Raw genomic sequence first — 72,089 nt, 5'->3', positions numbered from 1 at the left:
GGCACCCCACTCCAGTACTGTTGCCCGGAAAACCCCATGGATGGAGGAGCCTGGTAGGCTGCAGTCCATGGGGTCGCTAAGAGTCGGACACGACTGAGCGACTTCACTTTCACTTTTCACTTTCATGCATTGGAGAAGGAAATGGCAACCCACTCCAGTGTTCTTGCCTGGAGAATCCCAGGGATGGAGAAGCCTGGTGGGCTGCAGTCCATGGGGTCGCACAGAGTCGGACACGACTGAAGCGACTTGGCAGCAGGCAGCAGTGTCATGGCTACTAACATTCTGTTGATCAGAGCAAATAACATAGTCAATCCCATGTCAATGAGGTGGGGAAGTACACTGTGCCCACTATTGGAAGAAACACCAAGGATAAGAATGCAGAAAATGGGGAATACTGAGAATAAAAACCCAATTTGCTCTCACTTTTTAAAGGGTAATTGAATTCTTTATCAAAAGATGGACAAAAAGATGCTTGACTGGAAAAAACTTCATATGTACAACACAAGGTCTAAGATACGACTTTAGAAGTACACTAGAAAAAGAAGTCAATATAGAAGAGATTGAGAAAGCTAATTTCTGTTAACTATATTTTAGAAAAGAAAAAGTTTATTTTTTTGAGGCATGCATAATTTAATTCTATAATGTAATTAGGTTCCAGTTTAGTCTCTTGGTGTGAAGAAATCTGATAGTAAAATTTTCAAAGATAATCTAAAGGACATCAAGATACTTTACCCTTTGTTTTATATTTTTCTTTCCTTTGAAAACATTTATTTACCCTGAATAAGCCAAATTAAAATGTACATGATTTCAATCATAATGCGAAAAGAAGTGCTCTGTAGTTTGGGGACGTTTTTAGTGCAATCTTGGATTATCTTCACACAATAACTTTATTCACTAATTCTCCACTATGCTCTACTTTCTTGATTCGTAATGGTATTAAAAAAACATAGGGCCTTATAAAACAGGTTGCATTTAAGGTATTATGTGAATACGTACTCCTTAAGGGGGAAGGATCTTCAAAAGTTCAATCCTTAAGTAAGTTGAAAGGAGAAGATTTAAGTTTCAGGGCTGAGGAGGAAGGTGTTGGAAAGTAGCAGGGACATACCCTTTCAGGAACATATCCCTTAAAAGCAACCCTCTTAAATTCACTTGCATAGTGTCTTAATTGCCTAGACTCTATATGCTTGATGTCAGTTACCTAATTATTTTCCATATTGGACTTGTCCCCCAAACCCTTGCTTACATTTCCATGTGATGTGGCTCTTAAATATTTCTTAGGTTTCTTCTCTTCTCAGTCCTCCAATATCTGGTATCTGGACCTAATGTCCAGGACAGTGTTCAGTACACTAAGTGTGCTCCTTAAATTTCAAAGACAGAGGAAAGCAGAAGAGAAGGTCTCCATTGTCAGTGTACTCTCAAGGGAAAGCATTCTAAAAGCGCCCATCTCTAGATTCTCCCAGGAGTGCACGACACTGTATACTTTCAGATGATGAGGATTTGGCTTTACAGTTCCGCTTTAGAGATTCAGAGTTCCTGTTTGTTATGATTGTCCCCTCTTGGGCTTGTCTGCCTCTTCCTTCTTCTAAGCATGACAGTGATATCAGCTGAATTTCACTCCAGCCTTTCTCCTGAAATTGGAAGCTTTGTATTTCCCCCTTGGCTCCAAGGATCCAATTTAAATGCTGTTTCAGCCTCTTGCTGCACAGGGAACCTACAGGATATATTCTGTCTGCCTTTGCCATGGAGGAGAGGCCTATCAAGCATGTGGTAGAAAACCTAAGGGGCTTGCTTTACACTGGAATTGGCCAGTGCACTGAGCAGCTTGCTTCAGCCCTTTATTGCAAACATGTTAATTCAGGCTTAGTTATGCTAAAACCTTGAAGGCCTGCCCTTTAAAAATTAAATCTGTTCTTTCACACAAATATTGGCTGAATATAAATTATACTGAGGTCCTAACTAAAGCTCTGGCACAGCTGTGAGAATAGCTAAGCACAAATTAGCTAGCTTAGCCTGAAAAACTGCCCATGGCATGGGGGGAGTGGAACTTTGTTCACATGTGTTTTGCTTTGAATCGTGTCAAATTGCTGTCATGGCAAAGGACTGTTTCCTGAATAGTTTTTCAGAGCTCCGTGCCTTCGAAACTGATCCACCTGCAAATAGGCTTTATCAGAAAGATTTTGGGGGTCCAAATGTGTAACATACAGTGATCTCAGGTTATTTGTATGTTTGAATATTCATTGTTTGGATCTCCTATGTTTGAATTGGTGTTAACAATTTAATATTATATTAAGTTAATCCTGGGAAATTGTTATTATTCAACCATTTTTGATGTATGAATGTAGCATAGATTTCACATGGTTCAAGCTAATAGCTTTGATTTCTAAAACCAAATTAATTTCTATTTTAGTGTTCTAAATATCTAAATCACTAATTTATCAATCAGTTCATTAATATGAACAGTGGGGAAACTGGCCATCTTGAGTTCCCTTTTGAAGCCCTAGAGCTTTTTCTTTGACTGATGGAGTTCTTCAGGATGGACAGGAGTCTTTGTGCTCTTTTCTTTATATTTACCAAGGCAGCCATACTGAGGGCTAGGGACTTCATGTTTTTTCCTTTTCTCTGGCTTCTCTCTTTCATGAAAAGTCCTCATTCTGTTCTCTCTTCTTAACTGATATCTTTAATTGGATGAGAAAAGTTCTTCAAAGTTTTCCTAGGACAGAGTTCTGAAGAGAAACCTAGGCTTCTCTGCTTGTAAGTCCTAGAAGCCAGAATCAGCTCAAGCAGCTGCTACTTACTTCTGAGCCAGTCTTCTTCCCTGGCAAGAATCAGACAGAAACCTCCTTTTTAACTAATGGTGTAATTGTGAGGTTACCTAACCTATTTAAGCATCAGTTTAAGCATTGGTAAAATGGGGTTAAATACCACCTACCTCACAGGACTAATGTAATGTTTAAATCTGTATATAAGCCATGAAACATTGTTCTCTGTTTATAGTATATACTCAGTAAATATTACCTCCTTTTTCTCTCTCTAGGTTCTTCAAACTCAAGACAAATTTTAAGTGGAGGGTTACACAGTATTACTTTGGGAAAATTCTATTTTCATTGGAAACTCAGAGTTAGAAAAGAGCCTTGGAATGCAAAATGTAGGGATTGAAATATCAATGAATCTCAAATATTTATAGTCCAAATCATTTTTTTTTTCTTTCCTGTAGGCTTTGTATTAGTCCATGAGAAGAGATGAAGAGAAGTAAATTTTCAATTCAAGGCTTGAGAATACATTTTACACACACTGTATATAACATTTCCACAGATGGGATTTAAACTATCTTGGAATCATGGTAATGCAGTGGAGGACTTCTGTGTAGTTTCAGATGTTTTAGTTTTTTTTTTTTTTTTTTCTTCTGATAATGTTAGATTCCTGTTAAAAGTTTTCTTGTTAAATGAACTTTGGCTTAGAATTAATGTTTTCTGTCGAGACTTCCCCTAGAAAATATAGCAATTGTATCACTATCAGTTCAGTTCAGTTCAGTCGCTCAGTCATGTCCGACTCTTTGCGACCCCATGAATCGCAGCACACCAGGCCTCCCTGTCCATCACCAACTCCCGGAATTCACCCAGACTCATGTCCATCAAGTCAGTGATGCCATCCAGCCATCTCATCCTTTGTCGTCCCCTTCTCCTCCTGCCCCCAATCCCTCCCAGCATTAGAGTCTTTTCCAATGAGTCAACTCTTTGCATGAGGTGGCCAAAGTACTGGAGTTTCAGCTTTAGCATCATTCCTTCCAAAGAAATCCCAGGGCTGATCTCTGTCAGAAGGCACTGGTTGGGTCTCCTTGCAGTCCAAGGGATTCTCAAGAGTCTTCTCCAACACCATAGTTCAAAGGCGTCAATTCTTCGGCGCTCAGCTTTCTTCACAGTCCAACTCTCGCATCCATATATGACCACAGGAAAAACCATAGCCTTGACTAGATGAACCTTTGTTGGCAAAGTAATATCTCTGCTTTTGAATATGCTATCTAGGTTGGTCATAACTTTCCTTCCAAGGAATAAGTGTCTTTTAATTTCATGGCTACAGTCACCATCCGCAGTGATTTTGGAGCCAAAAAAAATAAAGTTTGACACCGTTTCCCCATCTATTTCCCATGAAGTGATGGGACTGGATGCCATGATCTTCGTTGTCTGAATGTTGAGCTTTAAGCCAACTTTTTCACTCTCCACTTTCACTTTCATCAAGAGGCTTTTTAGTTCCTCTTCACTTTCTGCCATAAGGGTGGTGTCATCTGCATATCTAAGGTTATTATTTCTCCCCTCAATCTTGATTCCTGCTTGTTCTTCTTCCAGTCCAGCGTTTCTCATGTACTCTGCATAGAAGTTAAATAAGCAAGGTGACAATATACAGCCTTGACGTACTCCTTTGCATCACTATACGAGTATGCTAATGGCTTCCCTTGTGGCTCAGCTGGTAAAGAGTCTGCCTGCAATGCAGGAGACCTGGGTTCGATTCCCGGGTTGGGAAGATCCCTTAGAGAAGGGAAAGGCTACCCACTCCAGTATTCTGCCCTGGAGATTTCCATGGACTGTATAGTTCATGGGGTCGCAGAGAATTGGACACAACTGAGTGACTTTCACTTCACTTCACTTCAATCAGGATACACCTACTAATTTGTCAATGGCCAGTTTTTAAAAGATTTTATCATCTAGTTTCCACTATTGCTATTGGATATAAAGCTGTGTCCCTCACATTTTTCACATCACAAAGTGGGTGTTAAGGACATCCATTTTCATGGAATGAAATTATTTTATGAACATGATTAACTAAAATATATGACATGGAAATAAAATTCTTACACAAAAGTACTTGTATATTATCAAGAAAAATTATTTTTACTTTAAAGAAGTTGTATTCTGGCCAAAAGATAGTTCAAACAGTGTGCTATTATCTAAATAGCCAATCTGTTTTTAGATTGATGATTTTATGTTTACAAAGTAAAAATATTCCTTTGGAGACATTTTCATTAGCTGCTCTGCAGAAACTTTTGTTCCCGTTGATGATCCCACTTTTTAATGGTGCATTAAATATATACTGAGGCTTTTAGATTAGCTAACAGTGCACAGTAAATTTGTGAAAGACACATACTAGAACATGCAAGCAGGTCTTTTATGGAAGATCATTAATGTATTCTATGTTATGCTTTTCAGATTATTTATAATTTTTACCTACTGAGGAAAATGAATGTCATTGACCATTGGAATCAGTTTTTGTAAAACTATATCTCTGTGTCTTCCATGTCTCTGTAAACTGTCAGATGTGTAAGAGTGGTATACTTAGGAATGGGGGCACGAAGGATCAAGGTAATGATTTACAGAATGGTTCTGTTGCTGGAGAATGGACAATGGGGGGCATTCTACCATCAGATTGTCAATGGATGCAAATGAAGGGGAATCTTGTATTGATACTGACATATATTTGGGAATGAAGAATCTCAGAATGTTAACGGAGCAAAGGGACTAAAAAAATAGAGGGAAATAACAGAGAGAAATGGACAGATATGTGTGGTTTCCTATCTTCTCTACTTTGTTATGGTAGCTTACAATTATTTTATTAAATTCCATTGAGAAATGAAGATATAAAAAAATTAGGTCATTTTGTAATCTAATAATACTCAGTTTATTTTGGTATATAGTATTCTAGATCTAGGTCTTGGAACAATTCTCAGTGGATATTCTACATACATCCTTAAACTCTTCATCATTCAGCAAGGCTTTGTGACACTAAGCCTCTAGACAGACACACAAAGATAAAATTCAAAAATCTGTGTTGGATTGGTAAAGCAGGATCTTTTCAGTCATTACTAATTTCATTTAGAATAAGAATTCCCCTGAAGAGCTCAGTCTTACTGTCTAGGTAACAGAATCCTATTTAAACTAAGAGTACTGGAAAAAGGTTTTATAAAGCATGAGATTTATAAATAAGCAAAAACTGGGATGGGAATATCTGACCACCTTATGTGAAATAGTAGTCTATATTGATGATGCTAATGTTAACTACTAAGCTCTTGTTACTGGGATATTGCCTGTATCCCTGGCCAACTTTAGTTGGAACAGTAATATTTTTGGATCTGGTTTCTTCTTTAGTCAGCCTTTGATATGTTTTTCTACAATATAAATGTTAATTTGTCTCATGGAGAGAGTCTTTCAAGTTCATCCCTTATGGACTTTTGGCCTCACCAATACAGATTTCATCAATGCTGTTGAATAGTTCTATTTTACATAATTCTGTTTCTAATACTGTTTCATAGATGAACACAGTGCAAGAAATTTTAGAAGTCTGGAAGATCATCTCTCCTTATCTGAAATAGACTCAGTTCAGTTGAATCGCTCAGTGGTATCTGACTCTTTGTGACACCATGAATCGCAGCACACCAAGCCTCCCTGTCCATCACCAACTCCCAGAGTTCACCCAGACTCAAGTCCATCAAGTCAGTGATGCCATCCAGCCATCTCATCCTCTGTTGTCCCCTTCTCCTCCTGCCCCCAATCCCTCCCAGCATCAGAATCTTTTCCAATGAGTCAACTCTTTGCATGAGGTGGCCAAAGTACTGGAGTTTCAGCTTTAGCATCATTCCTTCCAAAGAAATCCCAGGGCTGATCTCTGTCAGAAGGCACTGGTTGGACCTCCTTGCAGTCCAAGGGACTCTCAAGAGTCTTCTCCAACACCAGAGTTCAAAAGCATCAATTCTTCTGTGCTCAGCCTTCTTCACAGTCCAATTCTCACATCCATACATGACCATTGGAAAAACCATAGCCTCAACTAGATGGACCTTTGTTGTCAAAGTAATATTTCTGCTTTTTAATATGCTATCTACGTTAGTCATAACTTTCCTTCCAAGGAGTAAACGTCTTTTAATTTTATGACTGCAATCACCATCTGATTTTGGAGCCCCCAAAAATAAAGTCTGACACTGTTTCCACTGTTTCCCCATCTATTTCCCATGAAGTGATAGGACTGGATGCCATGATCTTCATTTTCTGAATGTTGAAACTTTTTCACTCTCCTATTTCACTTTCAATAAGAGACTTTTTAGTTCCTCTTCCCTTTCTGTCATAAGGGTGGTGTCATCTGCATATCTGAGGTTATTGATATTTCTCCCGGCAATCTTGATTCCAGCTTGTGATTCTTCCAGCCCAGCGTTTCTCATGATGTACTCTGCATAGAAGTTAAATAAATAGGGTGACAATATATAGCCTTGATGTACTCCTTTTCCTATTTGGAACCAGTCTGTTGTTCCATGTCCAGTTCTAACTGTTGCTTCCTGACCTGCATACAGATTTCTTAAGAGGCAGGTCAGGTGCTCTGGTATTCCCATCTCTTGAAGAATTATCCACAGTTTATTGTGATCCACACAGTCAAAGGCTTTGGCATAGTCAATAAAGCAGAAATAGATGATTTTCTGGAACTCTCTTGCTTTTTCCATGATCCAGCAGATGTTGGCAATTTGATCTCTGATTCCTCTGCCTTTTCTAAAACCAGATTGAATATCTGGAAGTTCACAGTTCATGTATTGCTGAAGCCTGGCTTGGAGACTTTTGAGTATTACTTTACTAGCGTGTGAGATGAATGCAATTGTGTGGTAGTTTGAGCCTTCTTTGGCATTGCCTTTCTTTGGGATTGGAATGAAAACTGACCTTTTCCAGTCCTGTGGCCACTGCTGAGTTTTCCAAATTTGCTGGCATATTGTGTGCAGTACTTTCACAGCATCATCTTTCAGGACTTGAAATAGCTCAGCTGGAATTCCATCACCTCCACTAGCTTTGTTTGTAGTGATGCTTTCTAAGGCCCACTTGACTTCACATTCCAGGATGTCTGGCTCTAGGTCAGTGATCACACTATCGTGATTATCTTGGTCATGAAGCTCTTTTTTGTACAGTTCTTCTGTGTATTCTTGCCACCTCTTCTTAATATCTTCTGCTTCTGTTAGGTCCATACCATTTCTGTCCTTTATTGAGCCCATCTTTGCATGAAATGTTCCCTTGGTATCTCTAATTTTCTTGAAGAGATCTCTAGTCTTTCCCATTCTGTTGTTTTCCTCTATTTCTTTGCGCTGATCACTGAGGAAGTCCTTTTTATCTCTCCTTGCTATTCTTTGGAACTCTGCATTCAGATGCTTATATCTTTCCTTTTCTCCTTTGCTTTTCGATTCTCTCCTTTTCATAGCTATTTGTAAGGCCTCCTCAGGCAGCCATTTTGCTTTTTTGATTTCTTTTCCATGGGGATGGTCTTGATCCCTGTCTCCTGTACAATATCACGAACCTCATTCCATAGTTCATCAGGCAGTCTGTCTATCAGATCTATTCCCTTAAATCTATTTCTCACTTCCACTGTATAATCATAAGGGATTTGATTTAAGTCATACCTGAATGGTCTACTAGTTTCCGTACTTTCTTCAATTTAAGTCTGAATTTGGCAATAAGGAGTTCATGGTCTGAGCCACAGTCCGCTCCCAGTCTTGCTTTTGCTGACTATATAGAGCTTCTCCATCTTTGGCTGCAAAGAATACAATCAATCTGATTTCGGTGTTGACCATCTGGTGATGTCCATGTGTAGAATCTTCTCTTGTGTTGTTGGAAGAGGATGTTTGCTATGACCAGTGCTTTCTCTTGGCAAAACTCTATTAGCCTTTGCCCTGCTTCATTCTGTACTCCAAGGCCAAGATTGCCTGTTACTCCAGGTATTTGTTGACTTCCTACTTTTGCATTCCAGTCCCCTGTAATGAAAATGACATCTTTTTTGGGTGTTAGTTCTAAAAGGTCTTGTAGGTCGTCATAGAACCATTCAACTTCAGCTTCTTCAGCGTTACTGGTTGGGGCATAGGCTTGGATTACTGTGATATTGAATGGTTTGCCTTGAAACCAAACAGAGATCTTTCTGTCATTTTTGAGATTGCATCCAAGTACTACATTTCAGACTCTCTAGTTGACCATGATGTCTACTCCATTTCTTCTAAGGGATTCTTGCCCACAGTAGTAGATACAATGGTCATCTGAGTTAAATTCATCCATTCCAGTCGATTTTAGTTCACTGATTCCCAGAATGTCAAGGTTCACTCTTGCCATTTCCTGTTTGACCACTTTCAATTTGCCTTGATTCATGGACCTGACATTCCAGGTTCCTATGAAATAGACTCATGCTTACTATAATCAGATCTTCTAAAAGAACACAATCCTTGTGACTGTCTTCTGAAGCAGGTCTTAAGAGACTTTCCTGACTTTTAATGATAGAAAAGACCTTCTAGGTGTTATGTAGCTCTTATCCCCCAGAGCTGGGTTGTAGTTGCTTTAGAGAAGCACGTGTTCGAATTTCATATGATTTCTATGTTTTAAAGTCAGTGCTAAGTTTCACAAATGAAGTGACCATCAAGACTTGTAAAGTATGAAAGATAAGCCATTACTATCATTGATTTAGAAAATAACACTGAATAAAATAAAAACATAAATAGAGTTAGTACCTCTAAACCTAGGCTGTTTTATTTCCTAATACTTAGGTAATAATCAGAGACCCATAATAGATATATCTTGACAGATAAACATCTATTTCCATATTAGAACTTTCATTTGTTGTTTTTTTATTTGCTAGGTCATGTCCAACTCTTTGTGACCCCGTGGACTGCATCATGCCAAGCTTCCCTGTCCTTCATAACTTTGCTCAAACTCATGTCCACTGAGCTGGTGATGCCATCCAGCCATCTCATCCTCTGTCACTGCCTTCTCCTCCTGCCCTCAGTGTTTCCCAGCATCAGGGTCTTTTTCATTGAGCTGTCTCTTCACATCAGGTGGCCAAAGTATTGGAGCTTCAGCTTCAGCATCAGTCTTACTCTTGATCAGAGCTTTCACAGATAATCATAATTCTGGAAAAAAATTGTGTAATTTCCTCTAAGTGGAAGGAAGGTTGAACAAATCACTAGTTTCAAATAACTATAGATGGAAACCCAATATCCTCAGCTGCTCTAAATGATATAAATGAAGCTGAGTGAGAGGGCTGAGATGCACCTCTTGCTGGCTTTTGCCCTTGGTCAACCTGCCAAATCCCACCTACTCCTGAGAAAATGTAGTTTATAACATCTGTAACGTCCAGAATAGAGCTAATTGCTATTTTCACAATAAGTTGTTGGTGAAGAGTTAATGACTTGATAAATGGAACTGTTAATTCAATGCAAATTATATGGACAGCCTGTGTCTTTGGTGATATTTATTTACTTAGGCAATGATTATCTAACCATTGCTTCTACAAATTATTAAATCCATATCAAGAATTGTTACAAGTTTTTCTGCCAAGGACTTTTTATTATGAGTGTTCCAATTACACGAAGGAGGAACATGTTTTGAAATTTGATATTAATTTATAAATTAGCTTTATAAATGTACAGTGACTATATGTTCTGTTCTGTCAATGTGTTATATAATTTTTACCTCCTGAAAGTTCAGATTCACTATTTTAGATTATATTTTTTCATTATTTTGTGTTCTAAAGGAGCTATTAAATGAATTCAATTATTTTCTTTTAGTGGATATTTGAAAAGAAAATTGTTGGCTGTCTCTTCAAGTAAAGTAAACATATGCAACAGTAAGGATATCAGTACCATTCAGTGTCTGTAGGCTTCTACTCTTGACTGAATGTTGTTTAATAGTGTTCTAAGGTCATGATTTCTGCTGCAGGTCATCATCATCATTCATATGTATTAAGCGCTTCTAAAGTAATGGGCTATCTGTCTATCGTCTATCTCTGTGCACTCTAAAACCAGAGTTTCATATAATGTCAGATAAGGTAGACAAGTGATCAAATATATTGTCCCATGGAAAGATTGGTAATAGCAGAGTGATCAAGACTGTGGTCAGCCTAAATAATTCAACTTCCTCTGAGGTCTTTGAGGTCTGCAGGCAAATGAATGTGAATTTTTAACTGTCTGCACTCCCAATTTCCCAGTGGAATGAAAAATAGTTCTGAAAAATCATAGCATTTTTTTTCCCCTGCAGAATATACTTACTCCAGAAACAGAAAAAAAATTTAGAAAATTTAAAAATTGTGTTAAAAAGTTTAAAAAGTAGGTGGTAGTATAAGAAAAAATACATAATGCATGGAACTGAATAAAAATTATTAAATTAAAACAATGTGAGCAATGAGTAATGGTCATGATAGTGCTGAAAAAATAAACCATTTAAGAAGATGAAAAGCTAAAGGAGGAGGTTCCTAAGTCAGAGAGAAAAGATGTGATATGGAGGACAGACCCAAAAGATTAAAAAAAAAAAATGACTTATGAAGGAGAAGTCATAATTAAATAAATAATTATAGCACACTGTCCTAAACTTAGAAAGACTTGAATCTTTGGACTGAAAAGATTTGCTGAACATGTCAGTATTCACTTAAGAAATTTATATTTACATATATACTGAATTTTTGTTTTATACTTAAAAGTAAATTTAAAAAATTCTGTAAGGATCCAATTAGGCTACAAAATAGGTTCAGACAAAAGGAAAAGGAATCACACTTGTTTTCATATTTTTCATATAAAAGATATTGGATTAACGGAGAATTTCCTCAGGTCTAAGGACTCATATCTATATGTGAGAACAACAGAAGAGTATTCTAAGATTTCTCATATCCACTTCCTAAAGAAGGTGTTCAAATAAAGGCATAAAAACCATGACTTAATGAAAGAATAAGTTGCTTTTGCAGAGGGTATTGAAGCCAAATAAATAAAGATCTTTCTTACAAATTAATGAAATTTTTAAAATAAATTCTGAGCTAGAAACACATGATTCCATAACAGTAAAAATAAGACACCAATATTTCAAATATTTTTTTAAAACATGAGAAAATGATAGTGGGTCAGTGGGAGGTCTAGGAGGGTGGCATACTGAATCTTCGGTTCTACGCTTTGAAGTTAATAGATTATTTTTTTCTAATTATTATCACTGATTACTAGACAAAATAATGTTAGCTAAATACAAGCATGAATACATTAATATAAAAGTATATCTTTCAGATAGCTAGGAACCAAAGCAAAGAGAATACACATTGAAAAGCTTATGAAACATAATATAATGAATAATTCCACTTTTATAGAAATATTTCATATATATATAAATGTAAATTAAACAAACATTTATAATATTCCATTGAAAGATAATCATCTTTAGGTATTGATGGTAGATTATTACAGATTTTGTATGTTTTTATTTTACATGGTTTCAGCTGCTGCTGCTGCTAAGTCACTTCAGTTGTGTCCAACTCTGTGCGACCCCGTAGATGGCAGCCCACCAGGCTCCCCCGTCCCTGGGATTCTCCAGGCAAGAACACTGGAGTGGGTTGCCATTTCCTTCTCCAATGCGAGAAAGTGAAAAGTGAAAGTGAAGTCGCTCAGTTGTGTCCGACTCTTAGGGAACCCATAGACTGCAGCCTATCAGGCTCCTCCATCTATGGGATTTTCCAAGCAAGAGTACTGGAGTGGGGTGCCATCAGCAGTGACTATTAATTATATGATGATACAAAATAAATAATAGTGACTTCTTTTTACTAATATCAAAATTTAAACTAATTTTACATACATACAATGCCATTACTTAATACTTCTAGAAAAGTTTAGCTAATAGAATATTTTCAGTGACAAATGAAATTAAACCTGATTATTTTGAATTATTTAGTTGAAGTCAGTTACTTTTTAATATATAATGAAAATGGCACTTATTGAAGAAAGAAAGATTTAGCTGTGTATTTATCATATATCCAAGTTAATATATAATGGGAATTGAGAGTAGTTACTGTGTCATGGAAAGAGCCAAGCTGAGTCTTAAAACAGTACTACCATGTAAACACATGCTCTCAACATTACTTAAAGACAAAAATTTCAGAGATTCCATATTCAGGAAAATGTTCAAAACAAGATTAAAGTTAAGTTTCATTTGGTTTTAAGTCTTCCCTTAGGAAAGTACACAAGTTTAGTAAAGAATGTTTTGGGAATGAGCATATCTGATATTATTTACGGCTCTCCGGAGAAGGCAATGGCACCCTACTCCAGTACTCTTGCCTGGAAAACCCCATGGACGGAGGAGCCTGGTCGGCTGCAGTCCATGGGATCTCTGGGAGTTGGACATGACTGAGCGACTTCACTTTCACTTTTCACTTTCATGAATTGGAGAGGGAAATGGCGACCCACTCCAGTGTTCTTGCCTGGAGAATCCCAGGGACGGAGGAGCCTGGTGGGCTGCCGTCTCTGGGGTGGCACAGAGTTGGACACGACTGAAGCGACTTAGCAGCAGCAGTATCTCAGACAGTAAATAATCTGCCTGCAAGGCAGGAGACTTGGATTTGATCCCTAGGTTGGGAAGATACCCTGGAGAAGGGAATGGCTACTGACTCCAGTATTCTTACCTGGAGAATTCCATGAAGAGAGGAGTCTGGTGGGCTACAGTCTGTGGGGTTGCAAAGAGTTGGACAAAGTGAGTGACTATATTATCCACAGATTAATAATTGAATGAGAGATGATGCTTCGAATTTGCTCTGCTTTTACAATTTCACCATGAAAAATTAGGGAAGAGACAACAGATGTCTTTATACTTTTGACATAGCTCAGACGGTAAAGAATCTGCCTGCAATGCAGGAGACTGCAGTTGGATCCCTGGGTTGCAGAATCCCATGGACAGAGGAGCCTGGTGGGCTACAGTCCATAGGGTTGCAAAGAGTCAGACACTACTGAGTGACTAACACTACTACTACTTACACTATTGACGAGAGAGAGTTTATTTCCAATTACCAGATGATTTAAGGCCTGTTGAAAACTGATTTGTCTCCTGGTTGATGGTTTTTTACTAAATGCAAGGAGCTTATTTTAAAAGAAAAGCTAATCTTATGTATTGTCTGTAATTGAAATTGGGTTGAGAAATCAAAATACCTTTGTCTTTAGAAGTTATATTGTAATAGAAACTAAGATTATATTCCAGTCTTTATAAAAGTACACTTTAGTACAAAAATATTGTGTGGTAAACATTGCTTATTCCAAATTTTCCTCAGAAGAGTTAACTAGAAGAAATCATATGAGCTAATTGTGCCAGAATCTAATTTGGTTCATGGAAATTGCATTTGTCACCCGCTTTTCTCTTTCCAATACCCTCCCACCACAGGCTGACTCAATAAATAGGTGGAGCAGGTGTCATTAATTCCAGTGAAATCACAAAATGTTGAATGTTCCCATTGCAAGTCACTACTGGAATTTTATTCTTTAATCCCTATGGAAATTCACCATTCTTTGTTGACTTAAAACTTAGTTGATTCATACAAGAATTTAAATAAAACTTATCTTGTGTTTATGTTTTCCTATTCTGATTGTTAAGGGAAATGAATCAGAGGATAAGAGAAATGGTGATACTTTTTGATCAAAATTCAGGTACAAAACGCTTCTTGCAGTTTATTTCTTTGTTGCATTGGCTAAACATACACTTTTCATTTATTAAGCTTCAGTTCAGTTCAGTCTGTCAGTCATGTCCAACTCTTTGCGACCCCATGAATCGCAGCACGCCAGGCCTCTCTGTCCATCACCAACTCTCGGAGTTTACTCAAACTCATGTCCATTGAGTTGGTGATGCCATCCAGCCATCTCATCCTCTGTCATCCCCTTCTCCTCCTGACCCCAATCCCTCCCAGCATCAGAGTCTTTTCTAGTGAGTCAACTCTTCACATGAGGTGGCCAAAGTATTGGAGTTTCAGCTTTAGCATCAGTCCTTCCAAATAACACCCGGGACTGATCTCCTTTAGAATGGACTGGTTGGATCTCCTTGCAGTCCAAGGGACTCTCAAGAGTCTTCTCCAACACCACACTTCAAAAGCATCAGTTCTTCGGTGCTCAGCTTTCTTCACAGTCCAACTTTCACATCCATACATGACCACTGGAAAAACCAAAGCCTTGACTAGACGAACTTTGTTGGCAAAGTAACATCTCTGCTTTTGAATATGCTACCTAGGTTGGTCATAACTTTCCCTCCAAGGAGTAAGCATCTTTTAATTTCATGGCTGCAACCACCATCTGCAGTGATTAGACTCTAAAATTGGAAGCTATTTTCTTTATAGTTATATCATATATGAAGTTAGTCTTTCCCATGTAAAGTTCTAGAGAAAGATTGGGGAAAGTCTTTATATATATATTTGTTTATAAAAAAGTTGTGGTAAATTCAGAGTTTGAAAACCATTGATTCTTACCCTACAAATGATTCTCTTCTTTTTTGCAGTTAGTCTCCTCTGTCAATAAATTACTTTATCTTATGTGAGTTAAGCATTATCATGACTTTATTATGTAATTAATAAAATAAAACTAGGGGCAAGGGATAGATTGGATGTGATGAACTGTAGCCCATCAGGCTTCTCTGTCCATAGGATTTCCCAGGCAAGAATATTAGAGTGGGTTGCTATTGCCTCCTCCAGGGGAATCTCCCTGACCCAGGGATCAAACCCAGGTCTCCTGCATTACAGGCAGACTCTTTATCTGCTGGGCCATTGGAGAAGCCTGTGTACACACTACTATATTTAAAATATATAGCCAACAAGGACCTACCGTATAACACAGGGAATGCTGATCAATATTCAGTAATAACCTGAGTAACTAACCAAACTGATCACATGGATCACAGCCTTGTCTAACTAAATGAAACTATGAGCCATCCCATGTAGGGACACCCAAGACGGATGGGTCATGGGGGAAATTTCTGACAAAACGTGGTCCACTGGAGAAGGGAGTGGCAAACCGCTTCAGTATTCTTGCCTTGAGAACCCCATGAACAGTATAAAAAGGCAAAAAGGTATGACACTGAAAGATGAACTCCCCAGGTCAGTAGGTGCCCAATAGGCTATTGGAGAAGAGTGGAGAATCGACTCCAGAAAGAATGAAGAGGCTGAGCCAAAGCAAAATCAATGCACAGTTGTGGATGTGAGTGGTGATGGAAGCAAAGCCTGATGTTGTAAAGAACAATATTGCATAGGAATCTGGAATGTTAGGTCCATGAATCGAGGTAAGTTGGAAGTGGTCAAACAGAAGATGGCAGGAGTAAACATTGACATTTTAGGAATCAGCGAACTAAAATGAGCTGGAATGGGTGAATTTAACTCAGATGACCACTACGTCTACTACTGTGGGCAATAATCCCTTAGAAGAAATGGATAGCCCTCATAGTCAATAAAAGAGTCCAAAATGCAGTCCTTGGGTGCAATCTCAAAAACAACAGAATGATCTTGGTTTGTTTCCAAAGAAAACCATTCAACATCACAGTAATCCAACTCTATGCCCCAACCACTAATGCCAAAGAAGCTGAATTGAAAGGTTCTATGAAGACTTACAAGACCATCTAAAACTAACACCCCAAAAGATGTCCTTTTCACCATAGGGGACTGTAATGCAAAAGTAGGAAGTCAAGAGATACATTGAGTAACAGGCAAATTTGGCCTTAGAGTTCAAAATGAAGCAGGGCAAAGCTAACAGAGTTTTACCAAGAGAATGCACTTGTCATTGCAAACATGATATTCCAACACAAGAGATGACTCTACACATGGACAACACCAGATGGTCAACACTGAAACCAGATTGATTATTTTCTTGCAGCCAAAGATATGGAGAAATACAATATAGTCAGCAAAAACAAGACTGAGACCTGACTGTGGCTCAGATCATGAACTGCTTATTATTAAAATTCAGACTTAAATTGAAGAAAGTAGAGAAAACCACTAGACCATTCAGTTCAGTTCAGTCACTCAGCCGTGTCCAGCTCTTTGTGACCCTGTGGACTGCAGCACACCAGGCTTCCCTGTCCATCACCAATTCCCAGTGCTTGCTCAAACTCATGTCTATCGAGTTGGTGCTGTTATCCAATCATCTCATTCTCTGACGTCCCCTTCTCCTACTGCCTTCAATCTCTCCCAGCATCAGAGTCTTTTCCAGTGACTCAGTTCTTCCCATCAGGTGGCTAAAGTATTGGAGTTTCAGCTTCAGCATCAGTTCTTCCAATGAATATTCAGGACTGATTTCCTTTAGGATTGACTGGTTTGATCTTCTTGCAGTCCAAGGGACTCTCAAGAGTCTTCTCCAACACCACAGTTCAAAAGCATTAATTCTTCAGTGCTCAGCTTTCTTTATAGTCCTACTCTCACATCCATACATGACTACTGGAAAAACCATTACTTTGACTAAACGGATCTTTGTCAGCAAAGTAATGTCTCTGCTTTTTATATGCTGTCTAGGTTGAATGCAGTCATGATATTAAAAGATGCTTGTTCCTTAGAAGAAAAGCTATAACCAACCTAGAAAGAAAGTGATAGAAAATGAAGGCACTTAGTCATGTCCAACTCTTTGTGACTCCATGGACTGTAGCCTGCCAGGCTTCTCCATCCATGGGATTTTCCAGGCAAGAGTACCGGAGTGGGTTGCCATTTCCTTCTCCAGGGGATTTTCCTGATCCAGGGATCAAACCCAGGTCTCCTGCATTGTAGACAGATGTTTTACCTCTGAGCCACCAGGGAAGTCCAACCTAGACAGCATATTAAAAGACCATTCAGGTATGACCTAAATCAAATCCCTCATGCTTATACAGTGGAAGTGACAAATACATTCAAAGGATTAGATTTGATAGAACTATTTGATAGAACTAGATTTGATAGAACATAGATCTGAAGAACTATGGACAGAGGTTCATAACATTGTATAGTAGGTAGTGATCAAGACCATCCTCAAGAAAAATAAATGCAAAAAGGCAAAATGGTTGTCTGAGAAGGCCTTACAAATAGCTGAGAAAAGAAGAGAAGCAAAAGGCAAAGAGGAAAAGGAAAGATATATTCATCTGAATGCAGAGTTCCAAAGAATAGCAAAGGGAGATAAGAAAGCCTTTCTAAGTGATCAATGCAAAGAAATAGAGAAAAACAATTGAATAGGAAAGACTATAGTTCTCTTCAAGAAAATTTGAGATACCAAGGAAACATTTTCATGCAAAGATGGGCACGGTAAAGGACAGAAATGGTATGGAATTTAAAAATACAGAAGATATTAAGAAGAGGTGGCAAGAATACATAGAAGAACTATACAAAAAAGATCTTAGTGACCCAGATAACCACAATGGTGTGATCACTCACTTAGAGCCAGACATTCTGGAGTGCAAAGTCAGGTGGACCTTAGGAGGCATCACTACAAAAAAAGCTAGTGGAGATGATGCAATTCCAGTTGAGCTATTTCAAATCCTAAAAGATGACTTTGTTAAAGTGCTGCACTCAATATGCCAACAAATTGTGAAAATTTAGGGGTGGCCAAAGGACTGGAAGACGTCAGTTTTCATTCCAATCCCAAAGAAAGGCAATGTCAAAGAATGTTCAAACTACTGCACAATTGCACTCTCTCACATTAGCAAAGTAATGCTAAAAAATCTCCAAGCTAAACTTCAACAGCATGTGAACCGAGAAATTCCAGATGTTCAAGCTGGAATTGAAAAAGGCAAAGGAACCAGAGATCAAATTGCCAACATCTGTTGGATCATAGAAAAAGCAAGAGAATTCCAGAGAAACATCTGTTTCTCCTTCATTGACACCACTAAAGCCTTTCAGTATGTGGATCACAACAAACTGGAAAATTTTTAGAGATGGGAATACCAGACCACCTTACCTGACTCCTGAGACTGTATGAAGGTCAAAAAGCAACAGTTAGAACCATACATGGAACAACAGACTAGTTCCAGTTTGGGAAAGGAGTACATCAAGGCTGTATATTGTCACCCTACTTATTTAACTTATATGCAGAGTACATCATGTAAAACACAGGGCTGGATGAAGTACAAACTGGAATGAAGATTGACAGGAGAAATATCAATAACCTCAGATATGCAAATCACACCACCCTTATGGCAGAAAGCAAAGAGGAACTAAAGAGGCTTTTGTTGAAAGAGGGAAGCAAAAAAGCTGGCTTAAAACTCGATTAAAAAATGAAGGTCATGGCATCTGATTCCATCACTTCATAGCAAATAGATAAGGAAACAATGGGAACAGATACAGACTTTATTTTCTTGTGTTCCAAAATCACTGCAGATCAGGTGACTGCAGCCGTGAATTTAAAAGATGCTTGCTGGGAAAGATTGAAGGCGGGAGGAGAAGGGGACGACAGAGGATGAGGTGGTTGGATGACATCACCAACCCAATGGACATGAGTTTGAGTAAACTCTGGGAGTTGGTGATGGACAGGGAGGCTGGGTGTGCTGAAGTCCAAGGAGTCGCAAAGAGTCAGACAAGACTCAGTGACTGAACTGAACTGCTCCTTGGAAAAAAGCTATGACCAACCTAGACAGCATATTAAAAAGCAGAGACATTACTTTGCCAACAAAGGTCCATCTAGTAAAGCTATGGTTTTTCCAGTAGTCATTTATGGATGTGAGAGTTGGACTATAAAAAAAGATGAGTGCCGAAGAATTGATGCTTTTGAACTGTGGTGTTGGAGAAGACTCTTGAGAGTCCCTTGGACTGCAAAAGACCAAACCAGTCAATCCTGTAGGAAATCAGTCCTGACTATTCATTGGAAGGACTGATGCTGAAGCTGAAGCTACAATACTCTGGCCATCTGATGCAAAGAACTGAGTCACTGGAAAAGAGCCTGATGCTGGGAAAGATTGAAGGTGGGAAGATAAGCAGATGACAGTGGATGAGATGGTTGGATGGCATCACTGACTCGATGGACATGAGTTTGAGCAAGCTCCGGGAGTTGGTGATGGAAAGGGAAGCCTGGTATGCTGTAGTTCATGGGGTCTCAAAGAGTCATACACAACTGAGGACTCAACTGAACTGAATAATCTAAGTGGGAAAAGAATTGTAAATATATATATATTATATATATATATATATATATGTATATCTGAATCACTTTGCTGTGTATCTGAATCCAACACAACATTGTTAATTAACTATGATCCAATATAAAATAAAAATTGAGGAAAATTAAATGAAATCACAAATACCTGTGTGTGTACATAATCCATTTTCTGTGTTCTAATCCTTAAACTTAATTTTAGCCCTTGATTTAGGCCTCTGTTTTATTAATTCAAGTTACTAAACTTACACTGATTGTGGAAACTGCCTGGTTTAATGAAGCAAACCTGGATTCTGGAGGAAGCCTCCCTTAGTTTTAAGCTTACATCTCCAACTCTATCATATATTAGTATGATATGTCATTGAAAAAATTAGGAAAAGTTAAAAGGTTCAGATTCTTCATTTATAAATGGGGAAAACATAAATAATTCATAGGAATGTTTGGAGAATTTAATAAGACAATATATTTTAAATACTTGATATGATATTTAGTTCATGGTTAGTATATAACAGTTTCTTCTGCTTCTGATCATCCTTTGTTGAAATTTCGAATCAGCTGTGAAATAAATGTTCTAAAGCAGGCACAAAAAGTCAAAACCTAGACAAAAATTTGACAGATCCAAAAAAGTCAGTATCTGGACACTCCAATTGATCACAATTGTGGTAGCTGAGATAGATACTATCTTTCTCTCTCTTTTGCAAGTGACTTTGGGAGAATTATTAACCACTCATAAATATTTTCAATTTTAAAATGAGCACTCTATGTCATCCAGGGTTTAGGTAAATGTCCAGACTCATCAGATCAGATCAGATCAGATCAGTCACTCAGTCGTGTCCGACTCTTTGTGACCCCATGAATCGCAGCATGCCAGGCCTCCCTGTCCCTCACCAACTCCCGGAGATCACTGAGACTCACGTCCATCGAGTCAGTGATGCCATCCAGCCATCTCATCCTCTGTCGTCCCCTTCTCCTCCTGCCCCCAATCCCTCCCAGCATCAGAGTCTTTTCCAATGAGTCAACTCTTCCCATGAGGTGGCCAAAGTACTGGAGTTTCAGCTTTAGCATCATTCCTTCCAAAGAAATCCCAGGGCTGATCTCCTTCAGAATGGACTGGTTGGATCTCCTTGCAGTCCAAGGGACTCTCAAGAGTCTTCTCTAACACCACACTTCAAAAGCATCAATTCTTCAGCGCTCAGCCTTCTTCACAGTCCAACTCTCACATCCATACATGACCACAGGAAAAACCATAGCCTTGACTAGATGGACCTTTGTTGGCAAAGTAATGTCTCTGCTTTTGAATATGCTATCTAGGTTGGTCATAACTTTCTTTCCAAGGAGTAAGCGTCTTTTAATTTCATGGCTGCAGTCACCATTCACAGTGATTTTGGAGCCTAGAAAAATAAAGTCTGACACTGTTTCCACTGTTTCCCCATCCATTTCCCATGAAGTGATGGGACCGGATGCCATGATCTTCATCTTCTGAATGTTGAGCTTTAAGCCAACTTTTTCACTCTCCACTTTCACTTTCATCAAGAGGCTTTTGAGTTCCTCTTCACTTTCTGCCATAAGGGTGGTATCATCGGCATATCTGAGGTTATTGATATTTCTCCCGGCAATCTTGATTCCAGCTTGTGTTTCTTCCAGTCCAGCGTTTCTTATGATGTACTCTTCATATAAGTTAAATAAACAGGGTGACAATATACAGCCTTGACGAACTCCTTTTCCTATTTGGAACCAGTCTGTTGTTCCATGTCCAGTTCTAACTGTTGCTTCCTGACCTGCATACAAATTTCTCAAGAGGCAGATCAGGTGGTCTGGTATTCCCATCTCTTGAAGAATTTCCACAGTTTATTGTGATCCACACAGTCAAAGGCTTTGGCATAGTCAATAAAGCAGAAATAGATGATTTTCTGGAACTCTCTTGCTTTTTCCATGATCCAGCGGATGTTGGCAATTTGATCTCTGGTTCCTCTGCCTTTTCTAAAACCCGCTTGAACATCAAGAAGTTCATGGTTCACATATTGCTGAAGCCTGGCTTGGAGAATTTTGAACATTACTTTACTAGCGTGTTAGATGAGTGCAACTGTGTGGTAGTTTGAGCATTCTTTGGCATTGCCTTTCTTTGGGAGTGGAATGAAAACTGACCTTTTCCAGTCCTGTGCCACTGCTGAGTTTTTTGTATATATATTAATATGAGCAGTTTTTCTATGTAAATAATACCTCAATAAAGCTTTAAAAACCCAGTAAATAAAATATGGTGAAACAGCGAGTTATCCAGATTATCTGCCTTAATTTTAAGGAATTTATTTGTATAAAACTTTAGTGTATTTTCTCAATATTTATCAGTTCTTTCAATATTTATCAAAGTAGAGAAATGCCTGGGGTTAAAATACAGGAAAAATACTGTTGAAAATTATATTTAGTGGAGTAATTTAAAATTATAATTGCTCACAGAAGGTAAGGGCTTAACTGGTATCTCAGACAGTAGAGCGTCTGCCTGAAGTGCGGGAGATCCGGGTTCAATCCCTGAGTTGGGAAGATCCCCTGGCGAAGGAAATGGCAACCCACTCCAATGTCTTTACCTGGAAAATCCCATGGAAAGAGGAGCCTGGTAGGCTATAGTCCATAGGGTCTCAAAGAGTCGGACATGACTTCACTTTCACTTTCACAGAAGGTAACTGAAGCCAAGACTGCTGTGTATAAATCAGTTATTTACTACAGAAATAATGATATGTAACAAACAGCTACCCACGCCCCCACCTCTTTCAACTCAATAGGTTATAACAACAACCTTATTCTCACACACACAGAATTGTAGGCCAGTTTCTAATCAGATGATCTAGGGTTGGATAAACTGAGTGGTTCTGTGGGTTGCCTGGTTTTGATTTCAGGCTCTTATCTGCTCAGGATTTGTTCTACTTCACATATCTCATTCCTTCTTGAGCCGTGACCTTTTCAAGGTGAAGGAAGAAATACCAAGGGAAGCCAAAAATTCCCACATTTAAAACTTCTACTTTTGTCACTTCTGCTAGCGTTCCTTTGAACTAAGCAAATCACATGGCCAAAGACAAGATCAGTAAGTTTGGGAAATACATACTGCTCACACTCCTGAGAAATGTCAGGAGTCTGCAAATGCAAAGTCATATGACAAAAGGTATGAAGAGAGTGAAAACGTGGGAAGACTGGTCCAACATACTATGGTGTTCATGAAAGTTTTTTTCCTAAGAAAACACTCAGCTTATATTTCCCTTACAGATTGGTGGTCCTATGTAACGGAGAGATGCAAGTGAAATGTGGTTAGAAGTGATAAAAGCTATTTCTATGCTTGGCTCATATGAAGCTTCTCGTACTATCCTCCATGTTTTCTCTTTTTTTCACCAGATGACTGAATGTGGAGGAGACCTGGGACCTAGAATAATATGCCTGAGTTTTAAAATGGAAGGAATCTGGACTCTCATTTTATATAATAGAGTCTCTAAATCAGTGTACAACATTACAGGAAAAAAACAAAACAACAACAACAAAACTTTTATTGTATGAGTCTTCTCAGATTTTCAGCAATATTTGTGATAGTAGCCAGTCTATCTGTATGTTACTCTGTAACACCTGTAACTCTGTAACATGATGACTCTGTAACATCTTAAACTCTATTCTAAATATTAAAATATCTAAAATAATTTTACTCATGATGCAAATAAGAGAAAGTGATCAACCTTTACAATGTCATTAAGAATGAGATGGATCTAGTAGGGTAGGGCTCCAGAGTTACTTCATGTGGTTAACTGAGGGTAGAGTGTGGTTACAGACTTGCTGTTTAGTTGCCGAGCTGTGTCCAACTCTTTTGTACCCCAAGGTCTGTAGCCTGCCAGGTTACTCTGTTCATGAGATTTCCCAGGCAAGAATACTGGAGTGGGGTGGTTTGCCATTTCCTTCTCCAGAGCATCTTCCCAACCCAGGGGTCAAACCATGTCTCCTGCATTGCAGGGGGATTCTTTACCACTAAGCCATCTGGGTAACCCTGATTACAGAATTAGAAGGCTGTTTTTCATAATGATAAGATGGATTTCACTGGATGCTTATGACTATTTGAAGGTGTTATTTCACATTGATGTATTTGAGATAAGTGGTTGGTAAAAACTTTGAAGAACTGTTGGTAAATTTTACTTTTTAATTTAATTACTCTCCAAACCAAAATCAATGCATACACATGGCAAGAAATTAAAGTTGCCTAAAAGAATATACAGTGAAAAGCTATGTCTCCTTGCCTTCTTTCCAGATATAACCAAGCTAATGATTTCATATGTAAATTCTCAAAATATTTTTCTGTGTATATACCTTGCATTTGTCTTGTGATGACTTTTGATGCCATATGAATACTGAACCTGATACTTGTAAGAATTGAATGCTAGACTACACCTTTTTCGTCCACTGCTATATAACTCATGCCAGATGGTACCTTGACAATATCTGAGGTGATGCTGTGTGACAGTACCTATTGTGACAATCAGAATTTATGCTTCAAAGATTGTATGACTTGCAGAAGATGCCAAATTTCCATCTAACCAAAAATATTATGTTCACTTTCAATGCAGTGTTAACATTCAGATTTACATTGATTCATTTCTACTTGGGAATATAGCATGGAATTTATGGAATTTATGTTTTCTGTAGCAAAATTATGTGTGATTGCAAGTAAAATTATGTAATTTCTGTGAGTAGAACAAAGGTGTACAATCTGAATCTAAGCTACTCCACTCACTCTTCTGTAAGCACCCTGGTTTAGAGCATATTTCCCTTCAAGTGATAGTCTTTTGTGAACCTGTACATCTACTCTTGGTAGAAGGGGCCTGAGAGTCTAGTTTCTGAAGCTGAAAAGCCACGGTTAGTATGAGGAGAAATTACAAGAGGTCATTTTACCATTGGAGTCCAGATGGCTTTGAAATTTTGAAGAAGCTTGGTGTGGAGGCTTGTTTGGAATTAAGGGCAGATTTGAAACCATATGGGACTATTTTAGTCTAGGAAAGTTAAAATTTATAAAGATGAAAATAAACCCAGTCTTGAGCAGTGGCTTAGGGAGGAGTAATCCCCCAGAGTTCAGAATACTGGGTTCTTGGCTTCCTGTTATAAAAATGTGAGTGCCTTCGGCCTCCTCCCCTCTTGTCCCCTTTTGCGGCCTCCTGTGACCTTCCATCACTTTGTTTGCAGTTTGCTTTTTCTGAATGAGGACTTTATAATTTTATTGTTTACTGTCTGTGATGCAGGAGCCATTACTGTCAGGTCTGTTGAAAGGCTTCAATGAAAAGGGTCAGTGTAGTCATTTGTTTTTTATGGAACCTTCTCTCTGTGCTGGCAAAGTCCTAAATCATACCCTTATTCTATTAGACAAAGTGATAGACAAAATGGGTATTTAAAATAGGGGAAATAAAACATCACTCAAAATCCCTAACAGAATTATTTATTTTACTCTCACCTTTAATCACAAGTAGAATTATTCTTTATTAACAAATACAGTGAATCTGAGCTTTTAGCTGAGCATTTAGTGGAACATCTACTCAGTAAGCTTTGCTTATGTTGCAGACAGCTACCCTGAGGAGTGATTTGAATTTAAATGTGATTCCCTTATTAGTTTCTGCTAACTGCAAATATCCCAGGCACTTAATTAAGTGGCTGAGTAATGTATGAATGCTCACTTCTGCTTGTCATGCAGAACAAAGTGATGTATTTATATTCCATGCACAATATGAAATTTAATGACACGGGCAACAGTAATTTAGAAAACCTTTGTTTTTATTGTCCTTGTTTTTGCTTAAGCAATTTCTCCGCTTTGTCATAGTTTGGCCAGGACAGTGATATAAGACTTCATCCAAATGTTAGCTGCTGGCAGGTGACATTTGCTAATAAACCAGAGGTTCTTCTGTGCCATCTAATGACTTAAAACTTTGGTCGGTTTTCATTAACTATGCTATTTTGTTTTTGTTCCTTACTCTAAATTTTAATTTAATAGCAGGGAACAATTACTTTATGTGGCTGTTTAGCCACTGCAACACAAAGGAAAAGGTAGCTTCTGTTAGGATTTGAATTAACATACAGGGTTGCAAACTAAACAAATAAAAAACAACCAGTACTAATTTTTTTAACACTAGATTGTGAGGAGCAAAATACTGAGGCCAAGTCGCCTGACAAGCATTTCAGGGAACCCCTTGAATAAATCGTTTTTTATTTGCTTCAGGGATCCAAAAATGCCAAGAGATTTTTGATTGGCATTCAAGGTCAATCCCAAAGCTGGAATCCTATTTTCCCTCTATCCCAGTCTTTCTGGATCTCCCACACACATAATACTTCAAATAGCTCTATATTAAATGTTTATGTTTTGTCATTTTAAACTGGGCTGTATGTGGTTATTTGGACAGTGGTGTGACTAGTCAGATGGTGCTATTGTGGTGCAAAGCAGAAGGAATTCATATTCTCCCTATTTCAGCTCCTTGGGTCCACATGTGGGGTTGGGAGGCTCCTTTAATTAGAGTCTCAGCTCTGTCTGTCTGTTCTGGAAATCCTGGCTTCAATTAGTCTAGTCGCTTTATTTAGACAGTTTCATTTGTTTCCTAATGGAATTAGGTGGGTGGTGAATTGGGTCAAAGTTGTATCGTATTACTTTCTGATATAAAACGTACTTTATATCCTGTGCAAAATTCTGTACCACAAGAAAGTGAAATGTTCATCTGAACTATAATTTCTCACTGGATGGGGGAACTGCGTGTAAACTATGGAGGCTTGCTTTTACTTACCTGCATCATCTCTTGTCAGCTTCAGTCGCACGCTACCCATGCCAACCCTAACCAAGGGAAAATGACGGCAGGCTGCTGGGAGAATGCTGCTGCGCAGTTCTTGACAGAGAAGCCCTACTGCCTGTTAAATTCTTGGCAGTGCGTTCCTTGATGCCTCAATAATCATAAACCACCATTTGGTGTGAAAGGATTCTTCCATTCCGAAATTGGTAGTTTTATTTAAAAATATATCAGTCTTACATTTCTGCTTCTTTCTTATCAAACCCTGATTTTAAGTGTGCTGACAAGTCACGAAGCAAGGGAGTGGGGAAACACTGGCAGCAAAAATGGCAGAAATTGTTCTAATCTCCTAATTTCTGTGCACCTGCATTTGATGGGCTTTCTCTTGCTAGCTCTGACATCAAATCTGTCTCAGCCCCTTCAGCCACTCTGACCTCACCATATGCCCCTGACTGGAGAGAAGCCCAGCTTGGCTGCCTGTGATCAGAGTCCACATATGTTGAGAGAGGGACCCCAGAAGATGGTTGACAGTATTCCTTTAGCCAGTAATCCCTTCAGGGAGATGAAAGGTGCTCCCTTGTGCCTGCTCTTATGTTACATACTGTATTCAAACCCCAGCTAAAAGTGACCAATGCAAGCTATGGCAGTTTACCTTGACCCTCCAGCTATAGGGCTCACACCACTCTTGGCAGATAAATATCCTCTTTTTTTCTTTTCTCCTTTTCCTTTGTATAAAGAGTATCTCTCAATATTCAACTAATCAGCAGTGACAACCCCCATTTGACTGTTCACTTCTCTAGTGAGGCTTCCAGCTTTCAAGCATCAAGATCAGTGAGATTCTCTTCTGGGTGGGCCAGTTTGTTTCTCAGTGACATGAGAGCATTGCCTGCAGTGTGCACTGGGTGAGGCTTGTCAGTTGAGATCTAATGTTGCTCTTTTGATGATTATTTTCCAACTATTTCTACAAACTGAAGAGACTAGAAATATGTATCCTGTTTTTTTATCTCCTGCAAATAAGCACATTGAATTATTTTTTATTTGGACATCTGAGCATATCATAAGAGCAGAATATCAGGATTGGAAAGATGCCTAAATGTTCAGTCCATGCATCCACCTGGTGCTTAAATCCTAGCCATAGTACTCTCCTAAATGTCATCTTTTCATACTGTTAAAAAGCAGAGAGATTACTTTGCTGACAAAGGTCTGTCTAGTCAAAGCTATGGTTTTTCCAGTAGTCATGTCTGGATGTGAGAGTAGGACTATAAAGAAAGCTGAGTGCCAAAGATTTGATGCTTTTGAACTGTGGTGTTGGAGAAGACTCTCGAGAGTCCCTTGAACTGCAAGATCAAACCAGTCCATCCTGTAGAAAATCAGTCCTGAATATTCATTGGAAGGACTGATGCTGAAGCTGAAGCTCCAATACTTTGGCCACCTGATGCAAAGAACTGACTTCTTAGAAAAGACCCTGATGCTGTGAAAGATTGAAGGCATGAGGATAAGGGGATGACAGAGGATGAGATAGTTGGATAGTATCACTGACTCAATGGACATGAGTTTGAGCAAGCTCCAGGAGTTGGTGATAGACAGGGAAGCCTGGTGTGCTGCAGTCCATGGGGTCGCAAAGAGTTGGATATGACTGAGTGACTGAACTGAACCAAACTGAAATGTCATCTAGCGTAGGTTTGAATGCTGTCAGTACCAGGGGACTCATATTCTTCAAAATCATCCAATTCTATCTTTGGATAATGATGTAAACAGGGTGACTGTACTCTAACACACAAGTACAAACACACACACACACTGAGCCCTTGCCAGTAAATCACCTCTCCTTTTCTTGAGTTGCATAATTGTAAACTGAATCATAGATGTAAAATGAACACTTACCAGTTCTTGTTAAGTCCAGTTCCAGCTTTCCATTCCAACCTATCAAGATATTTTTATTCTAATCTGATATCCAGGCTATTTATTCTCTCCTTATTTGTCATCTACAAATGTAATTGGCATGTGCATACCATGAGACAATATAGACTAATACATAAGTGGCATTGGAGGTGAGAAGAGTCTGGGTTCCAAACCTAGCACTGCTACTACATAACCAGTTGTCAAGTTTTGGAGACAACTCCCTGGCCTCTCTGACTCTAAGTTTTTTTAATGATAAAATTTCTATTTATTTCCTCCAAACTTAGTGTAACATATTAATTTTAAACAAAAAGATACACAGGTTAAGTTTTGAATTGTTTTCCAAATATAATTGTTACAACATGAGAGTCAAGTACTCATTTTTAAAAATCACTGTATTAAGGTAGGATTGACTTGTGAAAAGCTGTACATATTTAATGTGTACAACTTAATTAGTTTGCGGATAAATAAACACCTGTGAAAACATTAGTCATGTACGTCATTAGTCATACAGTAGTCATGTATGGGTGTGACAGGTGGACTATAAAGAAAGCTGAATGCCAAAGAATTTATGCTTTTGAACTGTTGTGTTGGAGAAGTCTCTTGAGAGTCCATTGGACTGCAAGGAGATCCAAGCAGTCCATCCTAAAGAAAATCAGTCCTGAATATTCATTGGAAGGACTGATGCTGAAGCTGAAACTCCAATACTTTGGCCACCTGATGAGAAGAACTGACTCAGTGGGAAAGACAACCCCCAAAATACTTGTCTTTGAAAATCAGTGGGGAATACTTCCAGGAAAACTATAAAACTTTAGGGACAGAAAACACACTCTTAAAGGGCTTATCTGCAGACTCATTTTACCTGAAAAGCAGTTCAAAAACGCCAAATTGAAAAAGGACATGGACCATAGGTGTGTGCTCGGTCGCTCAGTCAAGTCTAACTTTTTGGGACTCCATGGACTGTAGCCTGCCAGGTTCCTCTGTCCATGGGATTTTACAGGCAAGAATACTGAAGTGGGTTGCCATTTCCTCCTCCAGAATGGACCAGAAGTAAGGGGGATGCATTTACCTATTCTGAAGAATCTGCCAGAGAGGCAGGAACCAGTCGGAATGTTCATAGGTACTGAGACAATAGTGAGGGTGATTTTTCAATCTCAGGTTACCTTGCTAATACCAGTCTGGTGGGTGTCATTTTGAAAATCTCCATCTAAATTATTAATAGGGCTTACCAGGCGGTGCAGTGTTAAAGAATCTGCCTGCTAATGCAGGAGCCACAGGCGATGCAAGAGACATGGGTTCAATCCCTGGGTTAGCAATAGTACCAGTGAATACTATTTGAAAGTACTCACCCTTTGAAGAGAACTTCCCACTCCTGATCTATGGCCAGACTGCACAGCAGGTCCAATGGTAACCCTGCCAACCAGCACCTGATAGCTACAACAGCTGGGCTGTACAGCAATTTTGAGGGCCAGTCCCACCCCAGCACCCTGCAGTTGCTGTGATGGGTCTCATCGTTCCAGGGGCCAACCATGCCCACCAGTACACTACAGCAGCAGCCATGGCCCCACCACCACAGGAGGGCACACATAGCTTATGTAGCTGACACTCCTTGAGCACTTGACTCTTGTGGTCAGGTGGGATTGCTCTTCTGAGCCTCCCAGGACGTTTATACATAAGGCCACTTTTCAAGACTGGGCGAGGTAGCTGATTTACCTAATACATAGAGGCAAACACAGAAAATTAGCAAAATAAGGAGATGAATATGCTCCAACCAAATCAAGATAAAACCTTAGAAATAGAACTAAACAAAATGGAGATAAGCAATCTACCTGTTAAAGATGCTTGATGGTAATAAAGATGCTCACCAAACTGGGAAGAAGAATGGACCAATACAGTAAGAACTTCAACAAAGATATAGAAAAAATTAAAAAATACCAAACATAAGTTGTAACTGAAGTGAAAAATACACCAGAGGGTTTCAATAGTAGATTGGATGAGGTAGAAGAAAGAAACAGCAGAATGGAAGACAAAGCAATGGAATTCATCAGACAGAAATGCAAATGAAAAAGGAGTTTTAAAAAAGTGAAGATATCTCAAAGGACCTCTGGGACAACATCAAGCAGAATAGTGTTTGCATTATAAGGGTCCCAGAAGAAAAGAGAAAGAGCCAGAAAAATTATTTAAGAAATAGTGGCTGACAACATTACTGAAATGATGAAGGAGACAGATACCCAGGTCCATGATACTCAGGGAGTTCTGAGTATGACGAATCTGAAGAGAAACAAACCAAGACATTCTAAAATGGTAAAAGTTAAGGATAAAGATAGAATCCTCAAAGGAGCAAGAGAAAAGTAACTTGTTATCTACAAGGGAAACCCCACAAAGCTCTCAGTAGATTTTTCAGCAGGAACCTTACAGACCAGAACAGAGTAAAAAAGCATATTTAAAGGACTGAGAGGAAGGAAAAGAAAAAAAATAACTTCCAACCTAGAATTCTCTATCTAGTAAGGTTATCATTCAGAATTGAAGGAGAGAGATTACGATTCCCCCAGATAAGCAAAAGCTAAAGAAATTCACCACCACAAAACTTCCCTATTAAAAAAAAGTTTAAAAGACTTCAAGTTAAAAAGAATAATTAATAAGAAAACAAGGCGACATCAATGTAAAAAGTTTTGCACAGCAAAGGAAACTATCATCTTCAAGGCAAGAAGGCAACCTACCAAATGGAAGAAGCTATTTGCAATCATATACCCAAAAATAGGTTGATATCCAGAATATATACTGAACTCATACAACTCAATAGCAACAACATAAAAACAGACAACCATATTTAAAAGTGGACATAGGATCTGAGTAGGTATTTTTTCATAAAAGACATACAAATGGCCAACAGGCATGTGAAAAGCTGTTTAACATTTCTAATCATCAAGGAAATAGAAATTAAAACCACAATGATATATCAACTCATACTTGTTAAGATGGCTTTTACTAAAAAAAATAACAAATGTTGGAGGGTACGTGGAGAAAAGGGAATTCTTGTGCACTCTTGGTGGGAATGAAAACTGATCAATTTCCAATAAACAGAAAACAATATATAGATATCTTAAAAAATTAAGAGTAGAACTACTCTATGTGTGTGCATGTGTGTGTGTGTATGTGTCTTAGTCACTCAGTTGTGTCTGACTCTTTGCGACCCCATGGATTTTAGCCAACTAGGCTCCTCTGTCCATGGAATTCTCCAGCAAGAATACCAGAGTGGGTAGCCCTTCCCTTCTCCAGGGGACCTTCCTGACCCAGGGTTCAAACTCTGGTCTATTACATTGGAGGCAGATTTTACTGTCTGAACCACCAGAGAAACACTAGAACTACCATATGACTCAGCTATTCCACTTCAGGATGGATATCAAAAGAACAAGAAAACATTAATTCAGAGAGATATATGCACCTTTATGTTCATTGGAACATTATTTAGTGTAGCCAAGATATGCAGACAGTCTAAGTGTAAATTGGTAATGAATAGATAAAAAGATATTATACATATGTTTATGTAGTGGAATATTACTCAGCTATAAAATAGAATGAAATTCTGCCATTTGTGACTATATGGATGGACATTGAGGGTGTTATGCTTAGTGAAAGAAATCAGACAGGGAAAAACAAGCAATATAGGATTCACTCATATTGGAACCTATGGATAAAAGAGTGAGTAAATAAATAATAAGAGCTCATAGGTATGGAAGATAGATTAGTGGTTACCAGAGGGTAAAGGGGTCAGGGGACAGGTGAAATGAAGGAAGGGGATCAACTGTATGATTATTGTGTTCAGTCATTAAGTCATATCCAACGCCTTGCAACCCCATGAATTGCAACATGCCAGGCTTCCTTGTCCTTCACTATCTCCCAGAATTTGCTCAAGGTCATGTCCATTATGTCAATGATGCCATCAAACCATCTCATCCTCTGTCATCCCTTTCTCCTCCTGCCTTCAATCTTTCTCAGGATCAGTATTTTCCAGTGGGTTGGCTCTTTGCATCAGTGCCCAAAGTATCAGAGTTTCATCTTCAGCATCAGTCCTTATAATGAATATTCATGGTTGATTTCCTTTAGGATTGACTGGTTTGATTTCCTTGCATTCCAGTTCAGTTCAGTTCAGTCGCTCAGTCGTGTCTGACTCTTTGCGACCCCATGAATCGCAGCACGCCAGGCCTCCCTGTCCATCACCAACTCCTGGAGTTCACTCAGACTCACGTCCATCAAATCGGTGATGCCATCCAGCCATCTCATCCTCTGTCGTCCCCTTCTCCTCCTGCCCCCAATCCCTCCCAGCATCAGAGTCTTTTCCAATGGGTCAACTCTTCGCATGAGGTGGCCAAAGTACTGGAGGGACTCTCAAATATCTTCAGCACTGCAATTCGAAAACATCAGTTCTTTGATGCTCAGCCTTCTTTATGGTCCAACTCTCACATCTATACAGAACTACTGGAAAAATTGTAGTTTTGATGGCATGGACCTTTGTCACAAGAGTGATGTCTCTGCTTTTTAATATGCTGTCTAGTTTTGTCATAGCTTCCCTTCCAAGTAGCAAGCGTTTTTTAGTTTCATGGCTTCAGTCACCATCCACAGTGATTCTGGAGTCCAAGAAAAGAAAATCCATCACTACTTCCACTTCTAATTGCCATGGGGAGGAAATGGCAACCACCTCCAGTATTCTTGTTTGAAAACTCCCATGGACACAGGTGACTGGTGGGCTATAGTTCATGGGGTCACAAAGCATCTGACATGACTGAGTGACTGAACACACCTTTGCCACTGGGATTGAACTGGATGCCATGATCTTAGTTTTTTGAATGTTGAGTTTTAAGCCAGCTTTTTCACTCTCCTCTTTCACCCTTATCTAGATGCTCTTTAGTTCCTCTTTGCCTTCTTCCATTAGAGTGGTAACATATGCACATCTGAGATTGTTGATATTTCTCCTGGTAATCTTGATTCCAGCTTGTAATTCATCCAGCCTGGCATTTGACATGGTATACCCTGCATATAAGTTAAATAAGCAAGGTGACAATACACAGCCTTGATGTACTGCTTTCCCAATTTTGAACCAGTCTGTTGTTCCGTATCTAGTTCTAACTGTTACTTCTTGATCTGCATAGTTCTTGATCTTCATAGATCTGCACTGGTAAGGTGGTCTGGTATTCCCATCTCGTGAAGAATTTTCCAAAGTTTGTCAAAGGCTTCAGCATAGTCAATGAAACAGAAGTAGGTGTTTTTCCTGGAATTTCCTTAATTTCTCTATGATCCAGTGAATGCTGGCAATTTGATCTCTGGTTTCTTCTGCCTTTTCTAAATCCAGCTTGTACATCTGGAAGTTCCGGTTCATGCACTGCTGAAGGTTAGCTTGAAGGATTTTGAGCATGACCTTGCTAGCATGTGAAATGAGCACAATTGTACGGTAGTTTGAACATTCTTTGGCATTGCCCTTCTTTGGGCTTGTATGAAAACTGACCATTTCCAGTCATATGGCCACTGCTGAGTTTTCCAAATTTGCTGACATATTGATTGTATGGTGATGGATAGTAATTAGACTTATGATGATCACTCTCCAGCATATACATATGTTGAATTATGTTTACAGATACCTGAAATTTATATAATAAAAAGACATACCAGTAAAGATATACTGTTAGTATTTATTCTCCATGAACCTCAAGTAGTAGGACTTACCTCTTTTTTCATCTAAGCATTCCTTTTATATTAAGTTTCCTGCAGTATTTATCAGCAGGTACTGATGCGGTATCTGCCTATTTTTCATTTTTGAAAATGGTATATCTATTTCTAATCTTCATTTCTGTCATTTCTAGTATCCTTCTATGGTCACTTACCATGCCAGTAATCTGTTTTGTGGTGGTTTTTTTTTTTTTTTTTTTCATTCTAGTAGGCATTCTTTAAGCTTCTCCTCCATATATATTGTTTTAGGATTCTGATAATTGAGCATTATTAAACTAATTTAGCATTGTGAAATGATGAAAAGTATAGTTACACCAATTTTATCTCAAGATACAGACTTTCTCTTTAGAACCTGAGGTTCAAAGAAGTGATTCAGGGAGGAGGGAGGAGGGTTCAGGATGGGGAACACATGTATACCTGTGGCGGATTCATTTTGATATTTGGCAAAACTAATACAGTTATGTAAAGTTTAAAAATAAAATAAAAGTAAAAAAAAAAAAGTAAAATAAATGTTTAGAAATAGAACACCTGTTTATCATAGCTTAGGACATACATGTTCAAGTACTATTTGTGAAGTATTCTTATTAACAATTGAGATATAAAACAAAGTAAAAAAATTATTGAGCACTAAGTGTCAGGTATTGCTTGAGCTTATTTCATGAACTATATTTTAATTGCTTTTTAAAAATGGCCTCATGATGTACAGTGACATTGTTGATGTTTTATATAGGAACAAAGTGAACTTCAGAGAGACTGAAGGAACTTGTCTACGATACTTAGGTTTTTAAGTAGGTAGTTGAGTCTAGATTTAAACTAAGATTTCACAGATTTTTCCCTTGCCTGTTACATACTTGAGAAAAGTATATGTATTTTATAAATGAATCAAACACTGTATACATATTTGTAGATATTTGATGTTTCATAAATGAATATCTATATTTTCATTTCTATTATATGATATAATGAGAAGCCTGCTGAACATGTGAAAGAGTGCAAGTAGAAGCACTTATATATTTATAAATATATCATCAATTTAGGTTCTCTTTTCCTAGATTTTTTAAGATAATTCTGATTTGGGAGCCTTCCCTAGTGACTCAGTGGTAAAGAATCCACCTGCAATGCAAGAGATCCAGGTTTGATCCCTGCATCAGGAAGATCCCCTGGAGAAGGAAATGGCAACCCACTCCAGTATTCTTGCTTGTGAAATCCTATAGACAGAAGAGCCTGGTGAACTGTAGTCCATGGGGTTGTAAAAGTGCTGGACATGACTTACTGACTAAACTACCATCTGCCTTGTGTCAGTGGCGTTGTGTATAGTCTGTCTGCCTTGTAGCATTAATCTCTCTCTTCTATTGCAACAGTCTTGAATAAAGTCATCTTATCCAGGGGAATATTTCTTTGCTTGGAAATTAAAATAATGCTAGTGGTGATAGTGATGGTGATGGTCATAAACATTTTAGAAGAAAACAATGTATACTAGAGTGTAGTAGTTTAAATACAGTTTTGGTTTACTGAAATCAACCAGACTAAACATGATAATAAGATTGGTTAACCTTGTGCTAATTCATAAATTGAATGACTTTAGTTTATCTTAATCTTCTTTGGATAACTTTAGAGAACAGTTCAAATTCAGAATGATAACGCATGACGGAAGTACAGAAGGAATTTTATCTAAGAAAGCTGTACCTTCACTAATCTAAACTTTTTGTCTATTGGAGAGAGAAATATGTTAAAAGTCTGTCCCACCTGGTAATTCAAGTGTACTTTATACCCCTGAAAATTTCTGTAGAAATTTCAACTGATCACATGTTGGTTAAGAAAAAGAAATGCTGGCTTTAAGCTGTATGAGTTTCTTATGTATTTTGGAGATTAATTCTTTGTCAGTTGTTATGTTTGCAATTATTTTCTCCCATCTGAGGGTTGTCTTTTAATCTTGTTTATTGTTTCCTTTGTTGTGCAAAAGCTTTTACGTTTAATTAGGTCCTATCTGTTTATTTTTGTTTTTATTCCATTACTCTAGGAGGTGGGTCAAAAAGGATCTTGCTGTGATTTATGTCAAAGAGTGCACTGTCTATGTTTTTCTCTAAGAGCTTTATAGTTTTTGGCTTCATTTGAAGTCTTTAATCCATTTTGAGTTTATTTTGTATATGGTGTTAGGAAGTGTTCTAGTTTCATTCTTTTACATGTAACTGTCGAGTTTTCCCCAACCCCTCTCTACTATAAGGTAATTTGCTCTGCAAAGGTTGATGGAACGTGCACTCTGCATTGATTTTAATGAACATTTTGTGTGTAGTTAAATATTTCTTCTTAATCAAATGAGAACACCACAATATATTCTTTACTTCAGAAGTCTTCCTCAGGAAGGCGTGTGTCCTGGAAAGCATTCATTTTTACTATGAATCTGCTTTCTAGTCTGTTTTATTATGGTGTGACTGGCTGTCACAGAACTAACTGATATTTCATGTGACTATTTACAGTCCTGAGCACAACTAAGCTAATTTTATTACTTATGTAGTTAAAGTTTTAAGGAACTCTGAATTTAGAGGTTGGGGGGATAGATAGACAAGAGAAAGAGAAGGGGAGAGGTTGAGGGACAGAGAGAGAGAAACAGGGAGGGAGAGGTGGAGGTGAAGAACAAAAATGGTTGCTTATCTACTGTCACTCACATTTGAGAAGTAGAGTATTTGATAGGTCTTTAAGGGGGCAGGAGGAAAAGGGGACGACAGAGGATGAGATGGCTGGATGGCATCACTGACTCGATGGATGTAAGTCTGAGTGAACTCCGGGAGTTGGTGATGGACCGGGAGGCCTGGCATGCTGAAATTCATGGGGTTGCAGAGTTGGACACGACTGAGCGACTGAACTGAACTGAACTGAACTGGAAACAGAACTGTGGCCCTGTAGCATTTATTCTATTCCATGAGAAGTGAAAAATTTCTGAATACTGACTTGTAAGTAGGTGTTTTACAATTTCCCTTCATCTCCACCTTGCCCTATCTGTTTCTCTCTCTCTTCCTCTCTCTCACCTTCTGTCTCCCTTTTCTATTCATCTCTCCAACCTCTGAATTCTGAGTTCCTTAAAACTTTAAATTCATAAGTAACAAAATTAGTTTAATTATGTTGAGGGAGACTTTACTAGTCAAAATTGGTTTCAATTTATAATATCAAAATCTCAAGGTTGTTATTAGAAAGACATTTCTATATAATTATTAACTACCCCTCCTCAATTAAATAAATATGCAAACATAACTTTTAACATAACACAAGAGCAACTTCAGGCTTAAAGGCTACCCTGTTTTCATTCGTGTTTTCACACACACCTGTGAAAGATGTGCTTCTAAGTTTTATTTTCTAAATATATATATATATATTTCCCTGTCTAAAAATAATAGTGGAGAGGGGTATTAAAATGTAAGCTTGTCCACTCTCGTTTCTAACATGGTAGGAAAATAAATATAACCTTTAAGATTCCCTTTTAAATAAGCAGGTTAGTTTTCTTTACAATAATATATTTATTTAGTTTTCCTGTTTAACTCATAGATCAAAGATAATCATGTGGGGAGTATCTAACTTGACTTCTTGCTTTTTGTTCTCTCCTGGAAATGAGAGTAAGAATGAAGAGCTTCCTCCTGGTAATATCTCAAGAATGTGCAAGTTCTCATGAAGAATATTCTATATTCATTTTTCTTTGGCTTAGCAATAGTTTAGTAAAACTTTTTCCTACCCCTCCAGACAATGCAGCAGTTTTCTCATACTATTTTCAGTGATTGTTTTCCATAATTAAATTCATGTTTCTCTTCTCCTGTGGAGAGGTTTTGTAAAACAAGAGGCAATCTCCATAAATATTTATCATTTTTATTTCATGTTAGCAATCATGAACTTATGCATTTCAATAGGCTTCATTCTATTTTACCTCTAGCCTCATCATATTTTTGTGCTTTATAACACACTATTTTATACATTTAATAAATGACTTCTGGTTTTGTTTTGGTTTTACAAAATTAAATCTAAATAAATCTAAATACTATAGAACTTTTGCTCCTCACTACAGAGCAATATTTAAAATATTTTGATAAATATTTAATAAATATAAAATATTTAAAATATTGCTCTGTAGTGAGGTTGCCTCTGTCAGTACCTCTGAAAACTGCAGTTGTATCTGGACCGAGGGCTGAAGCCCATTCTCTCATTCTGGCCAAGTCATCTCAGTATCCGAAGCATTTTCAAGGCTTCGTTCTTTGAGAAGGCAAGACTTCCCATTCTAGCTCTCGTCATCTCTCCTCCTCGGAATCCCTTTTGCACGAGCACTCTAAAGTACAAATTTTAGTTATTTTGTATTGTTAGTGTAACTCTTCAAGGAGATAGTGTGATTTTGAAAAATTGAATCTCTCATTATGCTTCTTTGATCAGGAAAGCAAGTGCAATAGAATATAAACACATGTATTGATCGTAGTGTTGCTACCTTTAAAATTTCAGAATAGAATGTCATATAGCTAGACACTTTTGCTAATTCTGTGTTATAAAAATTATTTAGAATATAATTCCATGAAGTTCACAGAGTAGGAATAAATGAACAATATAGAAATTAATTGGTAAAATTCCTTATTTTCTCTGATTGCTATCATACTTGTTACAATACCTATTTACTCTTAAATTGTATATTAAAATTTTATATTTTTTATCAGTACTCATACATCTGGCTTCCCATGTGGCACAGTGGTAAAGAATATGCCTGCCAATGCAGGATACAGAAGAGAAATGAGATGGGTCCCTGGGTTGGGAAGATCCACTGGAGTAGGAAATGGCAAGTTGCTCCAGTATTCTTACTTAGAAAATTCTAAGGACAGAGGAGCCTGGTGGACTACATACCATGTGGTCGCAGATGATTGGATATGACTGAGCAACTGAGTACACACACACACACACACACACGTACATTAATATATCTGAATCATTGTTGTTGTTCAATTGCTCAATCATGTCTGACTCTTTGTGACCCCATGGACTATAGCATACCAGGCTTCCCTGTCCTTCACTGTCTCCCAGAGCTTGCTCAAACTCATGTCATTGAGTTGGTGATGCCATCCAACCATCTAGTCCTCAGTCATCTCCTTCTCCTCCTGCCTTCAATCTTTCCCGGCATCAGAGTCTTTTCCAATAATTCGACTCTTTTCACAAGGTGGCCAAAATATTGGAGCATCAGCTTCAGCATCAGTCCTTCCAATGAATATTCAGGGTTGATTTCCTTTAGGATTAACTGATTTGATCTCCTTGCAATAGAATGTAAACACATGTATTGATTGTAGTGTTGCTATTTTCAAGGCACTCTCAAGAGTCTTCCCCAATACCATAGTTCGAAAGCATCAATTCTTTGTTGCTAAGACTTCCTTATGGTCCAACTGTCTTCAAGAAAATTAGATACCAAGGGAACAATTCATTCAAAGATGGGCACAACAAAGGACAGAAATTGTATAGACCTAACAGAAGCAGAAGGTATTAAAAAGAGGTGGCAAGAATACACAGAAGAACAGAAGAATTACACACACACATACACACACACACAAAAACTTAATGACCCAGATAATCATGATGATGTGATCACTCACCTAGAGCCAGACATCCTGGAGTGGGAAGTCAAGTGGGCCTTAGGAAGCATCACTAGGAACAAAACTAATGAAGGTGATAGAATTCCAGCTGAGTTATTTCAAATCCTAAAAGATGATGTTAAAGTGCAGCACTCAATATGTCAGAAAATTTGGAAAACTCTACAGTGGCCACAGGACTGGAAAAGGTAAGTTTTCATTCCAATTGCAAAGAGATGCAATGCCAAAGAATGTTCACACTACTCCCACAATTGCACTCATTTCAGACATTAGCAAAATAATGCTCAAAATTATCTAAGCCAGACTTCAACAGTACATGAACCGAGAACTTCCAGATGTTCAATCTGGATTTCAAAAAGGCAGAGGAACCAGAGATCAAATTACCAACATCCACTGGATCATAGAAAAAAGCAAGAGAATTCCAGAAAATCATCTACTTCTATTTCATTGACTACACTGAAGCTTTTGACTGTGTTGATCACAATAAACCATGGAAAACTCTTAAAGAGTTGGGAATACCAGATTATCTTACCTGCCTCCTGCAAAATCTGTATGCAGGTCAAGAAGCAACAGTTAGAACTGAACATGGAACAACGGAATGGCTCCAAATTGGACAAGGAGTATTCCAAGGCTATATATTGTCACCTGCTTATTTAACTTATATGCAGGGTATATCATGTGAAATGCCAGATTGGATGAAGCATAAGCTGGACTCAAGATTGCCAGGAAAAATACCAATAACCTCAGATATGCAGATATCAGCATCCTTATGGCAGAATGCAAAGAGGAACAAAAGAGCTTCTTGATAAAGGTGAAAGACTGAAGTGAAAAAGCTGGCTTAAAGCTCAAGACTCAAAAACCAAAGATCATAGCATATGGTCCCATCACTTTATGCCACATAGATGGGGAAACAATGGAAACAGTGACAGACTTTATTTTCTTGGGCTCCAAAATCACTGCAGATGGTGACTGCAGTCATGAAATTAAAAGATGCTTGCTCCTTGGAAAAAAATCTATGACAAATCTAGATAGTGTATTAAAAAGCAGAGGCATTACTTTGCCAACAAAGGTCTGTCTAGTTAAAGCTATAGTTTTTCCAGTAGTCATGTATGGATGTGACAATTGGACCATAAAGAAGGCTGAGCATCAAAGAATTGATGCTTTTGAACTGTGGTGTTGGAGAAGATTTTTATCTCGGACTGCAAGGAGATCAAACCAGTCAATCCTAGAGGAAATCAATCCTGAATATTCTTTGGAAGGACTGATGCTGAGGCTGAAGATCCAATACTTTGGGTACCTGATGCAAAGAACTGACTCATTAGAAAAGACACTGATTTGGGGGAAGATTGAAGGCAGAAGGAGAAGGGGATGACAGAGGATGAGATGATTGGATGGCATCACCGACTCAATGGACGTGAGGTTGAGCAAACTCTGAGAGATAGTGAAAGACAGGGAAGCATGGTGTGCTGCAGTCCATGGGATCACAAGGAATCAGACACCACTAAGCAACTGAACAGCAACAACTCATATCCATACATAACAACTGGAAAAACCATAGCTTTGACTATATGAACCTTTGTTGGTGAAGCAATTTCATATGCTTTTTAATATGCTGTCTAGGTTTGTCATAGCTTTTTTCCCCAAGGAACAAGCATCTTTTAATTTCGTGGCTACAGTCACTGTCATCAGTGATTTTGAGCCCAAGAAAATAATGTCTTTCACTGTTTTCATTGTTTCCCCATCTGTATGTCATGAAGTGATGGTACTGGGTGCCATGTTAGCTTTTTGAATGTTGAGTTTAAGCCAGCTTTTTCACTGCCCTCTTTCACCTTCATCAAGAGGCCCTTTAGTTCCTCTTTGCTTTCTGCCATAAGTGTAGAGTCATCTGTATATCTGAGGTTATTGATATTTCTCCCAGCAATCTTGATTCCAGCTTGTGATTCATCCAGCCTAGCATATCACATGGTATACTCTGAATATAAGTTAAATAAACATGGTGATTATATACAACCTTGACACACTCTTTTCCCAATTTTGAACCAGGCCATTGTTCCATGTTTGGTTCTAACTATCGCTTCTTGACCTTAATACACATTTCTCAGGAGGCAGGTAAGGTGGTCTAGTATATCCATCTCTTTAAGAATTTTCCATAGTTTTTTTGATCGACACAAAGACTTCAGCATAGTCAATAAAACTGATGTATATGTTTTTCTGGAATCTTTTTGCTTTGTCTATGATCCAACAGATATTGGCCATTTGATCTCTAGTTCCTTTGCCTTTTCTAGATCCAGCTTGAACATCTGAAAGTTCTCAGTTCACATACTGTTGAAGCCTGTCTTGAAGGATTTTGAACACGACCTTGCTAAAATGTGAAATGAGTGCAATTGTGCAGTAGTTTGAATGTTCTTTGGCATTGCCCTTCTTTGGGATTGGAATGAAACTGACCTTTTCCAATACTGTGGCCATTGCTGAGTTTTCCAAATTTGCTGCATTACTGAGTGCAGCACTTTAACAGCATCATATTTAAGATTTGAAATAGCTCAGCTGGAATTCCATCACATCCACTAGCTTTGCTCATAGTGATGTTTCCTATAAGCTTTCTCCTTCTAAAAGGCCCATTTTACTTCACATTCCAGGATACCTGGCTCTAGGTGAGTATTTACAGCATCATAGTTATCCAGGTAATTAAGATTTTTTTTGAATAGTTCTTCTGTGTATTCTTCCCACTTCTTCATAATATCTTCTGCTTCTGTTAATTCCGTACTGTTTCTGTCCTTTATTGTGCCTATCTTTGCATGAAATGTTCCCTTAGTATATCTAATTTCCTTGTAGAGATCTCTAGTATTTCCCGTTCTGTTGTTTTCATCTATTTCTTTACATTGTTCACTTAGAAAGGCTTTCTTATCTCTCCCTGCTATTCTTTGGAACTCTGCATTCAGATGTGTATATCTTTTCTCCTTTGCCTTTCACTTCTTTTTTTTTTCTCAGCTATTTGTAAGGCCTCCTCAGACAACCATTTTGCCTTTTTTCCCCCTTGGGGATGGTTTGGATCACTACCTCCTGTACAATATTACAAACCTCCGTCTGTAGTTCTTCACGTACTCTGAATGTATTTGTCACTTGCACTGTATAATCATAAAGGTTTTGATTTAGGTCATATCTGAAATGGCCTAGTGCTTTTTCCCTATTTTCTTCAATTTAAGTCTGAATTTTGCAATAAATAGTTCATGATCTGAGCCACATATGTAAATCACTTGCTATTTTAGAAAGTTGTTATTTCCCGGTTAGTCATTATATATAAAGTAAAATTATTATTCTTTACATAAAGTCAAGCTTATCATATACCAAATGTAAGTTAAATATACTGTACCATAATATGTCTTCAGAGTCTTTGTTACTCAGATTCAGGAGTTTGATGGACAAAGTTGAAATCCTGCTATGGATAATAAAATGCGTATGTCTGTTATTTCTTCTGCTCCCTTCTCCACACAAAACACAATGTAAATATCACCATTTGGAGGTAGGACATAGTTTCTGGGAACTTTTAATGTCATCTATGTGACTAGGGCTTCCGTGGTTGCTCAGACAGTAAAGATCTGCCTACAATGTGGGAGACCCTGGTTCGATCCCTGGTCAGGAATATCCCCTGGAGAAGGGAGTAGCAACCCACTCTGGTGTTCTTGCCTGAAGAATTTCATGAACAGAGAAGCCTGGTGGGCTGCAGTCCATGGGGTCACAAAAAATCAGACATGACTTAGTGACTACCCTTTCACTTCACTTTCACATGTCAGATTAAGTTTCAGTGAAAATATTCTAATTTGATAACCATTTTTAACTTCACTCAAACTCAGACTTCTCAGAGATTTTCTCTAAAAATCAGCAATTTCCTTGTAGTCACATGATATTCTGTATGTGTACTAGTATAAAATGTAAGACAGTACATATCTAATTTTCTAACTATTTAAAACATTGTAATTCTAAGTAGTGTTAATGAGAATATTTTAGTTGGAAAACAATTATGTTATGGATCTTCACATTTAATGAGAATATATGTAAAACACTCTCTTGCATGCGTGGATGGGTGCTCAGTCACGTCCAACTCTTTGTGACCCCATGGACTGTAGTTCATCATGGTCCTCTGTCCATGTGATTCTCCAGGCAAGGATATTGGAGGTGATTGCCATTTCCTACTCCAGAGGAGCTTCCTGACCCAGGTATTGAATCTGCATCTCCTGCAGTCAGAAGGTTTCTTTACCACTGAGCCATGTGGGAAACCGAAAACCCCCTTGGATCAGAGTAAATTCTCAGTTTATGTAGGATATTGTTATTTGAGTTACCTTGCTCCAACTGAATGAGATCTGTATTAAGGAGAAAGAAGATGATTATATAGGTGCAGACTTTGCCTGTCTTATTCAGATACCAAAGGGAAAGAATCCTTACATGTATAGAGTGTATAGAATTTTTGACCTCTAAACATTCACTTTCTCAGGTTATTTTATTTATGAAGTAATTATGATATTGTGCAAAGATCACCTACCTGAGATTGAAGTTTGTTGTTATGGTTTTGGCTTCATTATAACATTAAGCTCATAACCAAATCCTTTCAAGCCTCAAGTTAATAACTGTACAATAAAGACATTGAGTTAAAGATAATTTTTAAGGTCACTTTTAAAATTCTGTCAGAGAACATGTGTTTAGTGACAACTGAAATGATGTGCTGGAGATGGAAACTGTGGTTCTAAAGTGCCTTCATACTATTCACTTCTACTAGAGATGGATTAAAGAAAATACCATTTTCCTTGAACAAGTTGGTGAAGATATATACCTTGGTATAGAAGTAAAATTGGAGTTGTTACAGAATACTAGGTAAGATATCCAGTCTAGGAGTTCATGTAGTTCATTCTCTGTTTTCAATTTCTATTTATTGTGTTATTGCTCTATTGATGATATCAAGAAACCTTGCAGCTGAGCTCTTACAGGAGATTGAAGGGCACTATACAATTTTTAATTTAGCTGGCTTTATTCATTTATTCACTTAATCAAAATATGCTTATTCAGTGCCTTTATGGAAAATTTCTGACATTTCCCACCTTGTTCAGTGATTAACTTTCTTGTGTCAGGCAAATTATTTAACTTCTTTCAATCTATTTCCCCATTTTTGAAATAAAGGTAATATTCTGAAGAGAATATTAAATAAGTTAATATATATATGTATTATATATAAAGTGTTGAGCCTAAAAGATGGTAAGCATTGAATAAATGTTAGAACCGCTCTTGTTGCTATAACTCCAACCTATGCATATAAAATGATATCATAGGTCAAGGGCTTAAGAGTAACTTATCTTTAGAAAGGCAATTTTAATAAAATTTGATGTGTGCAAAATATTTGCACATTTTCTTGGTCATATGTTGTCTCCAGAATGTGATGTAGTTAGGAAAACATTTTATTATGAAAAATTTTGAGTGAGTATAGTTCTCCATCTCCTTAAATTGTATATAAAATGTTGTGCTTTAAAAAACTACCTGTAGGTGGTTCCTGTTACTGTGAGTCTATGACCAACATAGAATGATAAGTGATATTTCTTATTCATTTCAACAGAAGTTATTATTATAATTATTCATTTTCTAAATTAGTTACTGTGACTCTTGCTTCATATTCAAGGGCTGCTGCTGCTGCTGCTAAGTTGCTTCAGTCGTGTCCGACTCTGTGAGACCCCATAGATGGCAGCCCACCAGGCTCCCCCGTCCCTGGAATTCTCCAGGCAAGAACAATGGACTGGGTTGGCATTTCCTTCTCCAATATTCAAGCCCTTGACCTATGATATCATTTTATATGCATATGTTGGAGTTAAAGTAACAAGAGCTGTTCTAACATTTATTCAATATTCCTTCTCCATTTATCCAATATTCCTTCTCAAATATAAACAATAACTACAATATCAATACTATAAAGGCACTAACAAGTAAAGATCAATACTGTTGGAATCTGTCTTATTTTGAAAATTTTTGACTTTTGATAAGAAAAGCTTATCAAGTTTGCAGGAAGTCTTAAGTCAAGATGGGATACCAATTCTTTACAGTTTTAGCATATTTTCTCATGTTATTACTCAAAAAAATTAATTCACATATCTGGAACTCAACTATAGAATGAAAAATTAGCATTATCTTAGCTCTCAAATTCTTTATTTCAAAACAGAGTCAACTGTCTCCAAAACAATTTTATTTAATAATAAGAAAGAAACAGTCATGTGAGACCAAGAAGCTAAAATGGAAACAAAAGATCCTAGACTTATCAACACTACAGGAATTATAAACAATAGATTTATAATTGTTATAAAAGTAATGAAGAAAAATTTTGGTCAGCAGTAGGTATATATACTTTTATTATTTATAATTGATCAAAGTAACAAAATGTACAAAATGCATTTGAATTTTGCATCAATATTACACAAACACATGGACTTCCTTTTCCTAATTGCAAATACAGTGTTCTCTATTTTGAGGAAAAATTCCAATACTATACCAGGATGCATGGAAATAATTTGGTGGGAATATAGGAAGCAATACAGCTATTCTAATGTGCCCACAATTAAATCTATGTCATGCTGCTGCTGCTACGTCACTTCAGTCGTGTCCGACTCTGTGCGACCCCAGAGACAGCAGCCCACCCGGCTCCGCCGTCCCTGGGACTCTCCAGGCAAGAACACTGGAGTGGGTTGCCATTTCCTTCTCCAATGCGTGAAAGTGAAAAGTGAAAGTGAAGTCGCTCAGTCATGTCCAACTCTTCACAACCCCATGGACTGCAGCCTACCAGGCTCCTCTGTCCATGGGATTTTCCAGACAAGAGTACTGGAGTGGGGTGCTGTTGCCTTCTCCGAAATCTATGTCATAGAGAGTGTATATAATTTTTTATTTTTTTTAAATTTTTTTGGTTAATTTTTTTAAAATTGGCTATTTTCTCCTTTTTATTCCATTTCCTAATAGCAAACACAATAAGACTAAAGCAAGAAAGGAATACATTTAACATACATAATATATTAGAAGCAGTGAAAAGAAATTGTAACACAAAAATGTTCATTTGTTGCTTGACATTGTGACAAAGTTTACTGAAATTTCTTCTAGATGCTAAGCTTCTGCAGTATTGAATTTACAGGATTATTAGTCAAGGGAACATCTCTGTTCATTTTCTGTTGGCAGAATCTTTTTCTTATTTTTTATTATGAAAATTTTCAGTCACACAAATGCAGAGAGAATAGTTCAATGAGCCTTCATATATACACTGTAATAGACTATTGATTTTTTAAAACATGAAGGCATTTTGGTATAATATTAACTCTTCAGTCTACAAACTCAGTGTGGATCCAGATTTTTTTTTTCTCCTCATGTAGTGTCTTTCTTTATTTATTTTTATGACCTTTGTCTTAAAGTCTATTTTGTCTGCTATGAGTATTGCTACCTCCAATTTATTGTCATTTCCATTTGCAAGAAATATCTTTTTCTATCCCTTTTTTTTTCAATTTACATGTGCCTTTCTCCCTAAAGGCATCATTTGTAGGCAGCATATTATAAGATCTTGTTTTCTTATCCAGTCAGCCACTCTATATCTTTCCATTGGAGCATTTAGTCCACTGACATTTAAGGTAATTATTGATAGATATGTGTTTATTGCCTTTTTAAACCTTGTTTTCCAAGTAATTATTTGCTTCTTCTTTGTTCCTTTTTTTTTAATTTTTGCTTTTCCTTTTTGGTTTGATGAATTTCTTTTGTATGTGTGCTTATGTTCTGTTCTTTTTGGTTTTTGTGAATCTATTGAATGTTTTTGATTTGTGTTTGTCAAGTATGTTAACCCATTACTGTATCTCCTTGCTTTAGTGTAGTTAGTACATGCATGCTCAATCATGTCAGACTCTTTGTGACCCCACAGACTGTAACCTGCCAGGCTCCTTTGTCCATGGGATTCTCCAGGCAAGAATACTGGAGTAGGTTGTCATTTCCTTCTCCAAGGGATCTTCCCAACCCAGAGATGGAACCCATATCTCATGCATCTCCTGCATTGGCAGGCGGGTTCTTTACCACTGCACCGCCTGAGAATCCCACTTGTTTTAGACTGGTAGTCACATCAATCAGTTCAGTTCAGTCGCTCCGACTCTTTGTGACCCCGTGAATTGCAGCATGCCAGGCCTCCCTGTCCATCACAAACTCCCGGAGTTCACTCAAACTCACATCCATCGAGTTGGTGATGCCATCCAGCCGTCTCATCCTCTGTCATCCCCTTCTCCTCCCGTCCCCAGTCCCTCCCAGGATCAGGGTCTTTTCCATGAGTCAACTCTTCGCATGAGCTGGCCAAAGTATTGGAGTTTCAGCTTTAGCATCAGCCCTTCCAATGAACACCCAGAACTGATCTTCTTTAGAATGGACTGGTTGGATCTCCTTGCAGTCCAAGGGACTCTCAAGAGTCTTCTCCAACACCACAGTTCAAAAGCATCAAGTCTTCGGCACTCAGCAGTCTCAAACATATTCCACACCACCCCATATCTACATTTTATTCCTCCTCTTTCCTCCATTTTATGATCTTAAATCCTCTTTTACATCTTCATATTTATCCTTTCGTTGTTTGTTGTGGTTATCAATGCTTTAACAAAAAAATTTTTATTGTTTTGTTATCTGTGTACTGGCTTGAATGATTTACTTTCTGATTATGATTTTTCTCTGCCCTTAGATTCTTACTTCTTTTCTATTTAGAGAAGAACTTTCAATATTTCTTTTAGGATAGAGTTAGTATTGTTATATTTGTTTAGTTTTTGATTGTCTGAGAAATTCTCTCTCCTTCTGTTCTAAATGAGGTCTGGCTGCTGACACTTGGGCTTCAGTGGACAGACCTGGGGAGAGGACTAGAGAAGGTTCAAGTGTGGTCTAAGCCGTAACTATGGGTGTGCCAGGCCAAACCCTGGTCCATCATAAAAGCCCCATTGTAAACCGGTGCACTAAGGGGAAGCGGGCCCTGCTGTAGCAGCCTTGTTTACATCTGAGCAGATTGTTGGTGCTTTTGTGGCTGGGGCTGCTCCAGCATTAGCAACTGCAGGCTTTGCAGGGGTGTGCATAAGGAGGTTCATGATTATGGTGGTCCCAGTGTCTGACTTCATCTGACCTGTGGCCAACAATTCTGCACTGGTGGCTTTATAAGTGCAGTGGCTGAAGAACACCTGAGCTGACTGTCTGCATTCCCAAGCCGAGGCAGGGCTGAGGGCAGTGCCAACAACAGTCTACTTTGCAAGAGTGGCAGGTGACACCACAGAGCATGCCTCCAAGGAGACAGCTCCTGTGGAGGAATATTCAGCGGCTCCTCTCCCAGCAAAAGTGCCCCAGTCATGAGTACTTCACACTGCAGCTCAGAAATGGATCTGTTGACTTCTACTCCAACAACTGACCCTGCCCCAGACAAAGCTATGACAACCACAGAGCAAAGAGGAGGCCCCTACTCAACATCCAATGCAGCCTCTCTCTGATCACCACAAAACCACTCACAACCCGTGTCAAAGGGACAATAGCCAGTACACACTGAAGAGAGATGTGGCAGGTATCCATACTAAAATCAGACCTTGAACCAAAAATGTGACTTATGAAGGGTATACAAGGATGTGCTCAGTCACTCAGTCGTGGCCAACTCTTTGCAGCCCCATGGACTGCAGCCTGCCAAGCTCCTCTGTCCATGGAATTTTCCAGGCAAGAATACTACAGTGGGTTGCTCTCACATAAAAACAGCCCTTCAAGACCACAGTAGATAACAGTATCTTTTAAACTCATAGAATCAGAGAACTATGAAATGAAGAAGCAGAGGGACCATGCCCAACTAAATAGCAGTTTTGATATGTCGTATTTTCATTTTTGTCTCCTTTTAATTTGTAAGGATTTGGGCTCTCTTTCATTCTACTATCTTTGTTATTCTGTCTCTAACAGCCTCCTATCCTTTGAAGAATTCAATTGTACTTTGAAGTTATCACACACCTCACTCGTATTATGTTTTAGAAGTATTTCTTTATCCTCTCTGCTTCATTTTAGATGGTGTCTATTGCTATGATTTGAGCTCAACAATCTGTTTTTGTGTAATGTTAATATATGCATTGTGTTTTGTTTTTTATTTCAGATGTTGTACTGTTCATCTTTAGATGCTTACTTTTTGTATTCTATTCCAACTTCCAGACCTCAATTTAGAATTTAGATCACACTGAATGCAATTATAATAGCTATTTTAATGTATTGCTCTACCAATTCCCATATTTGGATCAATTTTGGTCTGTGTTGATTGACTGGTTTATCTCCTAGTAATGTATTTTCTTGTCATTTAGCATACCTGGGTATTGTTAAATGGATGGTAGGTATTTTGATATTTTACTTCAGACTTCCAGATATTTTTGTTTCCTAATCAATATTCTCAAGTTTTGAGTTTTGTTCTGGGATGCAATTAAGGTACTTATAGATAATTTTATCCTTTTGCATTTTACTTTCAAGATTTGTTAGACAAAGGCAGAGCAATGTTTAATCTAAGGCTAATTCTTCTCTTCTATGGACTAAAAGACGCTTACTCCTTGGAAGGAAAGTTATGACCAACCTAGATAGCATATTCAAAAGCAGAGACATTACTTTGCCAACAAAGGTCCATCTAGTCAAGGCTATGGTTTTTCCAGTGGTCATGTATGGATATGAGAGTTGGACTGTGAAGAAGGCTGAGCGCCAAAGAATTGATGCTTTTGAACTGTGGTGTTGGAGAAGACTCGTGAGAGTCCCTTGGACTGCAAGGAGATCCAACCAGTCCATTCTGAAGGAGATCAGCCCTGGGATTTCTTTGGAAGGAATGATGCTGAAGCTGAAACTCCAGTACTTTGGCCACCTCATGTGAAGAGTTGACTCATTGGAAAAGACTCTGATGCTGGGAGGGATTGGGGGCAGGAGGAGAAGGGGATGACAGAGGATGAGATGGCTGGATGGTATCACCGACTCGATGGACGTGAGTCTGGGTGAACTCCAGGAGTTGGTGATGGACAGGGAGGCCTGGCCTGCTGCGATTCATGGGGTCGCAAAGAGTCGGACATGACTGAGTGACTGAACTGAACTGAACTGAACTAATGGACTCAAGACTCTTTTGGATAGTCTAATGATGTATAATTTATAAGGTTTTCCAGACTGACTGGTGGAAGCAAACAAAGCAAACATCATTGTTAGGCCTGTGTGGGTCCTAGTTACTGCTGCCTCTAATCCTTTTGAACTATTCTTTCTCTAGCCTGAGGTAGTTTCCTCCTATGCATCCACTGATTGGTTGGTGGTCTGAGAAATAGTTTAGGGATATAGCTTCACAGGTAGCTCAGTGGTAAAGAATCTGCCTGCCAGTGAAAGAGATGCAGGAGACATGGGTTGGATCCCTGGGTCAGGAAGATCCTTTGGAGAAGGGAATGACAATCCTCACCAGCATTCTTGGTTAGAAGATTCCATGGACAGAGGATCCTCACAGGCTACAGTCCAGTCCATGGGGTTGCAAGGAGTTGGACATGACTGAGCACAACACCACCACCACCCAACCAATGCAAATTTCTATAATTCTCTGTGCATATCTTTCCTCTCTAGTATTCATGTCTGTGAATTCTATCTACCCTACTTTCTCTGGACTCTTTAGGTGTGTCTCCTCAAATCATTAAATATACTAGGGTATCCCTCTTACCCCTGCTTCCCATATCATCCCCCAAAACTCTCTCAAGGCAGTAAACTTGGCAATCAAAGGGCATTATCATATTCGTTTTCTGTCTTTCAGGGATTATTGTCCTCTGTCACTTAATATATAATGACTTGAACACTTCTTGTTGCATCTGTTTTGTCCAATTTTTTGGTTGTTTGATGCAAGAGGGTAAATCTAATCTGTGTTAGTCCATTTTAGCCAGAAGTGGAATGATTTCTTTTGATATTTCTTTTAATTTGCTGACAAGACTTTTTAGTTTTTGAAAGAAAAATAATATGTGACATATTTTATGAGTCCTTGGTTATATGAGCATATCTCTAAAAGTTGTCTGAACTTACAAAAAATAATTGCTTGACTGGGCATTAATTTGGATCCCATTCTTTTGTTCTCAACATTTCTTTGAGTAGTAATTTGTGTATTGTCTTCTGTCAGTTTAAAAAAAAAATCTAATTTTTTTCCGTTTCTTAGATATATTCTCTGTATTTTTATTGTGAAATAGTCCCTTTACCTGTTTGTGTCCCTTTTTAGTAGGCAAACCATTTCAATTCTTTTAAGTAGTGTCTCCTTTTGACATAAACCATTCATATCTCTAATTTGCTAATGTTCTTGATACTTCAGGTTTAGAGATTATTTACTATGAAATATGTTGATGTATTTATTTTTCATTCCTCATTATAAATAAAACACATACCATTCTCATCATCTTATCTTCCCATATTGTAATAATCTAATTCTAGTTAATTTAATGTTGTTTATTGGACTTTATTAAATTAAATTGGACTTTATAAACTTTATTTACAGCTGAGCCATGTAAATTACTATAATTAATTTTCTTTCCTTGTAAGACTTTTTTTATCTTTCTGGAGTTCAAAAAAATGTCTTTTTGTTTACATGTATTTTTTTTTCAACATACTTATCACTAATTTGTTCTTAATGTCTCCTCGAGTTGCACAGATACTTGCTTAATACATTAAAAATATCAGGGATTGTCAGTTTTAACCACCTAGAAATGCTCCTGGAAACTTTTGACGTGCTCCAGTCTAGTTGATCTATGTTTAAGATGTGCAACGTGGTTGTAATCCTGGAGTCCTCTTTTGATAAATATTTTGTTTTCTGCTTTCTATATCTTTCTCTTCTCTCTCCCTCTTTTTTTTTTTTTTGTTTATTCCTTTACTTTTGTGGAGAATATTCTCCTGTGGTTTCCTAAGTAATTGTGCATTGGAATTAGTATTTTTAAGATCATTCCTCTTAGTGTATTTAGCTATTGACTGATAATTTGTTTAGGTTGAGAATTCTAGGTTGAGAATCAATTGTTCAGCTAAGCTAAAAGGTAGAGTTGCTATCGACAAGACTGAGAGTATCATTGTTTCAATCTTCTGCATGAAGCCTATTTTAATTTTCTTTTTTCTTTAATGATTATTGGGTTAGCTCTTTGCTCTTAAGTTCTAAAATATCATGAGCATATCCTTATCATGAACTTATTTTCATCCATACTTTTGGGCATTCATTCAGTGAATCTTTTCTGTCTGGAAACTTATGTTCTTCTATTTTGAGGCATTAAAAAAAACTGTTACCTTGGTGATTTCCTCTTCTGCTTTATTATTATTCTATTATTTGGAAATTCACTGTTCTTTATCTTAGACTTCCTAAACTGATCATCTAATTGTTTTGTATTTTTCTCTTATTTTTCATCTTTTTGTCTTTCTGCTCTCTTTTTAAAAAAATTCTTCAACTTCATAATATGATCTAAGTTTTTCATTTCTGCTATCATTTTTTCTAAATTCCAATGTATATTTTCTGTTTTGATGGTCTTTTAAAATAGAATCCTGTTAGTAAAATGATGCAACATATTTTCTTTCTGAAAGTGTTGATAAAAATGTTTCTGATTATGGGGGTAATTTTGCTGCACAGTCTGTTTTTTCTTGTGTTTTTTATTTGTATGTTTCTGTGATCTCTGACTTACTATAGGACTTTTTACAGATACCTATCTGAAATATCTGTGTACATGAACAGATTTGCAGTGCTTGTCTTCATTGTAGGATAACTTTGTCAGGCTCATTTACTGTGAAGCCTTCACAATCATCGTTTTGATTTTTATCTCTTCTTTTGGTTATATTTCTCAGAGAACATTTTAATATCCTTCGTGGAAGGATATAAGCCTTGTTGCTGCATTCTAGAAGCCAAAAGGAGGACAAGTGATGGAAATATCATAATTCTTAGTGAAGACTTTAAATTCCTTGTTTTCTGCATAGTTATCCTTGCCTTTAACTCTCTACTTTGCTATCTTTACAGAATAAATCTTCCACCTTCTCCCTAATGGAAAAAGGCAGTCATAAACTACATATATTGGTGGATCATGTATGGGAGTTCATTTTCTTTTTATACAAATTTTCACAAAAATATTGTATTTCAGACCCACTGTCATGCCCACTTCCGTACAGCTGTTGCTGAATTCCAGAGCTTTCCCCACTGGCATCTTAAGATCACGTCTCTCAGAAAAATTAGTTATCTCTTATTTTTCTATATTCTAGCTCATGAAATTTGGTTGCTCTTTACAATCTCCCTTGTTTTTTGACCGTGAACACTGATTTTTTAAAGTACTTAACTCTCATTTTGTTGGGATTTGGAAAAATAGTAAAGTAAATGAGTTCATTACTTCTCTAATGGACTTTCTCCTTCAAATTTTCTCTTGATATTAACTCTAAAAATGTTTCCAAAATATGCCTAACTTTAATTGCCAGTTGTTTTATCTGAAGTTTGTAGTGAGCATTGTCTATCTTCATTTTCAGGGTATTTTTAGGTAAGGATTTTTTTGTTTTTTCTTTATCCCCCTGTATACTGTGATGATACACCAGTAATTCTTGGGCTAGCTCTGCATGTTCTGTTCCCTATTGCCTCCCTCTCTATTTTCTTCTCCCTTACGTTCATTCTCACTTCCATTCCTTCTTTGGGTATCTAAGAATTTCTCAGATTGTCATTGACATCTCTTACTTGCCTTTCCAATGTAAGTTATGGTTTTTAATGCTTCTGTTGGGAATTCCAACTTTATTATTGAATACTAAGGTTTCATCTCAGCATATTCACTGAGGTTCAGCACATTGTGTTGTTTCTGTCATCACTGCCTGTTTTCTTGTTGACTTCCTGCTCTTGTTTCTGCAACTTTTTGTTATATTCTATTAAGAAGAGCTCAGAAAAGGACAGTCTGTATTCTGTATGCCTCATACAGATGTGGTTTGTTTTAGATATAGTGTTTTCTTGTGGTGGTGGTCTTTCTTTTGTTTTGTTATTGGCCAATGTTTGAGGAAAAGAAAGAAGAACAGAAAGAAGGGGTGAAGGAAGGGAGAGAGTGAGGAAGGAAAGAAGAAAAGAAGAAAGGAATTCTGAAAAATCCCTAAATTTCCCCAATCTAGGCACAGTGGACTCATGCTTGGCAGCATTTAGAGGGTGCAGATTAGCATCTGTCTCTGAAAATAGTTGGCATTGGCCAGTTTCCCAGTCTTTACCACCTTTTATTTCTTTTTGAAATGTTGATGTAACTCTACTGGTCCCTGCAGATGGTGAGGTGGCTGGATGTGTCCATGTAAACTACTGAACTGTCGTGTACTATAACATGGATATATTTTCTGTTGGTTCCTACAGTTGAATAAGTACTGTACTACATTCTTCCTCAGACTCATCCAGTGTTTTATTCTTTTGTTCTGCAGTATTTTTGTACAGTCCTAAATGCTATTTCCTCTCCTTACACATCTTTGATTGAGAGGGGAGCTTTTAACTCAGTGTCTGTCCATAGGCAAGGTATGTGGCTCTTCAGTTGGTTCTGTTTCCTAATACTTGGAGAATGCCAAAATTCCTTCTCTGCTCTAGAGCTGGAGGGCATAGTGGTGAGCGCTGTTTCTTGACCAGTTTCTAGGACCCAGAAGGCTCTACCTGACAACTTTTCTCCTAGTCCAATATCTTCTGACAAACTGATTTGTCCTCTGATATTTTGGACTGTGTTTCATGAAAACATATAAGCTCCAAAATATACTTCTAGGAATTTTCTTATTCCTCGCCTCCACCTAAAGTAATTTACTTCTATAGATAATGCATATAAGGATTACTGTTTACATATCCATCATACTTTTTTTCTTGTTTCGTCTTGAAGTTTTAGTCTTTAAATGCATGAAAAATTATGAAGTGAATGTGATTGAGAATGATGATTTGGTCACTTCATTAAATTTCTTTTTCATAGTAGAAAGAGGAATACATGAATGGCTTTCTAAATAAAACTACCAAGAACAAATTGAGAGAATATATAATGTGCAAAATATAATAAATGCTCCTACCTTCTTTTATGTTGTTGAGGTCCCTTAATTTTATAAGGATGTTGAACCCTTTGCCTTTCTCATTAAAAATCTTTAGAGTTGGTAAAACTTTCAAATTTTGAAAACATTTTTTGTCATCACAGTTTTGGGCAGTGAAAGATTTTATTTACTTATTTTTTTGGTTAAGTAATTTGTTATACATGTATTGATTGCTGATACTTCGTAAGTAATTTAGAATATTGACACATGTCTGAAACTAGTAGCCCTTTTTCAGAAAAAGATATTTTTATCTTCTCAATATGGTTTCTTATTTCATCTTGAGTCATGGCATACCTGGATTTATCAGTTTAGAATTGTATATAAAGAGAATATATCTATCAAAAATACAATTTTATGTCCTGTTGTAATTAATTCCTATTATCATTTTTCTATAATTATTTGAAAGCTTTAATTATGTAAAGTATATAAATACATAATATTTAGATCATTGCTTCTTATTCACACATTTATGATTAATTTGAAAATTAAAGAAACAGTAACATGACCAGAATATTTTATAACTTAGAATCTGAGCATGAGGAGGAATGGAATTTACTCCAGGACTAACTTGGGAGATATGTGAGTTTTGTGTTAGCACTTCCTGCTGCTGCGTTTATGATGTAGGCAAGAAAAGCCTCACAGAGATTAATGAGGGATGATCCCTGGCAGCTATTTTGAAAAAAAAGACTTTGTTTATTTACATTCAACAAAACCAAATCAATCAGCAAACAGAAGTAGGGAGTCGGACTTTTCCTGTTTAAATGTCTGTATTTCAGTGTCATTTGCTGAAATAACCATTCCCTTGGAAATGGACAAACAAAAACTATTACAAAATCACAGAGATAAGAACTATATCTGGAAGATTTCTTTTGTTCCTTTTACGTGAATATAATAATGAATGCTGATTATATTTGAAGGGAAAAATAGCTGTGATGATCAATTACTAGGCAAATAGAAATTGAGTGTTTAATTTCTCTCTGGAACATTAAAGACACAAATCAACAAGTGTTGATTCAATTCCTAAAAATATTTATGAAAAATATATTTATATTTACTGAGTTTATTTATGTGTTCCCAACCATTAAAAATGCAAGTGGCTAAACTTATCTTTAAAATCTTGGGCAGAAAAAATCCTGTTTGGGAAGAGGGAAAAAGAACATGGCTACTCAGAAGAAAATGAGTTTTTGGTTTCATTTGCAGCTAGGTAGGGCCCTGGCACTAAATTCTGACCAGTGTTTGGAAATTTCTGGAACATGTCTTCAGAGAAAAAAAGGTACACCATATTCCTTCCTTGCTCTTTTTTCTTTATTGAAATGCAGAATGGTTGGAGTTCAAAGTGCCACCTGGAACAGGAGATGGAAGGCATGTGTTGGTCATAGAGCACAGAGTATGAATCACTGGTCTCAAAGGATCAGTAATGTGTTTATTGAGAAGACAGCAGCAGAGGAAATGGGGTTTCCCAGGTGGCACAGTGGTAAAGAATCTGCCTGCCAATACAGGAAACTCGGGTTCAATTCCTGGGTCAGGACAATCCCCTGGATAGGAAATGGCAACCCACTCCAGCATTCTTGCCTGAAAAATTCCACGGACAGAGGAAGCTGGTGGACTACTGTCATTGGCCTCTCAAAGGGTTAGACATGTCAAAATGCATACATACATCAGAGGAAACTGCAAGAGAAAAGCAAAAATGGAGAAACAGCCTCTACACCTTGAGAGAGCTCTTGAGAGCTGGTTATCTAGCTGGAGGCAAGCATTGGCTTTGCGGTGAAGAGAGTTGAAAGAAGTGAATGTACTCTTTATTAGAAAAGGGAGCACTGGAAGTGAATGTAAGGATGGGACAAAGGAACAAATGATTGTCCGTGTAATATTTATAGCTGATGAATAGATAGGAAATAGATTAAATGGGGAATATTTGGTGAAGACAGAGCAAAGGGCATGGAGCTTACACACTGACCAGTGCGGCAACAAATAAGACAGTGAAAATGGGTCACATTCAAAGAGATTTTGAATGAAACATATGGAAGAGGAAAGCTTGTCTTGACTAGTCTTTATTTTCTTAGTAAGTTGGAAATATCAGTTCAGTTCAGTCACTCAGACGTGCCCAACTCTTTGCGACCCCATGAATCACAGCACGCCAGGCCTCCCTGTCCATCACCAACTCCCGGAGTCCACCCAAACTCATGTCCATCGAGTTGGTGATGCCATCCAGCCATCTCATCCTCTGTCTTCCCCTTCTCCTCCTGCCCCCAATCCCTCCCAGCATCAGAGTCTTTTCCAAACAGTCAACTCCCGGAGTTCACTCAAACTCACGTCCATTGAGTCGGTGATGCCATCTAGCCATCTCATCCTCTGTCGTCCCCTTCTCCTCCTGCCCCCAATCCCTGCCAGCATCAGGGTCCTTTCCAATGAGTCAACTCTTCACATGAGGTGGCCAAAGTTGGGAGTTTCAGCTTCAGCATCAGTCCTTCCAATGAACACCCAGGACTGATCTCCTTTAGGATGGACTGGTTGGATCTCCTTGCAGTCCAAGGGGCTCTCAAGAGTCTTCTTCAACACCAGAGTTCAAAAACATCAATTCTTCCGCATTCAGCTTTCTTCACAGTAAACTCTCACATCCATACATGACCACTGGAAAAACCATAGCCTTGACTAGACGGAACTTTGTTGGCAAAGTAATATCTCTGCTTTTCAATATGCTATCTAGGTTGGTCATAACTTTCCTTCCAAGGAGCAAGCATCTTTTAATTTCATGGCTGCAGTCACCATCTGCAGTGATTTTGGAGCCCCAAAAATAAAGTCTGGCACTGTTTCCTCATCTATTTCCCATGAAGTGGTGGGACCAGATGCCATGATCTTAGTTTTCTGAATGTTGAGCTTTAAGCCAACTTTTTCCACTCTCCTCTTTCACTTTCATCAAGAGACTTTTTAGTTCTTCTTCACTTTCTGCCATAAGGGTGGTGTCATCTGCATATCTGAGTTTATTGATATTCCTCCCGGCAATCTTGATTCCAGCTTGTGCTTCTTCCAGTCCAGCGTTTCTCATGATGTACTCTGCATATAAGTTAAATAAGCAAGCTGACAATATACAGCCTTGACGTACTCCTTTTCCTATTTGGAACCCGTCTGTTGTTCCATGTCCAGTTCTAACTGTTGCTTCCTGACCTGCATATAGGTTTCTCAAGAGGCAGGTCAGGTGGTCTGGTATTCCCAATCTCTTGAAGAATGTTCCACAGTTTATTGTGATCCACACAGTTAAAGGCTTTGGCATAGTCAATAAAGCAGAAATATATGTTTTTCTGGAACTCTCTTGCTTTTTCCATGATCCAGCGAATGTTGGCAATTTGATCTCTGGTTCCTCTGCCTTTTCTAAATCCAGCTCGAACATCTGGAAGTTCACGGTTCATGTATTGCTGAAGCCTGGCTTGAAGAATTTTGAGCATTACTTTACTAGCTTGTGAGATGAGTGCAATTGTGTATTAGTTTGAGCATTCTTTGGCATTGCCTTTCTTGGGGATTGGAATGAAAACTTTTCCAGTCCTGTGGCCACTGTTGAGTTTCCCAAATGTGCTGGCATATTGAGTGCAGCACTTTCACAGCATCATCTTTCAGGATTTGAAATAGCTCAACTGGAATTCCATCTCCTCCACTAGCTTTGTTCATAGTGATGCTTTCTAAGGCCCACTTGACTTCATATTCCAGGATGTCTGTCTCTAAGTGAGTGATCACGCCATCGTGATTATCTGGGTCATGATTTTTTGTACAGTTCTTCTGTGTATTCTTGCCACCTCTTCTTAATATCTTCTGCTTCTGTTAGGTCCATACCATTTCTGTTCTTTACTGAGCCCATCTTTGCATGAAATGTTCCCTTGGTATCTCTAATTTTCTTGAAGAGATCTCTAGTCTTTCTCATTCTGTTGTTTTCCTCTATTTCTTTGCATTGATCACTAAGGAAAGCTTTCTTATCTCTTCTTGCTGTTCTTTGGAACTCTGCATTCAGATGCTTATATCTTTCCTTTTCTCCTTTGCTTTTGGCTTCTCTTCTTTTCACAGCTATTTGTAAAGCCTCCTCAGACATCCATTTTGCTTTTTTGCATTTCTTTTCCATGGGGATTGTTACTAACAAAAGTTGCTATTATTGTGAACTTGGAAGTTAAAAATTTAGAACAACAACTGTGGAGAAGAATGGAGGGGGCTTGTGTGAGTGTGAAGTGAAAGTGAAAGGCTAAAGTATTCGTGCCTAGATTCTGAAGACCAAGAGCTGATTTAATGGACTGAAGAAATAACTAGTGGTTAATAACTCAGGTGGTGCTAGTGGTAAAGAATTCATCTGCCTGCCAATGCAGGAGACTAAGAGATGTGGGTCCAGTCCCTCGATTAGAGTATGCTTTGGTGACAAAAATGGCACCCCACTCCAGTTTTCTTGCCTGAGAAATCCCATGGACAGAGGAGCCTGGAGGGCTATAGTCCATAGGGTCACAAAGAGTCAGACACAACTGAACATCTGAGCCTAAGAAACTAGAGATTTCCTCAGAGCAAACATGGTGCTAGATTATAATTTCTGCTTTCCTTCATAATACATAGCAAAATGCCTTCTATTATGTAAGTTTTTATAAATGCTTATTGCATTAATATACTGTAATTCATCCTGATTTATCTTATTCTTATTTTTTCTTTTAAAGTTAGTGAGTTCTTAGGGAAGAAAACAGGAAAGAAGTTCTTCTATCAGAGAGCTATGGGATATGGTGGCACAGGGCAGATTTATCTCCATTTATGTGTGTTCAATAAGACCTCATGGGTTGAATTTACCCAAAGTAGCCCCCACTGTATCTCTCTAATAGGGTTGATATAGTTGACTATATTTCTTTTTTAGCCATTTTTTTGATAAATGGGCAGAATACATATTTTTCACTTACTTTGTGAACAAAGATGAGCTATACAGAGGAAAACATAGATATGGAGAAGCATACAGTCTAAGTTCAGCTTTAGATAAATAGCCCAGAGGCCCAGATATTTGTCACAATATCCAAGGCATCTCTGAGATCACAGCATTTCTTCTTATTAGAAAAGATCTAGCATTTATAGAAAGTGCCATTTAAAGGACTGTGTAGCTCAGAGGGGAAAAAAGCAATATTCCGGTAGGCCGCCTTTTGAAGCAGTAAACACCTTTTATGTCATTTAATAATAGCTTGGGTAGGTTTGAAGAACTATGTGTCAAGTATTCTGAAAACAAGGAATGTAAGTTTGGTGAAATCTTTTAGTCATTTGAATCTTAAGTCAACCAGTCACAGTGTCTTAAAGCAGCTTATTTGATTCATTTAAGTTTGTGGTTACAGTCGGAATAAAACTCCCCGGCCTACTGTTGTTTCATCTATATTTGATATGGAAGATTAATATACACTACTGTTTTCTCCTTTCTAGGGCATGTAGCAAACCAATGTGTGATTTTATGCCAAAATGGCTTATGTTTTTCCTGTTTATAATGGGCAATATAAGCCATTTTGATTGTGACCCCAACTGAACTCAGGACCAGAGTATGGGAAGTTTTTTTTGGGTCACAAATGGTTAAACAGCTTTTAGTGTATGTTTGGAATTGTGATTTAACTCTTGATCTATGCAGTCTGGTCAGATAGAAATTTCTTTAAAATTTTAAGTTAAAAAATTGTTTCTCATATTTTGATTAATTATAGAAATTACTTCTGCTAAATTTCTCCCAGGGTGAAGGTTGAAAATTATATTCATGTATCATATCTTCCAGTGATTTTAGGTTGCTGCATAAATGGCACCCCACTCCAGTACTCTTGCCTGGAAAATCCCATGGATGGAGAAGCCTGGTAGGCTGCAGTCCATGGGGTCGCTAAAAGTCGGATACAACTGAACAACTTCACTTTCACTTTTCACTTTCATGCATTGGAGAAGGAAATGGCAACCCACTCCAGTGTTCTTGCCTGGAGAATCCCAGGGACGGGGGAACCTGGTGAGCTGCCGTCTATGGGGTCGCTCGGAGTCGGACATGACTGAAGCGACTTAGCAGCAGCAGCAGCAGCATAATAAATAGACCATCATCTCCCTACCCATCTCAGCCTACCCTTCACTTTTTTCTTATTTTTATATATTTTTGAAACAATCTTATTCATGGTAGGTATTCTTTGCCTGAAAAATCTTAAGTATATCAATCAAGCTTCATGCAATGGTAATATGATACATTAATCATTTCATAGGCCTATATCAATGTATTTTGAATTGAAATCATCAAACTAATTTTATTTGAAAATATTCAGGTTGGTCTTTAAATTCAGCCTGGCTGTGAAAATCTGGCTGCATGAAAGTGCCATCAAGATTCTCAGGTTAACTGCTGTCACCAGGAATGCTGAGATGTTATTTAGCCCATAAACTTACTGGATCAAGCTGAACTCTAAAATCAAGCTTACAGTAGAAAATAAGTAGGTGGAATTTTGCTTTATTTAAGAGGACTATAGATATATTTGGGAGAAGGCACTGGCAACCCACTCCAGTACCCTTGCTTGGAAAATCCCATGGATGGAGGTGCCTGGTGAGCTACAGTCCATGGGGTCACTAAGAGTCGGACATGACTGAGTGACTTCACTTTCACTTTTCACTTTCATGCATTGGAGAAAGAAGTGGCAACCCACTCCAGTGTTCTTGCCTGGAGAATCCCAGGGACAGGGGAGCCTGGTGGACTGCCGTCTCTGGGGTCGCACAGAGTCGGACACAACCGAAGCGACTTAGCAGTAGCATAGATATATTTGAAATATCCTTTTAACAAAATGTCAATGATTAATAACTCACCTCATTTTTTCCACCATAATGTTAGCTAGATATAATTCATTTGTATTTATATGGACAAAATGGATAATATCTTGTATGTTAGTCTTGAATTTGATTCTTTTTTTCTTTTCTTTCTTCTATCAAACTAAAATCCATCAACTAAAATAGTAAGACTCTTGTCCAGTTTAAATTGATTTAAGAAGGGTTGAGTTGTAATAAATAAAACTTTCATATTAGTATCTCACGTAAGAAAAAAAGACTATGTGGATCTGATACTGAAAGATAATAAAGATAAAGTAGAATGTTTGCATATGTTCATATTTTTTGCAAACACAAATGGCTAATAAATTTTGAGGTATATTTTTACATCAGTATGTGTTTTCATAGGACTGGGAAAGATTTTGAAAGGATATCTGATATATAGTTGTAGGGAACATGACCACAACTAAATTTTCATGTAGTGTCCTGGATAAGAGTCCAATGGGCTCTGAAATGAGATTTCCTGGATTTGAATCTTAGTTCTGTCACTCATTACCTTTAGGTTTGAATAACCATTTAGTATTTTTGGATCTTATCTCACCATCTATGAAAAGAACGTAATTCTAGGGAAGTTGTAAAGATTATGTAAAATAAGCCATTTAAATTCTCTGGCCTACAAAGTACACTTAGTAAGAAATAGTTTTTATTTTTCTTGGGGTTTCTATATAAAAGAAACTTTCATTCCTATATAAAAATTATTGCTACTCTTTACATGGCAGTTTTTATTATTCCTTTTCTGTGTGCCTCTCAAAACATGATTTGTTGCAGTTTTAATTTTTGTGCAAAGGGAACTCACTTAATTAAAATGTTTTGACCGTAAACAGTAGTGAAACAGAAAGAAGTGCTCCCTGCCAAGCAGACCAGCAGATTTGGACCAAATTTTTTACGAAAAAAAGAAAAATGTTGGGTAAAATATTTTAAATATTTTTTGAAAACACCAAGGTACTGAGAGAATGCCATAAGTTACCAGGCAATCATCTAAAAAGAAATCAGGAGCTAAAATAGGTAATTTTTTTACCTATTTTACCTGCCTGGAGATTTGCTGAATCCAATGAAACTGAGATTAGCATTTGATTACCTTTCAGGACAAAAATGAAAGGAATCAAACTTTAGGGCCAAGAAAAGTTCATAAGACAATATTTTATACATGAAACTAGAGGTCTAAAGGACTGTACTTTCCAGAAAAAGGATGAAACAAGATAAACATGCTTCCTCATCACAGAGAAGTAGAAAAGTTATAGAAATTGTAACCAGAAGCCTATTAATTTACAAATATGCAGTCAGAATTAGTATTACTTGAATGTGCTCAAAGTTGTTAAACCTTAGTTCAGTTCATTTCAGTTGCTCAGTCATGTCCAACTCTGTGACCTCATGAATTGCAGCGTGCCAGGCCTCCCTGTCCATCACCAACTCCCAGAGTTTACTCAAACTCATGTCCATCGAGTCAGTGATGCCATCCAGCCATCTCATCTTCTGTTGTCCCCTTCTCCTCCTGCCCCCAATCCCTCCCAGCATCAGAGTCTTTTCCAATGAGTCAACTATTCGCATGAGGGGGCTTTAGCATCGAGTTTCAGCTTCTGCATCATTCCTTCCAATGAACACCCAGGACTGATCTCTGTCAGAATGGACTGGTTGGATCTCCTTGCAGTCCAAGGGACTCTCAAGAGTTTTCTCCAACACCAGAGTTCAAAAACATCAATTCTTTGGCGCTCAGCTTTCTTCACAGTCCAACTCTCACATCCATACATGACCACTGGAAAAACCATAGTCTTGACTAGAAGGACCTTTGTTGGCAAAGTAATATCTCTGCTTTTGAATATGCTATCTAGGTTGGTCATAACTTTCCTTCCAAGGAGTAAGCGTCTTTTAATTTCATGGCTGCAATCACCATCTGCAGTGATTTTGGAGCCCGCAAAAATAAAGTCTGACACTGTTTCCCCATCTATTTGCCATGAAGTGATGGGACCAGATGCCACGATCTTCATTTTCTGAATGTTGAGCTTTAAGCCAACTTTTTCACTCTTCACTTTCACTTTCATCAAGAGGCTTTTTAGTTCCTCTTCACTTTCTGCCATAAGGGTGGTGTCATGAACCCAGACTAATAGTACTCTCAGGTCTTCAGAAGCAACATGAAACATCTTTAGAGGACTGCAGTTCATCCTTGGCCTTAAGTAATTTCCATGATAAAATTCTGGGGTAATTATAAAATTATAGAAATAAAATACATATGTCAACAAGGCACAGTGAGTTAAAATTCACCAAAACAACAGATAGCAGAATCAGATTCATAAATCTTCAAGTTCTGAAATAATCAATGTAGATTATAAATCAACAATAGTTACTATATTTAAAGAGATAATAGGTCATTTGAAAATATTTATAGAAAAAGTAAATTTACAGTGTGACCTTAAAATGCAATAAATGAAGTAAACCCAGTGTACACCTTTAAGGGCATTTTGGACACAAAGAAAGAGAGGATTAATTAATTGGAAGACAGATTAGGAGAAATTATTTCATAAGATGTATAGAAAATTAAAGGTCAGAAAGAAATAGGAGAAAGGATAAGAAACATGGTAGAGTGAAAAGTTTAATCAGTTATGCAGAATGAGAGGGCAGTAAAAATGTGGCAGTGAGCAATATTTAATCACATATTGCCTAAAAATGTCCAAGAATTGATAGAAGCAACTAATGAACAGATATAAAAGTCCAGAGGCTCTCACTGTGAATAAATATAAAGAAATTCATGCCTAGACTTAATGTTGTGAAAATACAGGTATAAAACGTCCAGATGGAAAAAAAATTACATATGAGCTTTAAAGAAGAAGCAGTTGATTTTTCTACAATAATGCAGGCTAAGGAGACAGTGAAATGATTTCTATAATGTTTTGATAGAAGATACTTATCAGTGTAGTTCTCTGTACCCAGCAAAAGTATCTTAAAAAGATGAAAGTAAAATAAACAATCAACCCCCACCCCAAAATAATCCATCTGTTTTCTTGTTGTGTTAATGTTTACCTACACTTTTGACAAGTACATATTTTTACTATAAAAATATTTAAAATCTGCCTGATTTAAATTTTCCTATCACTTAAGGATAAGGAGGTCTCTCTTTCATTGAAATTACTGGGATACAATCACAGTCACTGTAAATTAAACTGGTTACTATTCTTAAGAGAAATAAGATTCTAAACCAGAATCAAAAAGATGTGTTACTTGTTCTGACACCTACGTATTCCCAATGGAATGCATCTCTGGTTCTTTTGGTTGGGTTGATATGCTGTTTTAGGAATGATGAGAATGAAGTAAAGATCATATAATCATCTCCAGTACAGACCAGTAAATTTAGTGTTTTTAGGATGATGAACCATCACTCAGCAACACCCAGTGCATGTTGTCAAACAGAGAGCAAGATGTGAAAGCATAAATGAATCAGAATGAACTTGTAAACACCACAGAAAAATTTAAAGAAATGATTGTGCTGTCAGTAAATAATCATTTATAATTCATTAGAAAAAGAGACTAAGTGGAAAAAACCAGCACCAGAGTATACCTTAGAAGACCAAGCTCTTTCTGATATTAAATCCATATGACTTTGGATACATCTGTCCTCAGTTATCACATTCAGTGATCCAAAATGAAATATTGTAAATAGAAAATGTTCTATGGCACCTTCATATTCACTCAGATAGGTACTTTCATTGCTACACAAAATATTAAATTAATCTTACAGAGTTTGAAAGTGTATCAAAGACAGTAATGAGGAAAGGGGGAAAATCTATGAGTTTCAGAGGTTTCCTCTGAGACTTGTAAAATATGCATTAGCAGTGAGCAATTTAAACACTGTGAATTTTACTATCAACCCAAAAGTTATCCTGAGCCTTATATTTTAGCTGATTTACATTCATATTGTCTTCAGGGGACAATAATGAATTCAATCTTGCTTATATCTTGGTCTAGCTTGGATGGTGCATGCAGGAAAAGTTGCTTAAAGTAATATAAGCAGGACATTAACTTATTATTTTATAATTGTCTTTCTAATTTAAAGAAAAGTAGTTGGCCACATATAATATTTTTATAGAATTTTCCCAAGCTGATATCTTCCTGTTAAACTTTCCTTACTTTTAATTCTGGTTTGTGCATTTTCTAAATTATCTTCACAAATATCCTTTCTCTCATATTTTACTTTCCCACATAATCAACAGAGTACCAAATTGTCAACCTGTATCAATTTCATTGTTACTTTATCTATATCTATCACCCACCTACCCTAAGGTTATATCTTCATAAATAAATAAGCATATAAAAAAATCTCATTGGCACTATTTAGTGAAAAGTTCAGTTTCTAAGGGGATGTATCATATACATTGTATATATATATATTTCACTTATTTCTAGGAAGAATATCAGGCAAAACAAGAACCTCAATATTACACAAAGTAAATGGTCCCAATTTTCTCTTTATGTCCAATAGCACATATTCCAATCACGTACAAAAAAAAAAGTCCTGCAAAGCTGGCCTGTTTCCTTAAAAAAGACTAGACAATGACTACTGTAGGGATTATAGCACCTTTAGTTTGCAGTTGTTCAGCTATCACTTTTTTTTTCATTCAACCAGCTTAGAATAATAACTTAATTTTCACATCTTAGGTCCCATAGCAAGTGATGTTGTGATTCACACTGTGATGTATCTCCAGTCCTTTAGAATCCCAACTAAAATTTTCTTCAGTATTTTGCCTTGGACTTCCATGACTACTCATGTAATATTTTTCTATATATTGAGTGGTTGGGCCAGTAGGTCTACACTGAAGCCTTTGACTGTGTGGATCCCAACTAACTGGAAAATTCTTAAAGAGATGGGAATACCTGACCACTTAATCTGTTTCCTGAGAAACCTGTGTGCAGGTAAAGACGCAACAGTTAGAACCAGATATGGGACAACAGACTGGTTCAAAATTGGGAAAGGAGTACATCAAAGCTGTATATTGTCACCCTGCTTGTGTGCTAAGTTACTTCAGTCCTGTCTGACTTTTTGCATTCCTATGGACCTTAGACCACCAGGCACCTCTGTTCATGGGATTTTCTAAGAAATAATACTGGAGTGGGTTGCCAGGGTCCCCTCCAGAGTATCTTTCTGACACAGGGATCAAACCCATGTCTCTTACGTCTACTGCACTGGGAGGTTCTTCACCACTAGTGCCACCTGGGAAGCCCATCACCCCACTTATATAACTTATAAGATGAGTACCTCATGTGAAACGCCATGCTGCATGCATCAGAAACTGGAATAAAGACTGCCAGGAGAAATATCAACAACTTCAGATATGCAGATGATACAACTCTAATGGCAGAAAGCAAAGAGGAACTAAAGAACTTCTTAATGAGGGTGAAAGAGCAGAGTGAAAAAGTTGGCTTAAAACTCAATATTCAGAAGAATAAGATCATGGCATCCAGTCCCATCACTTCATGGCAAGTAGAACAGGGAAAACTGGAAACAGTGACAGATTTTATTTTCTTGGGCTCCAAAATCACTGCGGATGTTGACTGCATCCACGAAATCAAAAGATGTTTGCTCCTTCGAAGGAAAGCTATGACAAACCTAGACAGCAGAGACATGCATTTACTGACAATGATCCACATAGTCACAACTATGGTTTTTCCAAATGTCATGTACGGATGTGAGAGTTGGACCGTCAGGGAGGCTGAGCACCAAAGAATTGATGCTTTTGAATTGTGATGCTGGAGAAGACTCTTTCAAGTCTTTTGGATAGCAAGGATATCAAATAAGTTAATCCTAAAGGAAAATCAACCTTGAATATCCACTGGAAGGACTGATGCTGAAGCTGAAGCTCTAATACTTTGGCCACCTGATGTAATGAGCCCACTCATTGGAAAAGATGCTGATGCTGGGAAAGATTGAAGGCAGGAGAAGGTGTGACAAAGGATGAGATGGTTGGATGGCATCACCAACTGAACAAACGTGAGTTTGAGCAAACTTTGGGAGATAGTGAAGGACAGGGATCCTGGTGTGCTGCAGTCCATGGACTTGCAGAGTTAGACATGACTTAAGGACTGAATAACAAAAACAATGCCAGTAGTTAGGCCTAAGAGAAGTCATTTATCATATTTATCTATGGGAAAATAGAAGCTATAACTGGGTAAATAATTCATAGTTAATACAGGATCTTCTTTTTTTCTAGTATGTTTATGAATTCTGGTACACCATGGTTTGGAATTTTATCAAAGATATTTGAAAACAACACATAGAATCTATAGTAATTAAAATTCAATCTATCTAAAACTTTTATTTTTTGAGACATGTCTTTCAATCTGATTTTTTGTCTGATTTGTTAATGTTCCAAAACCAAATTTATGATTCTAGCTATATAGCATTATCCAAGAACTTAAATAATAATGTCATATGATCCAACAGACTAGTAGACATGATGTGTACAATGACTTACTGAAATCTTCCCTAAAACTGATGACCAACATTGAAATGTTATTGTTAGTTGAATGCTTATCATGTGCCAAATACTCTAGGCAGCACTTTATATGCAATATCTGATTTAATATTAATAATCTCAATAGTACCATCAACACCTCTTTTGTGTCAGGGAGGTAAATGCTATTTAAAGTAATTAAAGAACTTACTCAAGGATAATGTATCAGCTTCTTAGTACTAGAGACTGAATTTGAAGTTGTCTGACTTCAGAGATAATGTTTTTATCATACATGCTTTTTTTTTAACATGCTGTTGAGTATACTGGGATGGGTTTACATATTAGATCTGACTCAGACAGTATAGGTTTTTAAGATTACTTAATAGCAAGTAAAACTGTTATTTCTCAAAACATGTTCTCTTGTTCTCCTCTGAAATTATACAGTGTTCACCACGTCTAGAATCATGAGATCTTTCATTGGCCTCTTAGAAATTGTCAGCATCTTTGCCACATGGTTGGAGGCCAGATATCAGTTTGTCGCCATGTAATATATTCTCCCTATTTGGTTGGGAGCACGGAGCAGGTGCTTGGAAATCCTGCTGTCATCTATTCTCCACACATGACTTGCCCATGTTCAGCTGAATTACGGTGAATATCATTTGAGAATTGCTGTAGTGGCTACACTCCATGACTTGACTGTAATCCTGCCTGTGATGTGATATTCAGCAGAGCACCTAGATGAAATTATTACAACCACTCAAGAGATCAGATATGCTCATATCATCTCTAACTTATCATCTTATAATACTTTGTACATCAACATAGTTCTGAAGAAGTTAAGTTTTATTTGAGATCGTAACATAGTTGAAATACCTATTTGATGGCTTATTATTAAACACTGTACATTTTATATATAATTTCTGATATAATGTTCTGATGTTAATCTGTAGCTTTGCAGTTGGAAAACTCACTTAAATTGAAATCAGCTACAAAGCTTTATATACACAGACTTCTAAGAGATGATTTTCATTAATTCCGAATATTTACATTAAAATCACAAAGGATAAAAATTTGCCTTGCTTTAGCAGATGTATTAAATAAAAAGTAAGATGTAAAAATTTAAAAATTAGGGAAGCCCTAGTAACTCTGAAAAATAATTTCCTTTAAAATTTCTGTAAGAACATATATGAATATTTAATACATGACGAATAAGATATAGTTATTGCAACTTTCCTGTGCCAGATAACTATTGTACATAGCAGATAAGACTCTGTGTAGAATTTGGAAACGTCATGCCAGGGTAAATTTTTTAGGTCAGTAGCAAAAGTCAAGATATAGATGGATTTTGGTGTATTTCAGAGGCAAGTGTGCCTTGAAACAAAATATGTTGTATGAAGAAAGCATACTTAACTTATTCAAGAAGGAAGTTTTTTGTTTCCAAAGCTCAGGTTTGAATGTGATTCTGTTCATTTATTTCCCAGCAGGTGTCTCTATATAGCAGCTTTACTCAGAAAGAACAAGAAGACAAAAACTAATTGTACAAAAAGAAAAATAATGAAGCAAGTAGAGAAATGAACTAGTTATTGAGTATGTTAACAATATAGAGTCAAAATACTTTAAAGATAGGTGCTAACCAAAGTGGTTATATAGAATATTTTGGTTCATTTCTTGATTTTGTTTAAATCACTTTTTCAAAAGAGACCTAGAAAAAGCCTTAAAGGCAGTTTACCTTATATACAACATAAATACAAATACAGGCATGCTCTAACAGGGTATTAATTTACATTCTGGCATCTTGATCTGATACCTTCTTCATCATTGTGGATGAAACATAAAAGAAGTAAGGCTGAGATCTTTGCTATGATCATAAACAGTTGTTAAAAATAGATAGTGGGCAGTATAGAGATTAAAAAATGGAAAGAAGTCAGAATGTAAAATTATACAAAGATGTAATTTTCCTAGTTTTCCTTAATCAATGGATTACAAAACTCACTGTGTTCTACTTAGCATGAGTTGTAAAAGTATGAACATTTTTATGCTTAATTATCAATATTTAAACTTTTTGTAATGAGAGTCTATGCTTTGATGGATCTTACTTAAAATTCTATTCTAACTAGGTAGAATAAAACAATTTAACTTTACATATAAAATGAATTAAGCACTATCCTACCTTTTTATTGTAATAGCAGATTTAATGCACCACAATATTCTGAGATGAATAGCTAATGATAAAAATACATACTTAAAATGTTAAATGTTATTAAATGAATAGTTTATAAACTAAAGTTAAATTTTAGAATGCAGTTTCCCAACAAGTAAAAATTCATCTAGTTAAAAAATGTATGAAAATAATTAATATACAACATAGCATAATAAAAATACAAATATAAAATTACTTAATCCCATAAGAAGTTTAAAAACAGATACATTTTCTAACTAACTGGTATCAGAAACAAAGTTTTCTATATCTTTATATCTATCAGAATTTTTAGTACGTGAATAGGAATTTTAATATCTCAGAACCAAGTATGTTACAAAAATACGTGAGTATTTTGGACAATTATACAAAAGCTGTGGAATAATTATACTCAATTAGATCCCAATTATCTTTTCATGCAAATGTTTTATTTCTTTTATTTTTACTGATTTAAAAAATAGATATGTTGATCTATAAGGCCACTAAAGACATCATGCAGGCTGCTACTCTACTTTCAGAAAGGGACAGAGCTTTTCTAATCCTTCTACTTAGATAATCTATATAGACAGTTTTTTTTTTTTTTTAATTATCAGATAATAGCTTCTGGTTTAAGTTATTACACTGAAAATTCATTTGCCATTTTTTTAAAGTCTCTTTTGAATGATGAAA

This window comes from Bubalus bubalis, chromosome 20 (genome assembly GCF_019923935.1).
Source record: "Bubalus bubalis isolate 160015118507 breed Murrah chromosome 20, NDDB_SH_1, whole genome shotgun sequence".
In the NCBI taxonomy this organism is placed as follows: Eukaryota; Metazoa; Chordata; class Mammalia; order Artiodactyla; family Bovidae; genus Bubalus; species Bubalus bubalis.
This window is presented reverse-complemented; position numbering follows the sequence as displayed.